Genomic DNA, 72,089 nt, shown 5'->3' with positions numbered 1-72,089 from the left:
GTATTGTTTCCAGTACACTGGAGTAGCCGCCAGTAATTTTTTCGTAACTGAGATTTAATTAGGTAATTGTAATTAAATTATCTAACTCGAGAAGTTGTGGCCTAATTATCAAAGTGTCAATGAGAAAGTTGTAGAACAACATGAAAAACTCTCGATAAGGCTTTCTGTGGCTCAATACGTGCTACATAAAACTTTTTCCGCGCGTGAAAGAAGCCCGCGAAAACACGCAAAGTGCCTCGAGGGGCCAGTCCTGCGGCAATTCTTTCCCAATACTTCCCAATTCTTTCCCAAGCATTTCCCAATACGCACTATGTTTGCTTCGCGTAACGCCGCTCCTCTTTTTTTAAATCATGCTGCGTGATAGCTGGACACCCTGCAGTGTATAGTGTACCTGGTGCACACCTAATATATCCGATAGTGACGAGACACGCTATATTTATTTATGTATTTGGAACTTCATGTGATATCCTTGGTGTGTGTCTTGTTTCCGTTCCTCTAAGCAGTTCTGCAGGCTTTTTATAATTTCTATTTATCTATTTATATGAGTTTTTGCGTAGTGTTCTTGTTTGTTTGTTTTTGATTACGATTTTGGCAAAGCGGTCTCTTCATGCGCCAAACTTTCCGTATTGTTGCAGTTATGAAAGAGCATTTCGCCATACCTCAATTGTACCTTTCCAATTAGGAGCCGAAACTAAAGGTTGAGAACAGGAAATGTTGCCCGTTCACTCCGAAGGACGAAGCATCAATAGCGATAGCAAGGTTTATAGTTGCGCACAAACTCATCCGACCGCGTTCCAACCATAAGCGGGTGTGACATGGCATGACGCAGCACTCAAGGCAGCTGCTGCTGGGGAAATGGAGCAGCGTTTTGGCCACTACTGGACGTCTGACCACGCTGGTATGATCAGAGCGCTGCCAGTGGCAGTGTAGGCGTCGCACCTCGAAAAGATGGTGCGCGAGATGGTGTGCACGCACTCAGTGGAATACGAGACGACGCTAGTTTGACGTCTGCAATCCTTGCCGCTTAGACCTGAGCATAGGCACAGGAGCTTAGTACGGACTATAGTGTGCTTATAGACTGCGTGGGCACAATGCTCCTGCTATCTGCGGAAGTCAAAACGCCGCTGCCCTGGCTCACCACGAAGCCCACTGAATGGAGCCTTGAAAGGGTATCCACGTCGATTCGTCGGGTATCCACGCCGCTTCTCTCGAGATCCTCTAACCGTTCACTAGTGAGCGGCGGTTGCATTGTCGATAGTGGGAGAGCAGGGAAACGATGTGCCCCACATTGTGCATGATGCTCTGCGCTGTTTACAGGTCTGAGCAGGCAAATTGCAACAGTAATTGTAAACATTGCAGTAGTTGTTCAGCCCCAGTTCTACAAACAATGAGCAGCTGTTTGGCACAGAATGTACTGCATGTGAGATGCGGTGAGCAAACATTGAACAGAGAAATACCATTTCAATAAGCTTTGTCCTTTCGAGTTGCATTACTGCCACCGATGACGACATGCACGTTCTCTTCTCGACTCATTCCGCTTCCATGTTTCAGCGGCTGCCCTTTCGTTTCCTACAGACTTCGAAATAACTCCTCGTTCCGACACCGCGAGCTGCGCTTCCTCTTCAACCATTGACGACTTTCCATTTTCTCTGAGCACTTGAGCCCATCTCACAGCTGCCGCCCGCAGATTCTTACGCTTCCCGTACACAATCGATCAGTTGCCGCGCAACGGCAAGAAGGCGACTTGATGGGATTCTTTGACCCAGTGAACGAGGCAGCCTATAGCCGCGCCAAGCTGCTTTTCTCGCTTCAGTGGCGATGTGCGTTGCCCTGGCTTGTCGGCCGCTGTTATGCTCTCTAAGCGCAGCGCCACTTTCGCTTCGCTGTCTCGCTCCGGTTCTCTCCGTTTTTATGTCTGCTGTTTTCAACCGCTCCTAAGGTTTGCCAGGGCCAGTGCAGCTTTTTTTCAGCTTGCACTGAGGCAGCTGAATCAGGCAGAATCAGCCACAATAGCGAGAAAGCTGGGGTCGCTCGCGACATTTCTTTTTGCCGTCCATCGCATGCCAGCGAATGGTAGCGAATGGAGCCCATGGAGCTGTCCTATAGCGGCAATAGATGGTGCCAAATTGTATGAAAGTCAAAAAGATAAATATTTTAAAAAATCCGGCAAGCCATTGAGATAGGCGGCAAAAAACGAGCACTTCAGGCAAGGCTTAAGACAAAATAAATGGAAACACATGACCCTAGCACAATCAAGACGCCTTCCATGTGGTCACCTTCAGCTAGGCGCGCAGATAAACAGTGGATCTCTCCAGTGATTCTTTTTTTTAATATACGGGTAATTTACAGTAGATATGCCTACTCGTGCACATAACATCTTGAAAAGCGGCAACAGATAAAGAAAACGTGAGAAGAAGTGGGAATAATACGAGAACACAAACACAATAATTATAAAGGGACAATTATCAAAAGTGCCGTTTACATGCAAGAAAACACATAGTAAGTTCAACAGAAAATGGAAGAACGAAGGACTTAACCAATTAAGCTGCACAACAACTGACACAGCAACGAAATGCTAGAAAGAAAAACCGTGAGAGATACTTATAAAAATATCCAGGTACGACAAATGGTGTTTATATAATTTTAATTCTGAGCGAAGTGATATGTTGGATATTGCAGGTGGGAACGCCAAAATGTCTATCTATGTTCCATTCTGATCTTACGCAGAACTTGAAACTCGACACAACTGAGGAGTTCGGGGCAGGTAAAGATAACATGGCGGAGTTTGCAAAGGAACAGAAGGTCAGGTCGACTACGTCGGCAACCACGCGAAGGCAGTTCCGGTAATCTAACAGTGCTAAAACAAGATCCAGTGCCAGTTTTATGAAACTGGTTGTGGTATATGCAGGAAACATTTTCTGCACCGATGCTGTGATGTCCCTGTAGTGTTATGAAGTGTCATTTGAGATCAACGACGCGTATCCAGCTTGACAAAACCAGATTCTTGCACGCAACTTGCGGTAAGGTATTTGTAGAATTACCTTGAAAATCTGTCGACAGCTGAGACAGCGCCGACGCCGCATCGCAACATGTTTAGTGTGAACAGAAAACTGTAAAGTTGTATCAATTAGTGCACAGAGTTGATCGATCGCAACGTGCTTACACAATGGCACAGAATATGCAGAAGAAGACAATAAAATACTTTCGATTTGGCGATAGAACTAAGTTTGGTCTTTGCATCATTCAAGAAGAGTTCGTTGGTTTTACTACATTCAGAAAAAGAAAACAGGTCGGATAGCAGGATACGATAGTTATCGACAATGTGAATTTCCGTAAAAAAGAAGTCATCACCATATATTCATCAGCATGTAGAAGCAAAGAAGAGTTACACAAAATAAAGCAGTGGTCCTAATACTGACCTTTAGAAATGCAGATATTGCTGACAATCTGTCGGCCTTTTGTTCAAGGATGTCGAAATGTGACCTGCACTCAGTGACAAAGTGACGTTGAGTAAGTGAACACTATTTTGGGAAAAGTTATGCCCGAAGCAAATTTACGAGCACAAAAAATTGAAATTGGAAACGAAGCGAAAGATACTTTGTTCACTACTGGCCAACGTAGACAATGTATCAACCACATATCACTTGTAAAATAATGTTTGTATGACTTAATTCTCGAGGAAGGGAATATTTAAAGACGCCATAAAAATATTAGCGTTATGTGGCGCCATTTCCATTCTTATGGCGATTCCGTTGATTTGTATATGATGCTTGTTGCCTAACGCGAAGTGATTATATTTAAGTAATGCATTTGGAAGAGTCTTAATTCTATCTTTCCATAAACGACTAGGTTGGTTGGAGTCAGCGTAGACTGAAACTGTGGAAGCTGTGCCCTCGGTGTGGGGTATGTTGGTGTACAAAGATAAGACATCCGTAGCGACCAAGTAACTCCCCACCAGTACCGTGAGGCTTGATACCTCCCGAGGAAAGTGATTTGTGTCTACGATCTGCGAGGGAAATGAAGACGGAATGCCCCTAATGAGAATGTCTATAAAACTGAATATGTTCGCTGTTCCAATGCTAGAAACGATAGGCCGGGGGCGGGATTGTTTATTTTGTGAATTGTTGGTAAGAACTAGGTACGGCCGAGGCCAGAGTTTCTTGCTATCAGGGTTTTCAATGTCGCATCTGTTTTGTTTTCGGCCTTGAGCCGAGTGGCAAGAACATCCTTTATTGCCCATTCAAATTAGTCTGTAGAATTGCTTAGGAGCTTTTCATAAAAATTAGTTGCACAATTGACGGACACGTTCCGCTATGTAATCGCACCGGTCAAGTACCACCAGTGCACAAGCCTTGTCCACCGGCTTAATGATGATTGTTTGATCGTCTCGCAGTGCTCGCAAAACAACGCTTCCTCTTCCTCCTTCGAGAGGTTACTGCGAACGGGACGATGTATCTACTACTATTTTACAATGTATGTTTGAACCACCCAAATCATCATCATCATCATCATCATCAGCCTATATTTATGTCCACTGCAGGACGAAGGCCTCTCCCTGCGATCTCCAATTACCCCTGTCTTGCGCTAGCGTATTCCAACTTGCGCCTGCGAATTTCCTAACCTCATCATCCCACCTGACTTTCTGCCGTCCTCGACTGCGCTTCCCTTCTCTTGGTATCCATTCTGTAACCCTAATGGTCCACCGGTTATCCATCCTACGCATTACATGGCCTGCCCAGCTCCATTTCTTCCGCTTAATGTCAACTAGAATATCGTCTACCCCCGTTTATTCTCTGATCCACACCGCTCTCTTCCTGTCTCTTAACGTTACTCCTAAGATTTTTCGTTCCATCGCTCTTTGTGCGGTCCTTAGCTCTTTCTCGAGCTTCTTTGTTAACCTCCAAGTTTCTGCCCCATATGTTAGCACCGGTAGAATGCAATGATTGTACACCTTTCTTTTCAACGACAGTGGTAAGCTCCCAGTCAGGATTTGGCAATGCCTGCCGTATGCACTCCAACACAATTTTATTCTTCTGTAAATTTCTTTCTCATGATCAGGGTCCCCTTTGAGTAATTGACCTAGATAAACATATTCCTTTACAGACTCTAGAGGCTGACTGTCCATCCTGAATTCTTGTTCCCTTGCCAGGCTATTGAACATTATCTTTGTCTTCTGCATATTCGTCTTCAACCCAATTCTTGCACTTTCTCGATGAAGGTCCTCAATCATTTGTTGTAATTCCTCTCCATTGTTGCTGAATAGGACAATGTCATCTGCAAACCGAAGGTTGCTGAGATATTCGCCATCGATCCTCACTCCTAATCCTTCCCAGTCTAAGAGCTTGAATACTTCTTCTAAGCATGCAGTGAATAGCATTGGAGAGATTGTGTCTCCTTGCCTGACCCCTTTCTTGATAGGTATCTTTCTACTTTTCTTGTGGAGAACCAAGGTAGCTGTGCAATCCTTGTAGATATTTGCTAAAATATTCACGTATGCCTCCTCTACTCCTTGATTACGCAATGCCTCTATGACTGCTGGTATCTCTACTGAATCGAATGCCTTTTCATAATCTATGAAAGCCATATAGAGAGTTTGTTTGTACTCCGCAGATTTCTCGATTACCTGATTGATGGCATGGATATGGTCCATCGTAGAATATCCCTTCCTGAAGCCAGCCTGTTCTCTTGGTTGACTGAAGTCAAGTGTTGTCCTGATTCTATTGGAAATTATCTTGGTGAATATTTTATACAATACTGAAAGCAAGCTAATGGGTCTGTAATTCTTCAATTCTTTAACGTCTCCCTTCTTATGGATAAGTATAATGTTGGCGTTCTTCCAGCTCTCTGGTACACTTGAAGTTGTGAGGCATTGCGTATAAAGGGCCGCAAGCTTTTCAAGCATAATATCTCCTCCATCTTTGATTAGATCTACTGTTATTCCATCTTCTCCAGGCGCTTTTCCCCTGGTCATGTCTTTCAAGGTCCTTCTAACTTCATCGCTAGTTATAGAAGGAGCTTCTGTATCCGGTTCATCACTATTTCGAATGAAAGTAGCTTGGCTGTTTTGGCTACTGTACAGGTCAGTATAGAATTCTTCTGCTGCTTTTACTATGTCATCAAAATTGCTGATGATATTGCCATGCTTATCTTTCAGTGCATACATCTTGCCTTGTCCTATGCCTAGTTTTCTTCTTACTGATTTCATGCTGCGTCCATATTTTACCCAAATGTACATGAACAAATATTCGTTGGATATTCCAGGTAGCTGAGAACTACTCCCCTATATTGTTGTGCGATCTTAAAAGTATTGCTTGAGGCGTAAATTCTCAGCGAAATCATCCAAATATACTCTTTACAAATCAACCAAATCTACAAAAATTACCCTTTTTGAAAGGACATTTAGTTGTGCACTGGACAATGCATGGACTACTCGACATTTTTATGACAGTTGAGGCATTGGCCATTGTCTAGACCTTTTTTTTTCGCTGGTTGCTCCAAGACAATCGGTCGCTTCGGGTTCAAAATTATGGCTTTCAAAATTGGTGCTGCTGGTCATTGGGACATTGTACTTTGTTCTTCTTTGATGGTGACATTTTTCATTGCCTCCTATTTTGACAGTTCCAGTGCTTCTAATTCTGTGAGATTTCATTGATTTAAGTGCAGCTGCTCCTCACTTTTAAACTACGATGCTCTACTCATGCTTTGTTGTGCCACCACTCGAGTGACCCCAAGCACGGTTTCCCGCAGTATGCTACTCCACTGCTCTCTTTCCTTTTCATCAAATGTTTCTATTGCTGGATTCTATTTTACCGTAAGGCCATTTGGTACCAGTCCAGGGATAAATACTGACTCAAAGTAGGGGCATAGATCCTTATTCGCCTGCGCTTGTCAACAGTTTTCTGTATAGTCATGAACTCGCTGGACCAAGAGGTGCGGGATCGGGCCGTACCTCAAGGGTTGCCCTGCCAACCTCTAAGCATTCTGTCTCTCTCTCTCTCTCTCTCTCTCTCTCTATATATATATATATATATATATATATATATATATATATATATATGTGTGTGTGTGTGTGTGTGTGTGTGTGTGTGTGTGTGTGTGTGTGTGTGTGTATTGAAATGGTCAGGGACTTCGTGAAAAACAATTGATAATTGACGCCATTCTGCCCGAAACGTCCTTAATACACAGTTGCCGTTCAACAATTGCGTCACCTTTTCAATTATAACTTTGAGGATGCCTTAGATACCTCTACCTTGTAGTTGTATGCATGTATGTATATACATATATATAATACATTGTCACGCATTTGGTCTAATAATCTTTCTTAACATATATAATTATTGTGGATCTGGTGCGTGTTTCTGCGAAGACTACCCACTATTTTTAAACGTAACCTGTGGCACATAACACAGTTCTAGACCTTAAGCTGGATGACTAGTGGCGGGCAATATTTCTACGAGAAAATCAAATCAATATTTGCATCATTCAGAAAATTCACAAATAAGCTCTTAACTGTCTTGGGGCCCATATTGCGACTTCTAAATTGTGCTCAGCGAGACTGTAGTGAATATCCCCTTGAAAATAATTTTATGGATGACATATATATAATTTGCGAAATGTGCTCCCTCAATCTAGTGGTAATTATGCGCTTTCGTTACGCTAAAATGCTTTAACAAAATGCCCTGTTTATGCCTTGAAGTTGAAGAGTCACTGCACCACCAATGTATTTCTTCGCAAAGTTTGGGAATTATGTCGAACCTGGTGTAATCCTGAGGATTTTTCCCAAGTGTATACGCCTTGCGAGCTCCCTGGCGACAATTCGTAAATTGCTATATTTGCCACGTTGTCATTAGGTAAGACGTAATTATTGAACTTTAGGAATTAGTGAAATATATTCGATTTATCATGCAAATATTGTGTGCCTCTGTAAGTAAGCCAGTTCAAGGACTATAATGGTGCTATCTGCCACAGCTGATGTTTAAAAATATTTGCAGTCTTCGGAAAATACTCAGTAAAAATCACATATAAAACGTTTCTGAATAAAGGCTGGTCCGCGACCGAAATGTCAAAATAAATATGTTGTATTTTCCAACGTGAATTTAGCAAACACTACTACAATTGTCATAAACGCCCTGTTCTAAATATATGTGAGTATATTAGGAGAAAGAGAAAGTGTACCGGCCCCCTTCAGGCGAGAGAAAGGGACAGACAATAAAATACTGCGCACTAAAGACTCCTCCTACAGCCCTACACCATTTCCTTCATTTCATCATCATCCGAAGGCTGTGTTGCGATACGACGTCTTTTAATATTCAGCCAAGCACAACGCCCCGCATATTCATTTGAAGTGTAGGAAGGCTTCGTAAGAAGGGGACGACACGTACCCGGCCTATTACGTGAGAGCTAGCACTTTTGGCGGACCTAGTAAAACCTAGTTTCGGGGGCATGGCGCCATGAAATGGTAAATATATCTGCATCACAGAACGTTCGCCTAGGGTGGGCCGTTTCGTGAATTACCATTAGGAGGTGCTCGTCGTCATGGAATAAACTCTTTCCATACCTTGGTTTGGGCACGTGACATCAGAGATGTTTAGTAACTAAGCGAGTGTTTACTGAAACGGATGCCCATAAAAATATAGGAGCCTGACTTCTTGCAGTATTCTAACACCTTGCTGTAGCTTTCAATGCAAACGGAAACCTTTGTTTAACAAAATAATAATGCGCATAGACGGAGAAAAAGTACCGACAAAAGTCGAGAGGCCTTTGGGGCAGTTTAGAGAACACTCCAGCATTACACTTTCACCCCATGTATTCTTAATGACGCCCGCCTGTATGGAAAGTGCTCTAATGAGCGCTGTTTAGGGATGTTCTCTCGCGGTTGACTACGGGAAACTGCGCTACCAACTTTCCGCCGGTCAAATGGCTCAGGGCAAGAGAGGAAGGGGCCGGCATTGCGCGTCCCTTTTTCACCCCTAAACTGATAAGCGATAAACTAAGTGGTAAAATATTCAGCGATTTCGTTTTCTGCGTACTGCAGTTGCTGCACGGAAATCTGACCTTCGAAGTTGTAAAAATAGCGGAGTTGTCGCAAGCTACAAAAGAAAACAGCCTGCATCGGTTTGTGCAAAAATTGAGCAAAGGACACTTTTGAACATTTTCAGCCACTGGATGTTTTTCCAAAGAGCATTGTTGAATAACTCAAGAGCTAGGTGTGGCGAGTTGCTATTTTATAGCGAATTCTAGGTACGGTTATCATCTTAAACATTCCGAGAAAGAGGATTTGTCCTAATGTGTGCCGGCGAGCTCGGAAAAACGAAAACGTCCAACTTGCATTAACGCTTCAAGTTCTACATGGTCATGAATGCGTTATATATATATATATATATATATATATATATATATATATATATATATACCGCCATTGAAACTTAAATTTTTCTTCAGGTGGTCAAACTTCATTGGTCAATCATTGTACACAATCTCAAGTGCATAAATGGGACAAAATAAAACAAAACTACAACCATATGTGGAAACTATTAAAGCAGGAGTGGGGTAATTCTTCAGGGTTCCCTGACAGATAAATTAAACATACACATCCGTTCAGGTGCTTAGAGGGACGAATCTGCCAGTTCTGCACCAAGCCATATGGGAAAGAAGTACCACCAAGAAAAACGCTTTGAAAACCAAAATATGTGACTGCAGTAAGATTGTGAACCAAAACTCAGCCTAATTATTATCTGTATGTAGGCTGAAACAAGGGGTTGCAGCTAAATTTAAAATAAAATAAATGATAAATTGCCAAAAGGACAGCCATACGGGCAATGACTTGAACCTTGTTGCAGTTTATGGAATGAATGCATACGCATAAAAACGAGAACGCTTAAAAAAACGATCATGTGTGCCTTAGCAAACAACCAATTATTCTGCATTATGTAGAAATTACGCATCTTCACGCTCAATAACTTATGACTTGCCTATTTTCATTGTCTTGTTCTCCTGCCATCCACAAGAAGAATGTTTGATTTCGTTAGATTATATACTGGCAGGTATTCGTTACCAAAATGTACATGAATTCAGGCATATTCATCGTCTTTGGTCGCTGGTTGTTTCTGGTATAGGCGGTTGTTCTTATATAAGCATATTCCCCTTTAAGCAAGTTGCCTGAGATTAGAAGCTATATTATTTACATAATCCTCCCACTTGACTATCGCTACCACAAGTATAAATCTCTGAAACTAAACAGAAATGCCGTGTTACCACAATGCAAGCAAATTACGCCATGATCATAACCCTGAGTGGTATATTTGTAAATAGAAACCATTCAGGGCTGGTAAGCGCAGGGTTTCTCCTTCGTGAACTCCTTTGCGTGTTAAAAAAAGAGAACATTTGAAAATACGATGCGCACAAGTTTGGCAATTTGGGCGTTAATGAAGCCCGGGAACTGCGTAATGGCGAGTCTTAGTGAAGCTTAGGGTCGTCCAGAGCATTGCAGTAAATAATGTGCTCTCCATCCAATACTGGCCGCATTTGCTTACGAACCGCTACAAATATTCAAGCGCATATGCCAGAAGTATCGCTCAATCCATTTTGCGCCTGCTTATTCGTAGTCAGAGTTTTTCCATCCCAATTATGCGGGCTAATTAGCAAGCGCAAATGTTTTCAGCGAAAACTCCATAAGCTCGCGCGAAATGTTACATAAATTTCTCTGACATTTAAATGAATGAACGTCTGAGAGCAAAAAAAAAAAAACAGTGGCAGAACCCAACCCGCGTTGAATGTCGACGTTTGCGCGATTAGTATTGAAGCAATGTCGCGGCACAACTCATTGCCGCCGCCGACGCACATCATGTATCAGGCGTGTACTGCAACTTAGCTCCTTTCTCGCGCGTCTGTCTAGACAAGCTGCGCTAGCTAGTGATGTCGCCGCTATGTACGCACGAGACGCGTCTATGAATTCATATTCAGACAAAACTTATCTACTATATATGATGCCGTACTGATTATGCCCAGAAGGAAAAAAATTTCAAGGATCTTTTTTTGTAATTAAAGAGCGGCGCGTACTCATTAACAAATACCTGGGGACAGGATAGAGGTCTGCTTCAGAGTGGCAGATATTCAGTGCACTCCTGGTGGAACAGCTTGCTATAACGCGTTTGGCTGCTATTCTTGAGGAACACGTGTGTTGCGGGTTTCATACCAATCAGCACCGGTTAAATTAAGAAATTACGACACACCTGATCTCACAATAACTGTCGATGGTAATGCGAATTGAATCGAGCAATTATAGCGACAGACTACAATCTTGAAGTCCCGTTTATTTAACGCACGTAGTGTTAATTCTGAGACTCCTTGAATCGGCTATATGCTACATACTGCGATATCGTTTCACTTTGCTATTGCTCTCGCTTGCCAAGGTCGCCCATGAGAAAGGAGGCATGACGACGACTGTACAACTCTGACGCAGTAACGACGAAATGAGGAAAAAGGAATGATATTGATGCAAGGACAAAGCCGTATACTGACGCGGGCATGACGACAATCACCTATAGATTCCTAATTTATGACTATACATAGTATAAGGACGACAACGTGATGATGATGACCTGATGACAATTAAATGACAATGGTGTGGCGATGGCGACGACTGTATGATGACAACCGGGTGAAGAAGCGAGAAAGACGACAATTGTAACGACCAAGATGGCATGGCTACGACGGTATACGTTCCATAGCGTCTCTTTGACGATGGCACAATGACGATTGAATGGCTATGCCGAAACCTGTATGACAACGATAAAATGACGAGAGTCGCATGACGTAGCTGGAGGGAGAGCGCTCGTCCTGTTGTGTTTGTTTTCGATTCTTGTCCTCGTCTTCTTTGCGCTTCTTCAAGTTATACTGGAGGGACGGTGATGGCTAGGCAACGATGGCATCACGTCAACGGCTTGACAATGGGGGCATGATAGTGGATGACGGCGTGAAAAGGACACCATAAGACCCAGTGAATGAGGACGTTATGATTACACTACAATGAAGACGAAAAATTGACGTAAATGGAACGACGACGGCTGTATGAAGGGCGATGGGCTGACGTTACTCAAGTGATGACAATGATAAAACGACAGCGTGACGACGGCGACTGTGTGACGATGTTAGCATAATGAGGGCGGCATGACGAGAGTCGAATGTCAAAGTTAAAATGACGAAGAATCCATGACCATGGCGACATCACTACCCCGAGCACATATCTACTCGACCCGTGCCATTTGGACCACTGGGCCAGAGTTTAAGGCATGATGAGGACAGCATGACGAGAGTTAGCTCACGAATCTGGAATGACGGCGATTGATCGACCACGACGGCAACACTATGACTGTGTGATCACAAATGCATGACGACTGTATGACAACGATCGCGTGATGACGACGGCATGACGAGTGTCGGATGACAAAGCTGAAAGAAAGGTGATAGGACTACAGCGATGAGATAATGACCACGAGCCGATACCTACTGGCCCAAGCTATTTCATAACTTGAGTGACTAGGTCAGGGTAGATGGCATGACGACAGTAAGTTAACGAGGCTGGAATGACGACGCTGGAACGATCAAGACGGCATCTCGCCCAGGAGCACGCACCTAGCGGTCTATGTAGGTATACTTGGACCATTGGGTTGGCATAAGAGGCTAGACAGACACGCAGACAGTCAAATAGATAGATAGATAGATAGATAGATAGATAGATAGATAGATAGATAGATAGATAGATAGATAGATAGATAGATAGATAGATAGATAGATAGATAGATAGATAGATAGGTAGATAGATAGATAGATAGATCGACTTGGTCTGAGTAAGGTTCGCTTAAGAGCGGTACATAACCAGTGACCAAGTCGGCACGAAAGAAGTCCTCTAAAGAGTAGCACGTACCCAGTGGCACATACTAGGTTACCCTAGTTGGCATGAAAAGGTTCATTGAAGAGCCGTTTAAACACACTGTGTGCAATGGGTTAGACGCCGTCATACATACCGCAAACTGGGGGAAGTTCCCGAAAATTGCTAATCCCAGTAATAACTTCTCTAAATTACTGAAGGCCTGCTTTTAGGGTATGTCTACTGTGCATTTGAATCGACTGTTTCTTGTGGAAACATGGGGAAAGCACATCCTCGTAGACACTATATGAACGCCAAACGCGCCCTCCACGAAGTTCACCGATGGTTACATTACGAGTAATTGCTTCAGTGAAAACAACGTACGAAAATACCAGTACGAAGAATGTTCTGAAGAGGCAGAATCTTTGTGAGAGCATTATACAGCCCGACCAATAAAACATTATACAGAGGAGGAAAATGTTATTTGTTACAAGAAACGTCACCGTATCGATTGAAGCTCGAAGACTTGAAGAGCTACAGGAAGGTTCTGAGAACTGCAGTAATTACATGAAAAAAAAAATAGTGAATTCATGAAATGAATGGGGCAGGACTTGTTTTCCAAACTTAGAGAAGCAAGGTAGTAATCGTTCCGTTACTAAATTTACCAACCATGGCTACCTTTTTACTATCAGTTTACTGCCTTCGATGATTCATACTAAGTGCTGCGTTCATTACGTAGGTGTTAGGTTTCATAGAAAAGTTTGTAAAATGTACTGTCTCGTCTCATTCCTTGTCTATTATGCTGTATAGTGGGGGTCGTAGACCTATGTGCAGATAATGAATAGTTTCTATCATCATGTTGGTGTAATAATTATATGCTGCGCTGAGACTAAAATATGAGCTGACTGTACCGTATGCGAATATAAGACTCTTTATCCAAATACACTGGGGCGTACCACTGCCTCTTATGGTCCTAAAAGGTAAGTATTTCTGTATATACACGTCAGGTCGTGATTATCAATCCATCAAACAGTCAACCAATCAATTAATGGCTATTTTTTCTGTCTATACAAAATACAGAGAGAGGGGTCTGTGAAAAAAAGCTGCCTAGACAGCTTACTGCCACACATTTAAATTCATAACAGTTCCTCTGATTTTTTTTATTTTTTCACATTGAATATTACAGCGTTTATTTAATTCCCGGTCTTTATTTCGGCCGTGTTTCATGCTGGTTTGCTATTTTTGCGAAAAGGAAAAGCCCTAGTCAACATCGACCCACAATTTTGTCACCGATCGAGTCCAGGCACTCGCCTTTCGCCGTCACTAACACCCTAAACATTCACCACACGAAGTTGTTCACTAGGCTCTGAAGTGCGGCTTAATTAACTACTGTCTCCGGAGTAGGCGTGCTGTCTGCTGCTCACTTCTCCCATTAGGAAAATTGTGAGAAAGAGAATTCAACTCCAGGCACAGAGGCCCATCAGAAGGCTGGTTTTGGAGCTGAATATGCCCGTGACAACAGTGAGCACCATCGCGTGACAGGACCTCAGCATGCTCCCCTACAAATTGAAGAGACGACATGGCAAGCGGACGCGCAGAAAAAACAGTGACGGGGAACATTCCGGCTGCTGTGAGCGCGGGCGGCGAAGTGGGAGCACTGGAGGACTGCCTGCACAGAACAAACAAAATTATAGCGGAGGCTCGTCCCAACACTCGCCACACTTTCGATCTTGTTCCGACGTCAGAGCTTCCCGATGTAGCCAGTCGGACGCTTCCCCGACGCTCCCGTCCACATGTGCCATGATTTGTGCTGGGGCCACCACTACGAGCGGCCCTCCTTTTTTTTGCGTGCCACAAGACGCGAATATCGACAGCGAGAAATAATTTAAAGAAACTGTCTACTTTGCTTCGCAGGTCCCAGTTCCACTTTGGCGATCAGTGTTGAGCTTTGGAGCAGATTGGTGCCTCAGCACGCAAATTGAAGAGACAGCACTGGTGTCACATGACTCACACGCCTGATTTAATTTCAGCTCATCAGCACGCTAGCATGGTGGCCCTGATAGCACTGCGAAAGAGGGCGAAGTAAATAAAATGCCAGGGAAAACCCGAGGGCCGCTATTGAACTGTACCCAGAAGGCCATAGTCGACGCTAGTGGCAAACATATTGAATCACATGTATTCTGCTGCATTTATGATACATCGATTAAATGCTCTACAAAAGGTTTCTGGAGATTTCTCATTTTCGACCGAACTATTAGGCATAAAGCTCGTGACAGCAATAATGGCACACCCTGTACACCCAGCCACGAAAGTTTAGCAACTACGGTATCTCAGAAAACGTTCAATTCACTAGCAGTCTGTAGCAGTAGCCATGTTCCAATCTTCTAGTCATATATAATGTTCGAATATTCTAGTCAAGGTCCGAAATGCAATTACCAGGCTGCGTTTTGAGGCTGCGGAGATATCTCATGGTCCGTTTTCAGGTTTCATGTTTCGTAAAATTTTGTGGCCGGGTGTACATAAGGTCTTGCTTAGAAACGTGTTGCGCAGCGTCTAAATCATCGTATTGTGTGATGCGTTGATGCCCTTTATCGAAGGTTCGTCTCTCTAGAGTGGTGTATATTGAACGCAACCTAATGTTCTTGTCCCGCATTAATCTTACGTGTCAATATTTGGTGGGTTATAAATATTATTAAACTGTGTGGCAATGCGAACCTCGCTTTTTTCCCGCGTGCGTGTTTAAAATACACTTTCATAACTGAAGTGCCCTAAATATTTTTAGTCATGGAAGTGTTGCTCATAAACAATATGGTCAACACAGGTATAGTTTGTTCGCAAATACCTCTGTTCTATTGACATTTTTATCTATTATACTTGAACTCACTACCTGTGCTAGTCGTATGCGTCACCTATTTTGTGTCGTAAAAGAAACTACACTCAGTTAGTAACTGCCCTTATTAGAATCTTGTTAACATCTGGTTAACCTCCCTGTCTTCCTCATCATCTCTATCTTGTTAAGTTTGCGGCAAGCAGCTGATAGGATTTGTTCAATAACTGATGCAACCTGCTCTCTAAGTGCGATCGCTTTACTGATTCTAACCGGACGAAATAAACACGCAGGCACGTTTTACCAAATCTTCCAAACCTAAACATTCACGAAACTAACAAATTTTCTTCTCAGCCCGCGTGCAGTATAAATGACAAGAAAGGCCATAGCCTAGAAGGCTACGAGAACACATCTACCATTGGCATATTTGCTTTCTCCTCTAGAGCGCATGACTGGAGAGCTCAATAATGCAACATAATTTTGCGCTCAGTATTATGCTCCATTTCCGACAGCAGACAATTCCCATGACGACAGCCACATACGTGAGAAAAAAGAAAAAATGGACGTGGCAATGCATTAAGCAAAAAAAAAAAAAATCCTGTATGAACGTTATACTGTGAGGGCTAAATTTTCGCAACAGCTACTCTGATTCAGTGAGCAGCAAAAATAATGATCACCAAAGCTTTGCAAAACGAAATCAAATGCCTTGCCGACGGTTCATCACGACCCTGAATAGAATTGTCAACGCAAGAATGTTGCAGATAGTGTTCCCGGTTATCTAGTGAAATTTGTTCATGCTTGCCTGTGCTTGTTAATTTGTTTACCCAGTAAGCCAACGCTTACAGCAAATAAGACAGCCGATAACACTACCAGCCTTACTTCGTGTAGTTGCTTATCACTTTGCTATCGCTATCAGTGCATCGCCTATCTTGAGAAACCGCGACTTTATCGGTCCTCGCAAATTCGCGGGACTCAAATCGCAAAGCAGTGCCCTTTGTGTTATCATACAAATATTCTTTCCAAATGTCTTTCTTGTCATATTCGGAAATCTCCATTGAATTTTTTTTCTTTCTATACTTCACATGAAATTTGCTTCGCTTTTGTTCTGATGACTACGGGTTGTCTATGAGCACTTCCAGTCATATTCTTCTTAATTGCGAACTTTCTTGACCTCTTTCTACATTCCATCACTCGTATTTAAGGTCCATATACGTTTTAGACTTTATTCCCCAATTTTTATACGTGTTCCTGAGTGTTCAAAACTAATTTTGACCTCCGCTTTTCTGGCTTCAAAAGAGACTCAACCCATGTCACCATGTTGTTTGTGGCTTTAGCGTGGATTCCCAAAGCTGATTGGCCCACCCACCTTTGGTTACCTTCCATACCAGAAAAGGTGTTAGATCTCAGGCAAGACCTTAGACTGGCATTGACGAGCGTTAGCGCTAGCATCAAAACTCCTTTCCGATTCCTCGCACCACCTCATGTTACTTGTAGCCCCAAATTCCGGCAAACACTCTACATTTTAATAGAGCAGCATTCTGCGTCATCTCTGCCATCAGATTACGTTGTTAAAAGCTCCACTAGGTATTTCCTTCCTTTATGTGTACATCCAAGCACGCATATTGCTTGACTCTGGGTATGACTTGCTGTTTAATTCATATCACGTTAGTACTCCTGTGTTGAGCAAGATAGTATTTCCCGATTTATTAGTGTAAAAACTCTGTCCTACATATCTATTTTTATCGCCACATGCATACGCAAGTCTCGTAAATTATTTTGATTGTTCACTACTAGCACTATGTCATCCGCATGCATGTTATACTCTCTGCCCATTACAGATGTAAGTTAAATAGGAACCTAATTACACCGTTTCCCATCGTCTTCCCATTTGACTTAACATAAAGCGTAACCTAAGCATAGCATAAGCATAAGCGTAGCATATGTATAACATTCTGGCTTGGTGACCCCGAAGCACCATCTCCTTTTAGTGATCGGACTAGTCGATTGAAATTGACTATATATGGGTGTTCAAAGTTGAAATAACAGAAATTTTAATAAAAACGTGATAGCTGCTGTATATAATTTGATTACAGAGGTGTTTTTTGTACAAATGTATAGAGTTCAATTAAAGTCATGAAGCGTGTAATTAACAATATGATTAAAATTTTCTTCCTATAACGATTACAGTGTATCGTTGTACACGGAAAGTTAGGACCGTCGTATGTGAAGACAACTTCACTTTGAGTCTGCTGGAGGGTTTCTGTTCCGGGATATTAATAATAAATCTGGCACTAAATAAATCAGCATTCAAGTGCGCTTATCTCGACACAACGTCTAACCGTCAAAGAACGTCAACATGAGCGAAAGGGCAAATCAGTGCGCGCTTGTTTTCCCCAGCCGATTGCAAAGGCGCAGCTGTTTTCGCCTTCGTCCGGCTTGCAAACGACATGCCACACGCAGTAAGTTACGTCACAACGACGACTTGACATTGTGTCGATTTTCATGCCATTTAATGTAAAATTATCCGAATTAGTGTCAATTTTGATTATCAATGTCGCGGAACAGAAGCACGCCCGGAGAATTGCCGAAAGTGAAGTTGTCTTCAAATAAGGTTGTTTTAATATTTCAAGTAGAAACATATACCGTCATCGCGAAAGCAACAGAAGAAATTCGGAAGTTTCTGTTGAATAAGTCATTGGTGACTGTAACTTGTCTCGAAAATTGTGTGCACGAAAGGGCATAAAGCGCCTGTGCAAGCAAATTTTGCGTAACTTGCACATTGTCTTTTAATAAAAAAAGGTATTTTAACTTTCCAAATACATTATTATAGGTGTATATAGCGAAAACATGTTTGGAGTATACAACGCTAGTGATCGCTAGTGTATGACGTAATAGTTCAGCGGAAACCCGCTAGGTGGAGAGAAGTAATTAAATGGAAAATGAGACATCCACCCAATCGTAGCAACTGCTACAAAGGAAACCCATACGGGTTCCTCGAAAGAAAATCCTCGCAGTTGAGGAAAAATTCATCCTGGCCCGGGACTCGAACCCAGGACCACTGCCTTTTCGGGGCAGCCGCTATACCATGAAAGCTAACCAGGCAGCTAGCAGATGGCAGGGCGAACTATTTCCGCTGAACTATTACGTCAAACGCTTAACTCTGCTTCGAGTTGTTGATAAATTCGACTTCGCCTTGCCATCTGCTAGCCGCATATTTAGCTCAGATGGTAGAGCGGCTGCCCGAAAGGTGGGGATTCTGGGTTCGAGTCCCAGACGAGGACACAATTTTCTTCAACTGCGAGCCTTTCCTTTCCATGAACTCGTATGGGTTTCCATTGTAGCAAATTGCTACGGCTGGGTGGATGTCTCATTTTGCATTAAAAGCTAGTGTACCATCACAAGTAGACAATTCAAGCGCAGAAAAATATTGTCCCGCATGATTCACCAACAGCGTATGTAGAACCTTCGAATATCGGTAAACTCAAAAGAATTTCACTTCCTAATCAAGTAGAAAGCATAAAACACGACTGTTCCTGCGGCACGTCTTTTAGTGTCATCTCAAATTTTGAACTAAAAGCAACCATAGTCGAACACATTCTTGCAAATAGGCGGCTGTGATAATTTTATGTTATGTCGATGCCAACTTGTAGCTCATCTGAACCACTACGCAGTTATGAAAAATTCACAGAATAGCTCAAAGCAGGTCCCTCATGTTACGAAAAATGTTTTGCCACGTTAGTAATTATGTCTACTGAAGCATTGCTCAAAAAGAATTTGATGCGACATTTCCGTTTATTGTGTTCAAACAATGACTGTCGACTGTACTGTTTAGTCTCTCGGTGCTATCATGTTACTAATGTTATAGGCTTGAGGCGTTTCGAAGAACAAACACAGAAACTGCATCCATATGTCGGCAAAATAAATGCAACTCACTCCGATTGTCTTACAAGACATATTTTTTGCTTAGAGCTTATTCGTACCCACACTCAACAAATTCCAATCAACCAGGATCACTCGAACTCAGACTCATGGGTTGGTCTGAGTCTAAGTAAGTCTGCGTGTGTCGGCTCATGAGTGAGTCGGTACCATTCACGTGGCTTCATATTGTTAGACATCCGATGGTAAACGTGAAGTTGAATTTAGGTGATCCCCAATGAAGCGGAGTCTCCCGCGAGTGATGTTCGTTGAACCCAGTAAGCCTGAGTGAGGACACGTGAACAGAAGGATTATGTTACTTCAATCGGAATTCGCAGAGTTAGAAGGCATAGGCTATAAGGTGATCAATTGTGTAGCGAGGTTTTTGTGAAGTACACTTCAGCTACTAAACTAATTTGTATTCCGTGCATGCACTACGTCTGCGCTGTGCAAGTACTTCAGAGCGCACTTCAGCACGGACTGCTCACGAGCCTTTACTCACAAATTCCTATGCGCCGACGCGCTCGTCATTCGAAAAAGCAGGGTAAAAAATAGAACAGAACTAAGCACTCGCTGTCTATGCAAGATAGAGAGCCAAAATGCAAGCGCTGTTCTTCCATGTGGCCACCCTAACGCGAGCTCAAAGTATTCTCTTCCTCGTACACACAACACACGAACCTACCCTCAGATCCCAAGATAGGTAAGGTTTACCCTTGCATGCTCATTTGTATCTGGCGACATTTCCTTTTTTTTCCTCTCGCGAACCTCGTGCGTGTTTTAGTGGGTGTCCAACCAAAAAAAAAATTCCTTTTTGTTTTGGTTGGAGGTACTCCCACTTCGCTTCGGTTCAGTTTGAAAAACAGGTTTGGCACAGTGGGCTTTGTCATTGACATTCCGTGTTGCCGCAAATGTAGAATAAATAATCGGCGTTCACTCAGGCTTACTTGAACTATATTTTTTTCTTATCGCCCACTTACTGATACTCGTGCACCAAAAATTGTCCTCAGCCGGGCTCACTCGGACTTGTACTAATCAGCTGTGTTAATTGGGACTCAGACTCCCGGGTCAGTTTAAGTAAGACCGACTAAGTCGACTCATCAGTGAGTTTTCCTATACCCATGACTATACCGCACTCTGATGTTTGGTCATCTATATCTACAGTTTATCCAAGACACATGTATACGTCGAATAGCTTGGTCTGTCTATATCTGTTAACTTTACCGTTTCATGTCCTGCTTGCCGATCCGCATCCCCATTGCATGTAAAGAAGCTACTTAAGTTGTCAAAAACAAAGGTTTGCGAAATGAAACCAAGACAGCGAGGACAGCATGTTAGTTTACTGCTTGTTTTGAAGCCAGAAGAAAATTAAAATTTCTTGATTCTGCAAAGGCAACATTATTGTTCTCTTATTTGCAGGTAATGATGTTGAAGCTACATACATATATTTAGAAGTTTTTTAGCACTTGATCTGCTTAGGTGGTACATGAAATGAAGCAATTCAAGGCGATTCTATGCAAAATAGTGCCAATAAAACAAAACGCCAGTCTTCATTTACAGATATTTGTTTACGCGAGTGTGTGCTACATATGTAAACTTTAGAGACAGCACTTATTTAAGGAGCTGAAATTTGAGATTACAAATTTAGTTTATAAAGTATTTCTACAGCTTAGAATAAATACCAACTGCACGCACAGATTTGACTCTGAAGCAGGGAACAACATGGCAGGCTAGATTGTAAAAGAAAGCACGTGAGTACGCTAACAAAAATTCTGGAATTGAGGTTTTTCAAGGCACAAAATTGACTGGGTCAAGCTTAGTCACACATTCAAAAGAATCGCTTCAAAGAGAACTGGTACGTGTATTTTTAGTTTCTAGAAACAGGTCACAAGAAGTCAGGCGTTTGTTAAACAAGACATTTCAAACAATGCAACTCGAGCTGAACATTCAAAATCTTATATTTTGCTCAACTACGACTAAGAAAACAATGTGATCCAGAATCGCCTTTTTGCTCCAGAGTATTCATGAAGAAAGACTCAGAAGGCATCCCATATATTTTTACTGCATGACAGCGTGTATAGGCTTTGGGAGTACCTACCGCCAAAAGTACATCGGCAACATAAAGACGTTATATAACGGACACGCTAATTTTACTACTTTCCCTTCACTACCTGATGTAGGTTTCTACAGAATAATAACATCGTTAACGCTAATGAAATGACCCTAAACTTTCAGGACATTCTTTCTAAGACTCACAAATAGTTTCCAGGATGTCCGTTTGCCACCGATAAATGTGTTATCTAGTTCAATTTATAAAACTTAAACAACAAACGCCAAAACTTGCGCCTCTGAAAAGAATATTTCCTGTTAAGGCTAGAAGACAGTTGCACCAGCACTTCCTAAGGAAACCATGGCTCTCCCAGCAAAGCACACAGCAACATTGTGCTGCAATATGCCCACCAGCTAGAGGGCGGGGCTTTGTGTATGCTCGGAACACACTTATCGACCGAAGAATGCCACCGGCGCACTCATAAATATTTTAATCCAGTTCTTTTGAAACGATAATTCGGCGACGTGGATTTACAGAGCTTGGGAAACGAATATTTCAATGAAAGGCAAAAAAAAATAAGCAAACACGCGTTCACAATCTGGGAATTCTAGCGAAGCGGGACGACAGCTTTGCACGTACTGAGGAATTGGGATCATCCTGCGAAGCGACTGCTGGTGCGGCATAACTTTAGAATCGGGCAAAGCACGTCTAGCATAGGATTTGGCTCCTGCTGTTCCACTATATACAGCTAAAAAGAAAAAAAAAACGATTTCAAAAGAGTGTACGTCTAGAATGCGCACATCGTACGTTGGAAAAGATAGCAAATATATAAAAATCTGACGCAGTACAGGAGTTGAGTGGCCCATTCCATGCTGTTCTACACAATTTTACACAAGGAAAGAAATCAGACTTGTATGAAATACAAACAAGATGAGGGTTCACAGGAAAACGGGTACTTGGGAATATATGAGGAAGATGGGAAAGTGTGCGCGAACAAGGGATGGCTCAGTCTGAAGCCAAGGTTTTGGTAAAAGAGTAGCCATCATTGTTATTAGATGACCAAATACCTTTCATGTGGGATGTCTTAACCAATGGAAAGAAAGAAGATAGTTAGACTCACTTGGTCATAATCCTCAACCGGCGTAGGCTGCTCATGCAAAGTAGGCTGTGCATGCTAAGAAATGCTGATGCACGTCAGAAAAAATGTGGGTAGAGTGTGGAGGGTGCGACAGGATGAAAGGAGCAAATATTTCCAGATTCCATGTATGGGCCTGAAGGATTCTCATGTGTATCTCTTGAACATGTCATTTCTCTTTCCATTGTTTGTCGCAGGATAAACGTCAAGCGCAATTAGATAAGTTAATTTTGCACAGAAAAAACAGCACCACAAATGAAGCGTTAATTCGGTTATTTGCTCCGCCTTCTGTAATAGCATATTTGCCTAGTACCTAACATGAGCTGCGATTTTTATGAATTGTACACTGGAAAGCATTCGAGCACGTCCTCTGCCAATCTTACGGCATATATATAAATCTATAGTTTAAGTCACTGACTGAAATATTTCGAACGCGCCACTGAACTAGGAAAGTGCAATGACTGAAAGTTAAAGCTCTTGAGAAACTCATGTGGTCTGCGTTGTCAACATAACGCTCTATTTTTCAAAAGATGTCGCAGTTGCGCCCGAAAGGCGAAGCATAGATGGACGTTTTTGATGGATGGTCCAGGGAACTTTCAAAGACTTCTCCCAAGGTTCAACTGTACAAAGTGCGTCTTTGGTCCTTGGTATTGGAGAGCCTTGTAGAAGGTGGACATTTCTTGACTTTGGGAGAATTCGTTGGCGCTTGCCTCTGGGAGGCTCTCCGGTACCAAAAATCAAAGGCGTGCTTTGTACAGTTCAATCGTGGGAAAAGTCCAGCAGGGTTCCCCTGGACCATCCATTCAAAACGGGTTTCCACCCAAATAACTTGAGGCGATAATCGATATATGAGGCCGGCTCCAACCTCACAGTAGAAGTCGGAACCTATCAGGATGCTTATCTCGCCCTCACGGAAAGTCGTCGCCTCGGGTCGTGTATCAGCGGAAGCAAGGCTGGTGTCTGTCATCATTGTGATAATCGCGCCATCCGCTGGTGGACTGGTTACCGCAGATATTTCCGGCACTTCGAGGGAATGATGAAGTATTGTCCAGCACAGGGGGCGCCACGCGAACTTATGGTGGTTTGACATTCACTAGCGACGTGGTTGCGCTTGCCGCAACAGAAGAAACGCCTTCGTGCCTGAAGCTTCCTGCGTTTTTCTTCTGAAGTGAACGACGTGGAGCATTCCTGAGCAGTAAGGTTCGACGCGTTGCAAAGGAGGCAGGGGCACGTGTACGGCGATCTTACCTGAGTTGATAGAGCCGCTGCATAGAGGCGGGTTTAGCTCCAGAGGTCGCGATTCCCGTTGATGATACCGCTGACTTGCAGATGAGCTGGCTTGGTAGACACTGCTTTCCTCCCTCGCATCGATTTGAATTCGTAGGAAGGTCATAAGATGTTCAAATAATTAATTTATATTATGGGGTTGCGCGTGCCGAATCCACAATCTGATTATGAGGCACGCCGTAGGGGGGACTCCGGAACAATTTAGACCACCTGGGGTTCTTTAAGGTGCACTTAAATGTAAGTACACGGGTGTTTTTGCATTTCGCCCCCATCAAAATGCCGCCGCTGTGACGGGGATTCGTTTCCGGGACCTCGTGCTCAGCAGCCCAACACCATAGCCACTATTCAACCACGGCGGGTGTCATCGGATGTTTCACTTGCTGGGACTTGTTTTCTATAATCGCTGCCATTTCGGCGTGGTCTGACGAAGAAGTCTCCTTCAGCTGCTCACCGTACAGGATACCAAGGCCAGGTGGCAAGGCCTTCGAGATGACGCGTCGCAGAACAGCAGCATACTCATCTGTTCAAACGCCAAGACCCTCCAGTGCACTTGTGCGGAAAGCGATCTCATCATGGAGATTTCGAAGCTTCTCGAGATTTCCCGAACTACGAATGGGTGCCATTGCGAGTAGGTGGTACAGAAGGTCCTCGATCAGCATGTTGCGACGGCCAAACTGGTCAGAGAGCACCTTGATGGCGATATTGTAGTTTGCCTCGGCGAGGCGGGTACCCTCAATTACCATCTTAGCTGACCCTGACAGGTATGTCAGCAGATATTTAAATTTGTCGACCTTCGATAGCAAGTCATTGCCGTGAATGCTTGCCTGGTACTAATTCCAAAAGCCTGGCCAGTCGCGCGGCTCTCCAGAAAAGCATGGGATGTGCAGCTTTGGCAGGGCAACGCGGGAGAACGACGCGGCCAACACACCGGGCGCAGCGGAAGGGGCACCTGGGTATGCTGGCGAGGGAAGTTGCGCTGTAGGCCTCGCGGTGGAGTCGATGGAGCCAGGAAGGATCGGTGGACGCGGCTCGGTAGCGAGGCGAACGTTTGTCTTGGTGAAGCTGACTTTTAGGGGCGAAGCACCTTAGGGCCGAGCCTTGTCCCTCGTAGTTGTCCGTTGTCCGTAGCTCTGGTTTGCATGTATACTGTGTATACCAGAGCATGTCTACATGTGTACTGCACACATGTACAGTATATATATATATATATATATATATATATATATATATATATACATACATATATATATATACTATATATGTATAAGCATAAGCTCAGCATTCTGCACTAAAGCAATGCACTAAAGCAAGATAGGCCTATCATCTATAAGGGAGAATGGAATGACCAAAATGGGAGAGAGGGAGGAGGGAGCACTCAAAGCATGGGAGAGCATTGGAAGTCATGGCGAGGAAATTGTTTCTTCTGACGCTTAGTAATAAATACACTAACAAGGCACGTTTGTTTTGGGGAGTTGGCGAGGCTATTGTTGAGTACCGCTACAACTCTCCCATTTCCGTTCTTTTTTGTATTCTTCTTTTTGCTCCAAGATATCCATTCATAAGCTCAGCATTCTGAGCATTTTCCTGCATCCGGAAAGTCTTCCTCTAAACATCAGAGGTATATGACATGTTTGCTTTTGTTGAAAGTAGCAGCAAACTGCACCGCTGAGGCCATTGAGTTTCCGAAAAGCAAAAGTTTTGCAAGAAATGATGGCCTACACATGCTCCGAGTAGTGCCCCATTCATTAAAAATTGGGCCCTCATTTTATGGTTGCTTTATGCCAGCCAGACATCCTCGGCTCTAGACTGTTTCGTGAGGGAGATACAGTTAGCGTGAAAGAGAACATCAAAACATGGTGGTGCATACCTCAACTGCAAAGCAATATTGAGTACGAGACCATTCGACGTCGGTAACGCGCTGTATTTTGCTTCGAGCCCCTCCCCCCCTCCCCCCCCCCCCCGCCGAAGTATTTGCACCACGATGTCTCCTATAGCATATAACCGGCGTTTCGTTTCATTGAAGCAGGTACTATGCGTGCCGCCAGCCTGCTTTCATTTTTTGTGTGTGTTTGCCCAGCTGAACATATGTTTTCCTTCCTTGAACAAATAGCACAGCTTCCTCAATGGCACTCAGCTGCTGTGATTACAAAGATACATTTATATCAAGGTGCTTTGAAAGTTCACCGGAAGTCGCAGAATTGGGAGAAACATGGATTGGAACATACATCCCCTTTCTCTCTTTGCCCACTTGATGTCCTTCAGCTCTGAAATTTAGTACTATTTACCTGAAAAAGCACTATTTACGTGCTTTTCTTCTCAGACACAAAGAATACTTGTTCGCCATATTTCGTCACTTGTCAAGGAGGCTGCGCTATTTACATATTGACTTGCTACATAACTCACATGCAAAAATTGTACATATATATATATATATATATATATACATATACACATATATATATATATATATATATAGATATATATATGTATGTACAGTATATGTACGCCGAGCTTCGGCTTCCGGAGAACGCTTCCGGCATTTTGCCCGAAGGATCCCCCGGTGCTTCGCCCACTCACCATCAATCACTTCGTGGATATGCGGTGATTTTTTTTTGTTGGTACTCGCAAGCTGTGGCCAGGTGTGCCTCCATGTCTGCGTCTGTGAGCGTATCTTGTACGGCGCGGTCAAACTCGATGAGGTCCGACTACTACTGCAGACGAGCTCGAGCTGCTAGGGCAGCACCCGCACAGGGGCGCTGGAGTGAGGAGGCGTGGCACCAGCAGCGAGCGAATTGCACTCCGTGCCGTCTCTTGCGTCAACGCAAACTAAACGTCGAAAGCACAGCGCATACGAAGCTACCAGTACTAGTTGTTCTTTGCCCACATCGCAGATCGCGATGAAGATGAGGTCCACACTGGCGCGCACTTTTGCCACGCCGCAGATCGCTTTTCAGATACGGTTACTCCGGCGCCCCCGCGGCCGTCGCCGGAGTAACCTCCCCCCCCCCCCCCCCCCCCCCCCCTCCCAGTGTCTTGCATGCCGCAGAAGAAACGCCCCTCCGCCCGCCTTTCTCCCTGGATCGCACGAAATTGAGCCGCAATAGTCGGCTGACCCACGCAAGCTTTCAATCGCACGTACAGCGTACGGCGCGCGGCGACGATGTTACCCTGCTTGGAATTAATACGGAACCTCACAGCGACGTCCACGACCATGGCAGAAATGCGCTTTGAGTGTCCACATAATTGCTATCGCCCAAAAAGAATAATTAAAGTACAGTCGATAAGGTAATATAGCTCAATATCTGAACGCGTTTAGCCTGTGTCGAAAGTGCGCGATGAATTACTTTGGAGTGAGAAAGGTCTAAGTTTCTGACAAGCATTCAATGCACTAAAGCAACATAGGCCTATCATCTATAAGGAAGAATGGAATGACCAAAATGCGAGAGAGGGAGGAAGAGTGAGCACTGAAAGCATGGGAGAGCATTGGAAGTCATGGCGAGGAAATTGTTTCTTCTGACGCTTAGTAATAAATACACTAACAAGGCACGTTTGTTTTGGGGAGTTGGCGAGGCTATTGTTGAGTACCGCTACAACTCTCCCATTTCCTTTCTTTTTTGTATTCTTCTTTTTGCTCCAAGATATCCATTCATAAGCTCAGCATTCTGAGCATTTTCCTGCATCCGGAAAGTCTTCCTCTAAGCATCAGAGGTATATGACATGTTTGCTTTTGTTGAAAGTAGCAGCAAACTGCACCGCTGAGGCCATTGAGTTTCCGAAAACTAAAAGTTTTGCAAGAAATGATGGCCTACACAGGCTCCGAGTAGTGCCCCATTCATTAAAAATGGGGCCCTCATTTTATGGATGCTTTATGCCAGCCAGACATCCTCGGCTCTAGACTGTTTCGTGAGGGAGATACAGTTAGCGTGAAACAGAACATCATAACATGGTGGTGCATACCTCAACTGCAAAGCAATATTGAGTACGAGACCATTCGACGTCGGTAACGCGCTGTATTTTGCTTCGAGCCCCCCCCCCCCCCCCCCCCCCCCCCCCCCGCCGAAGTATTTGCACCACGATGTCTCCTATAGCATACAACCGGCGTTTCGTTTCATTGAAGCAGGTACTATGCGTGCCGCCAGCCTGCTTTGATTTTTTGTTTGCGTGTGTGCCCGGCTGAACATATGTTTTCCTTCCTTGAACAAATAGCACAGCTTCCTCATTGGCACTCAGCTGCTGTGATTACAAAGATACATTTATCTCAAGGTGCTTTGAAAGTTCACCGGAAGTCGCAGAATTGGGAGAAATATTAATTGGGAACATACATCCCCTTTCTCTCTTTGCCCACTTGATGTCCTTCAGCTCTGAAATTTAGTACTATTTACCTGAAAAAGCACTATTTACGTGCTTTTCTTCCCAGACACAAAGAATACTAGTTCGCCATATTTCGTCACTTGTCAAGGAGGCTGCGCTATTACATATTGACTTGCTACATAACTCACATGCATCTCCGGACATGAATAACAGGATATAGACATAAATTAAAGCGGACTGGACCGATGACTTGATTGCGGATTGCACTATCATATATATATATATATATATATATATATATATATATATATATAAATTGCCGTCAGTGATGCCAATACCTGGCTTTACTCGGCCTTGCAGCTCGCGTCGCCATTTGTACTTTTTCTCGGTGACCGTGCACATCTGCTCGAAATGAAACAGACAGAACGGAGGAAGGAAAGGCAGGGAAGTTAAGCAAACTTTGTCCATTTTGCTGCACTACACGTGGGAAGGGGGATGGGAGAGTTAACCAAAGAGAGAGAGAAGACACAAGTCTTGATCGCACTTTCACATGTACTAAGTCAGGTGCATGTGCGCTCGAATTACTTTCTGCGCTGGTGAACTGTGAGGCGAGGCTCCCAAGACCTCTGCTACGGTATATGGCCTATCGCGCAGTCCATTGAAGGTACACTGGAGTCTGGCGTTTTTTATCGAAGTGTGAACAGTGGCACAAAAGATGATCGATGGCCTCTTCACACTTGCACTTAGTACACGTGAGTGAGTCTGCCATTTCGAAACGATAGTTTAGGAGTTCGTGAAGGCTACTCCTACCCACAGCCGACACGGCAATGTTGCACCACGTCGTGAAAGGCTTCTTGATAATTGCAGTTTGAGTTATGGGTCGAGGCTGTATAATCGGCAGTTAGAGTTAGTTCTGCGGAGTATGCCAGTAGCTCCGCGTTATGGTAAGCGCGATATTGCGAAGCTCTCTTGCAACGTCTATTCTCCATAAAGGTATGAGGATTGTCGGTGCTCCAGCCTCGGCACGTTGATCAGCGTCGTCGACGAGACGATTACTAGCGATGCCTGAAATAAAAAAAAACTCAGGCGACTCTTTCGAGCATTCTATCCTGTTAACGATATGCGAGAGTGTCGGACGTTTATGCGTAATATTTTATTGCTCGAATAACCAAAACACTTAAGGCGATTGCGCGGAAAGCGTCGTCGAAGCACTACCCTGGCCACTGACGTGCAGCTATATGAAAAAAATAAAAGGAAGATAAATCCCCAACCACCATTTTCTTAGCAGCACTCTGACAGTAAAGTTAAAGTTGACCGATAGTCAAAGCTAGACCACACAAAGGCAAGCAGAAACAAGGAAAATTCACAACAAGCGCTTGTGCAAGTCTACCGCTTAGCCTTCGGCGTAACGACCAAGCTAAATGTGAAGAAATTCTTCGCTCAAGAGCACCGGCTAACTGACACCGAAGTCCCTGTGAAAGGCGGCCAGGATGTTTGCGTGCCGACAAACTCGAACAGCGGACGACAGCTGTGAATATGTGACCTTGCGAGACACGAAAACGACCAAGACATGCCCTACCCGTCTGGACTCAGCATTTCCTTATTCAACTATCAACAACACGTCCAGCCGCACCAGCACTAGTCGTTACCCCGGTGCGCCGGTTTTACGGCTTGCAGTTGTATTTTGGCCAAACATCGCTTCTACTCAAATGGACTGCGTAGCGTTGCAGTCCTGGCATTACGACAGGCTGGAATAACTGTGATGTGAGAAGGACGGAGAAAGAGGACGTGGGTAGAAGCGAGGAAGTTTTGCAGTAAAATGTGCAATGTGCAAAAAAAAAGGGATGCCACTGGTGTCACCTATATATCCAACCACGGACAGCGTTTGCGAAACGACAACAAATCACAGAATCCCGCTTGACGAGTTTGCGGTTGCCATAAATAATAAACTCTAAGGCACACGCGACGGCAGTTTTACGAGCGTGTGCTTGGAGTTTATACTTATCGTGCTAGGAGACGCCTTCATTTCTGAACGAAATCATCAACGCGAAAGCATTTGCTGTTTGACAGCGAAAACCATCATTCGCCACACTCGCATCGCGGGTGGAATTGCACTAGCCAATTTGGCCATTCCTGTAAGAATGCAAGAATGTGCCACCTTTACTTAACGCGAACACCAAGGTATTTGTGATATTTTTCGCATTCTAAGGTGCTTTTATTAAAGCGACACGCGGGCGAACAAGTTGTGGTACGAGACACACGCAGTACTTTGTATTTATTGGTGTTTAGTAAAGACGATAATATTTCTTGGGCTCCTAAAGGCGAAAAACTTTGTCTGTCTGTCTGTCTGTCTGTCTGTCTGTCTGTCTGTCTGTCTGTCTGTCTGTCTGTCTGTCTGTCTGTCTGTCTGTCTGTCTGTCTGGTCTGTCTGTCTGTCTGTCTGTCTGTCTGTCTGTCTGTCTGTCTGTCTGTCTGTCTGTCTGTCTGTCTGTCTGTCTGTCTGTCTGTCTGTCTGTCTGTCTGTCTGTCTGTCTGCTCCTGTCTGTCTGTCTGTCTGTCTGTCTGTCTGTCTGTCTGTCTGTCTGTCTGTCTGTCTGTCTGTCTGTCTGTCTGTCTGTCTGTCTGTCTGTCTGTCTGTCTGTCTGTCGTCTGTCTGTCCTGTCTGTCTGTCTGTCTGTCTGTCTGTCTGTCTGTCTGTCTGTCTGTCTGTCTGTCTGTCTGTCTGTCCTGTCTGTCTGTCTGTCTGTCTGTCTGTCTGTCTGTCTGTCTGTCTGTCTGTCTGTCTGTCTGTCTGTCTGTCTGTCTGTCTGTCTGTCTGTCTGTCTGTCTGTCTGTCTGTCTGTCTGTCTGTCTGTCTGTCTGTCTGTCTGTCTGTCTGTCTGTCTGTCTGTCTGTCTGTCTGTCTGTCTGTCTGTCTGTCTGTCTGTCTGTCTGTCTGTCTGTCTGTCTGTCTGTCTGTCTGTCTGTCTGTCTGTCTGTCTGTCTGTCTGTCTGTCTGTCTGTCTGTCTGTCTGTCTGTCTGTCTGTCTGTCTGTCTGTCTGTCTGTCTGTCTGTCTGTCTGTCTGTCTGTCTGTCTGTCTGTCTGTCTGTCTGTCTGTCTGTCTGTCTGTCTGTCTGTCTGTCTGTCTGTCTGTCTGTCTGTCTGTCTGTCTGTCTGTCTGTCTGTCTGTCTGTCTGTCTGTCTGTCTGTCTGTCTGTCTGTCTGTCTGTCTGTCTGTCTGTCTGTCTGTCTGTCTGTCTGTCTGTCTGTCTGTCTGTCTGTCTGTCTGTCTGTCTGTCTGTCTGTCTGTCTGTCTGTCTGTCTGTCTGTCTGTCTGTCTGTCTGTCTGTCTGTCTGTCTGTCTGTCTGTCTGTCTGTCTGTCTGTCTGTCTGTCTGTCTGTCTGTCTGTCTGTCTGTCTGTCTGTCTGTCTCAACATATGGCGCGAGAGCAGGGCGAACGCGGGAAATTTGAATTGAATTCAGCAAACCAAATCAGAATTGTCTATTTCTCAAAAAATTACACAATCAATAGAGAGACCGATGTACGAATAAACTACAGAAGGAGGTCGTGAATATATATGAGATAAAAAAGCACCTAGTCTGGACCACTACGGCGCACCTGCGTGTACATGACAAAAGGGGGAGTTATGGCCATCAGCAGTAACATATTATGAGCGATTGCTCAAAAATGCGCTTGATTTATTTTAAAACGTTAGAGTCAACGGTAAGTCGACTGTGTTTTTATAACAAATGCTTGTGGCGCTTAGATTAGTCTAAAAAATCAAATCCACCGTGGATCCTGCCTCTTAAATGCGATGAAGCTTGCATGTAAAAGATATAAATTGCGTATCACACGAAAGCCATTTATGCAGATGTAAAAAATGAGTTGACCTCAAGAAAAGGAACAATGCCGCTGATTATGACAGGTTCTAGCACTTAGAAACAAGTGCTACTGAGGGAAATGGGCCTGCAATTATTAGGAGAAAATTTACTACCAGACACGTAAAATGGAACCACTTCAAAATTTTCCCCATTTTTGGTCCTCTAATGCAAGGGGAGATATGTTTGAAGTGTTTCATATAACACCGCTCAATGGCCGAAAGTCGTGGTTAAGTCACTTGTATTTAACCACTAACTGACATACGCATTTCAATATTTGACTGCATACTGCCCCTATTATTCGCCACAATTTATAAAAATATGAACTTTGGCAGTTACGTAGTTCACCGTGAAAATGGCCGCATAACGTTTTTGAGCGCTTCTAGTGACATTAACAGCTTCACTGTAAAATACTTCGTAACTTGAGAACGGGATCAGTGTATTGTGGGGAATATAAAACTGATGAACAAACCGAGATTGTACTAGCGGAGTTAACACACACTTGAAACATGCTCAGCTCATGCTTCCCTAATCGACGGACAAATGAAAACGAAAGATATAACGCTTTTAAGGCGAAAGCCTTATAATAACGTTATAATAGCACATAACGAAACAATGTAAAAACGTAATGAGGCGATTACATACGTTGCCAGCTTTCTCGAAGCAGACGACGCAAGTAGCATTGACTACATGTTATTTGCACTGGACAATTTTGAATCTCGAGGTCACATCAATACCATGTGGGAATCATTCAAGCATATTATTTTCCATCGTATTAGCAAATTCGTGCTGCCTCGTGAAAGAAGGAAAACTAAACGGAACCCTTGGATCAACAGGGAGATCATCCAACAAAAACGTAGAATAAGCCACCAGGGACGGAAAATAACAAAAGACCTCGCAAAAATAACTAAGTTGTCGGCACAACTGCGTTCTATGATTACTGAAGCCAAAAATAGATATCACAAAGAAACACTGACAGATTTCATGAGGTCGTCTCCCGATAAATTTTGGCGTCACATGTCGAAAAAGACAACGAGTCACATAGCATTGTAGTAGATAATGCCGGAGCTACTGATCCTGCAGTGATTGCTTCTTCTTACAAGGAGTTCTGTTCCGTCACAATCCAGTATTGAATCCATATTCTCTCCATTGCTATGCTCGGAAGAGATGCCCGACATTGAAGTCATGTATGAGGTAATTTTAGTTCTTCTACTGAACATTGACGTGAAAACATCGTAGGCCCCGATGACATACCAAACGGATTTCTGCGCATTTTCGCTGAATGGGTTGCGCATTACTTACAAATTCTGTTTGAAGCGTCACTCGCAGAAAGCCTGCGAAGGCTTTCTGCGAGTGAATAGGTTTATATTTGTGCACAAGTCTGGAGATAGACAGATAATTGAAAATTATCGTCCAATATCGCTGACCTGCGTTTGCTGCAAGCACCTAGAACATGTTCTAGCCAAGTCAATTTACACGTACATCAGAAATTCGAACTCATTTTTGCCAAGCCAACACGGATTCCGACAACGCCTTTCCACAACAACACAGCTTCTTGAAACAATTCCTGAGTTTGCCAGCACATTAAATAATAGGACACAGATAGATGCCATCTGTCTTGATCTGTCGAAAGCATTCGACAGAGTGCTACATGCCGAATTGATTGTGAAACTGAATGATGTGGGAATAAACGCGAAAATAGTAAAATGGATAACAGCGTACCTGCGGGCAGAACTCAATACGTGGAAGGAGAACACGTTAAATCGAATTCGTTGAATGTGACGTGGGGTGTCCCACAGGGATCTGTGTTAGGTCCTGTACTATTTTAGTATATATTCATGAGATTTCCTCTGCAATTGACGAAGGTATAACGGTGCGACTTTTCGCCGATGATTGCTTATTATACAAAGAAATTAATAGCACGGAAGATTAGCAATTACTCAGTGACGCTCTTAGGGCTATATAAAAATGGTGCTACAAATCGGAAATGAAAATAAATGAAAGTAAAACTGTTGTACTGCGCATTTCGAATAAAATAAATAATATTTTTATTATAATTACATAGTGAATTATTGGGTGCTTTCCACGGTTGACGTGCTGAAACACTTAGGCATACATATATCCGCGAACTTAAGCTGGTCAAACCATGTTACAGAAATATGCGAAACTGCTGAAAGGAAGCTTTGGTTATTGCGATGTTCTGTTAGCCTCACAGCCACTAAAATTAACCGCTTATTTAACGCACATTCGGACCACGCTAGAATATGTCAGCATAATCAGGGACCCTTATCAGTCAGGGTTATTGAGAGACTGGGAAGAGTTCAACGTCGAGCAGCAAGGTTTATTCTATCATGTTAATCTCGCACAGATTTAAGTCTCCGAAATGCTCAGTTTGCTGAACTTGCCTACGCTCGCTGAACACAGGCGCATAGTTAGGTTAAAGTTCTTTCTTCTCACTAAAAGCTCATTTAACATCAATAGTAAACAGTATTTGATAGCACGACAAGGTAGAACTCTACGGAAAAGCAAATATGATACTTTTCAAATACCTCAGATGCACATTAACGCTCACCCAGTTTCTTTCTTCCCAAGAACCATTAAACCATGGAATGAATTACCGGTGTTAACGCCAGAAAGCACCAGGGCAGAATAATTTGATAAAAACTTAAAACTACATTGAAAGCTGCACTCATGTATACGTGCTCACCGCTTTTTTGGGTGTATTTGAGTTCGCTGTTAGCCTTGCATTTATAGTCTTGTATAGTCTATATAGTCTACCGCTACCGATCGAAGTATGTGCAGAATATTTTGCTTATGTACGCTTATGCTTTTTTTTCTTCATCTTTTTTGTTCGCTTATGTTCGCGTATTCATTTACTGTACTAAATGCCGAAATGCTGCTATTGACCTGTGTTTTTATGATCTATGTAATATTGGTATATTCATGTATTGTACTAATTGTTGAAGTGCTGCTTTGGACCCACCCACTTTCGCCGGAGAGGCGAAGCATCGATTGCGATTGCAAATTTGTGGACAGCTATGCGAATTAAGGATAGCAGTTTTATCGGCCGTATAAACTAGTAAACATGGGCATGCTAACTAAATTAACAAGCATGGTGTCACGCGTGCATAAGCAAACATGAACGCATCTCACTCGATGACCGCGGAAGCTCGCTGTCAAAACGCTGTAGTGAGTAAGGCGGCAGCAGCAGTCAGCAAATTGACTTTCGGGCCGCCACTCGCATCACCGCGAACGAAGCTACAAAAACACAGCGCAAGGAGGAAGGACTCTGCCCCCGTCGCTGATGGCTTTGCAGATACAGTCGCGCGGTCGGTAGCGCGGCGTACTATGCGGCGTCCCTCCTCGTTACCCTCTCCCCGGGGCTTTGCGTAGCCTTGCGGCTCGGCGGGCGTGCGCGATCGCTCGGGGCTGCCGGAGTAAAACGCGCCCCCCCCCCCCCCCCACTCCCTGCGGAGCATTGCGCCCGAGTGAAAGCCGGAGCGCTTGATTCCAGCTTCCCGCCCTTGCGTGCGCCAAATGGAGCCGCGATCGCCGGCTTACCCTTGCACGCTTTCACCCTCACATACAGCATACGGGGCGCAGCAATGATTTTAGCGCCCGTGGACTTTATACGGAACCTCACGACGACGATGACGGTGACGCGGACGGGAGAAACGCGCCTGCAGTGTCTATATAATTGCTATTGCAATAAAACGGGAAACACTGAACCTTATTACAAGTTGATTTATTTATTCGCTTTGCACTGGCTAAATATCCTGTGGTGAAAGTAAAAATTAAATTAGAACACAGTAAAAGTGACTGCAGTTCCACATCTGCGAGGCTGTATGCATTTCAGCACATTTTCAAAGTTGATATTGCTACACGCGTGTGGTATTTGGTTGTTTGAGCGCGGCGCGCGGGCGACATAACTCTAGAAAAGAAGAGGAAGAAGGAGCTGGGCTCGCGCTGTAAATCTAACCGGTCAGCGCTACAACCGCTGTTGTAAATACAACCTGTAAATAGTTGGTAGTCTTACTGAATGGTCCTTCGCGTAACATTCTGGTGGAGGTGGAACGTTCCCCGTCCTCGCCACGGAGCTCCGAAGCGGCCGCACCGTCGTCTTCTCAGCCATGGCTTCCGATGGAAACACCTCGTCGCCACCTACACCAGCGGCGCCAACCAAAACGTACGTTACGGTTCCTAGTCTCCGTGATCCTGGTACATTCTCCGCCCAAAATGGCGTTGACGTCGACGACTGGCTTAGCATGTATGAGCGTGTTAGCCGAAGCCACCACTGGGACCCTACCATCATGCTTGCCAATGTGATCTTTTATCTGGACGGGACACCGCGTGTCTGGTTTCGCACCCATGAGGTTGAGATATCCAGCTGGGACACTTTCAAAGAGAGGCTTCGCCACCTATTTGGCAAGCCGTCAGGTCGCCAACAGGCTGCGCGAAAAGAGCTTGCTTCCCGTGTCCAGTCGTCGACAGAATCGTATGTCTCCTACATACAGTAAGTGCTCGCGCTTTGCCGGAAAGTCGACTAGCACATGACCGAGCTTGACAAGGTGGGCCGTATCCTAAAATGCATCGCGGACGACGCCTTCAATTTGCTCGTATATAACGACGTTTCTACTGTCGAAGCCATCGTCAAAGAATGCCACCGCTTCGAGGTATCCAAAAGCCGCCGCGTCGTCCCACAGTTTTCCCGGCTCCCAAACACCCCTGCCACGTCCTCTTGCTCCGCTCTTCCTGCCACACGACCATTTCAAGAGAACGTCACGCGTATCGTTCGCTGAGAGATTGAAGTGGCTAGTCTGGCCCCCCTTCATCTTCGACCCCTCGACGGTACCTTTGACCCAGCGGCCCCTACTATTTCCGTTATACAAGCAGTTGTGCGGCAAGAAATTGCAAACCTTGGCACCCCTACCGCCTGCTCTGTCTCCCGACCTGACTCGGCACCCATTCCTATGTCCACAACCTTTAATGACCAGTATTTCGCTCCCAGACCACGCAATCCTGCTGAATGGCGAACACCTGACGACAAACCGATCTGCTTCCGCTACCACTGAGTTGGTCACGTATCCCGCCACTGCTGCACCACCTGGATGCCGCCGTACTGGAGCTCATTCGCTGCTCCTCGCCCATACGCCGACGCTCGCCGTTACTCACCTCGCCGTCCGTATCCTACTTCTGATGCCTCTGACAGCCGCTCCTCCGGGCGATCACCGTCGACTCAACGCCGTCGCTCCCCGTCACCCCAACCTCGACGCTTTTCCTCGCCAAACCGCCGGACGGAAAACTAGGCCATGCAGCTCTTGAAGGTAGTGCTGCATCACGTTCATCCTGTCCAAATCCTCCGTTGACGCTCCTCACGAACACGAACCTAATTGAAGTAGACGTAGATGGTGTCCCGTTGACGGCATTGATTGATACTGGAGCCCAAGTGTGCATAATGAGCGCTAACCTAAGTCGTCGCCTCAAAAACGTTCTTACGCCTGCCGTCACTGGAGCCGTACGCGTCGCCAATGGCGCCGTCTGTGGCATGTGCACTGCTCGCGTAGGAATTGCTGGCCGCCAAGTTCCAGTCCTGTTCTCCGTGCTTACCAGTTGCCCTCATGACCTAATCTTCGGGCTCGAATTTCGGACGACGCATTCTGCCCTCATCGACTGTTCCACCGGCACGCTGTGCCTCGAGCTTCCTCTTGTTTCCGACGTTCGCCCCGAACAACCGCACACCCTATGCACTACAGCGTTTGTTCGGTTACCTGCAAAAGCCCTAACCTTCGTCGAATTGGCCTCAACGGCAACCGTGCCTGATGGCAACTATGTCGTCGCCCCTATTCGTGATGTCCTCCTGGCGCGCGACATCTCTGTGCCACACTCCGTCGTTATCCTTGCCGCTAATCGGATTTGTCTCCCCGTTGTCAATTTTGGCTTGACGAAGCAAGTGTTACCTGAAGGCATAGCGGTGGCCACGCTCCGGTCAGTGACAGACGACCACGTCACTGCTTTTTCAGCCGACGCATCTCCAGATCCTCCTAATTACCCGCAGGATGCCTTGAAACTCGACGGCCCATTACGTCCCATGGTCGCTCCGGACCTCGCCCCTGGCCAAGTAGCCGCCCTATATCGCCTTTTGCTTTCCTACCGCGACATATTTGACACTGACAATCGCCCACTTGGTCAGACGTTCCTTGTTAAGCATCGGATAAACACTGGCGATGCTGTTCCCATTCATCGCCGACCGTATCGCGTGTCCACGGCAGAGCGGCAATTTATTCAGCAGGAAGTCAATATCTTTCATTTCCGTGTATACTTACCAGGCAATATGTAAACATAAGTACTCAAATTATGAAAAAGTTTTAAAGAAGCAGAGTTCGAATGTACTTGCGATGAGTGTTCAGTAATTTATCTACTTTTCTTGGAAGAAAATGGCTTTTGGCTTAATTATTTCTTTTAAGTCTCAATACAGTCTCAAGAAAGTTTCACGCAATTTAACAACTTTTCTTACAGTGACATTAACCTATTCGGAAAATGACCCTTGTGTTTGACCAACAAATTAGGTCATCACCACTCCCTTGACGTTTTGTCATTTGGAAACCACTCTTCGCGGATGGATTTCTTTAAAGATCTAGACACGTTATGCTCAGACAGAGCCAGTTCACGACAGATTGGCTGCTGTCAGCGTTCCTTGTACTTTCTTTTTGACCGCTTCTCGCAAATATGTCAACACGTTAGAGTAATTTGCAACAGTTTCGTTTCTCTTATATGAACTCCACTCGCACTCGTTCGCTATTTGAGAACGTAGTTGCCATGAAATTCCCAGAAAATGTTTCTGCCTTCAATGTTTTGGGTGCAGTTAGCGACTTGTTCTTACAGTTCCTGGGTTTGCTTTTGGACTCTCGATCCTTGTGATAAACCAATGCAATTTAGCCAGTCCACAAACGATTAAAAATAATTACCGAGTTGCCACGGAGCAGTACTAATTGGTGGCAACACTGAAGCATTGTGCCTTGTCGAGTGATATCGCCATTCTCGGAACCCAGCGTGCATTAACAGTTTGCTATGCCCTACTTTCGATGGCTACTTGCCGAAACAGAGCCTATGGAGATGCCTTCTTTCTCACGTATTCTGGAGACATTATTGGGATGTTTTGCAAAACTACATCCCAAATTTTCGTGCACATTGCGGTAAAGTGGCTTGCACAAATCGTTCCCGGCAGAGCGGGATCCTCAATAAGGCCTCTATCAAACTTTAATTGCTTGCTCCAAAATTTACTTCGCAGCGGTGCGAGGCACACTCATTACAAGTGTCCTTTATCCAAACACATAAATTTATTTCGGACTTGTTCTTGTTCAGATGAAGCACATGCTTACCTACTGCGCACGAGGATTCTCTTGACATCCTGTCGCTCAGAACGATAGACGGGTTCGGCGACACTATTCTCTAAAGGCAACCTCAAGACATGTCGCAATATGCCAAAACTTCCAGTACTTTCTTCATATTAAGGTTGAAAATTATTGAACACGCCTCGTCGAGCGACGCAGACACACTTTTAGCAATCAAAGTTCGCGCGACTCCTAAGAGCATTTTTGGCTTTTTGTGGCTTTTTTGTGCTTCTTTACAGTTGGTATTGCATATTTGAAAACGAACGAAAATATTTTTAACGCTGCCGTATGTGAAAAGCTTTGTCGGTGATGCTATCTTCAGTCGAGAGGGGTTTAGGCCAAATTATACTGTTCACAGGATTGCTGCCGGGCGCTATTGAACATTAAAAGAAGTTTCTTTTTTTTGCTGGATCTTTCATGATGATAAAGTGTACCTCCTAGCTCATGTACTTCAAGGCACAGATGAACCGCAGTTGTGTGTATTAAAAGTTAGTTGAACAGTACTGCCAGTACCAGAACAGTACTAACAGTAGAAAAAATTTTGCTGCCAATGGCAACGCTTCAAAGAGTCCTATAGAGAAATAAAACATAGAACTATATGTGGCTATATAGAATATAACCACATTCTTAAACCATTGAAGTGCATTAAAAGGGTCTACGTAGCTTTACCGGGTTATGCTCCTGTGAACCCTTGTGTCATGGAACAGGTTACCAACGCCGGTTAGTCTGCTTATCAGGGCCAGCAGCCGCTCATCTTTTAATGTATACTTAAGCAGTGAGATGCCCGCTTCAGCCCCGTGGCACTAAGTCGACCATTACATGGAGTGCGTTTACTGGGTGTCCTACGGAACTTGTGTCAACATTAAAAAGTATGCAAGTTCCACGTAGCTGGACAGAAACATGGTAATGTTTGCCGTCGCTTCGAGCAAGTCAGACTATTCCATCTATTTGTCCTAGGTGAAAAATTTGTTATTATAATAATTCAACTGCTCAGATAATCCATTCAGACCAAAAGTAGCAGCCCGGCGAGTAGCGCAACACTTTTTCCTATTTTTCGGGCTTTCTTTCAGGCTTGCATGAAATATTTATGTAGTCCTATTGAGCAACAGAAAGCTGCATGGCAATTTTTTGAGGATGCTGCACAATTTTCTCATTGAGATTTTTTCTCTGTATATGATATTGAAGCATTTTAATAAATAATGTTAACTAAATATAGAATTAGGGTAAATACAAAAAAGTAGTGTGACTAGCTTGAAGAAATGGCAAACAACCTTACCTTGGTTCTGTCTTGCCTAGTGATGGTACTTACATTATTTTAAAATTTGGCACATGTAACGAGGGACACATAGAACATAATTGCAAAGAAGAATCTTATAGACTGGCTGGCTGACTTGCACGTCCTCCTGTAATCCATAGATGGCGTACACTAGTACCATTATCAATTATGGTAGAAATCCTAAAAAAGTTATAGATAGCTATTTATGATAAAAAAGAATGCAAATATTCACCCGCCTGAAACTCTGCCAATATAATCCACAACCTATAAATTGAGACATACCCTCTTCCCTGTTGGAAATGCTGGAACATGCTGACCGGTGAGGTCGGATCTTTGCCGCAGAAGAAATTGAGAACTTGTAGCTTATATTGGCAGCGTACCCCCGCTATATGTACAATGTGTATTTCCCTATGTCTGGTGTTGCGCCACTGCTGCAATAACCCAACCTAGAGTTGCAATCATCATCGTCATCATCATCAGCCTATATTTATGACCACTGCGGGACGAAGGCATATATCTGCGTTCTCCAATTACCCCTGTTTTGCGGTAGCTGACTCCAACTTGCGCCTGCAAGTTTCCTAACTTCCTCACGCCAACCTAGTTTTCTGGCGTCCTCTACTGTGTTCCCCCTCTCTTGGTATCCCTTCTGTAACTCTAATGGTCCACGGGTTATCCATCCTACGCATTACAATATCCAATAAGCGGTTGCTATGCGCAGAAATAAGTAAATGCGTTTAATTATCGTGCGAGTGGTGCACTGCCACCTGTTTGCCATATTAGCCAATAGAAAGAGGGAAGGCTCATCCCTGAATTCAGTGACCAAGTTATAAATACGACACTACTCCTGTTTTATTGTTCCTTTTGAACGGGTCAAAAGTCGGCTTTCTGCGTAGGCGCCGAGGACAATATGGTTCGTTGAGCATATCAGCGAGTATTATAGTTCTTTTTTTGTGTTGCGTGGAAACATTCACCAAGACAGGCCACGTAAACACTCAATTCGGTGCGAAATCCAACATGCACTTTAGACCTCCGTCGGCAAGACAGGGTGTAGATTCTTGTATGAATGATTTTTTTGCGTTCCAGGAACATCTTTATGGGTTATATTGCATTTAGTACGGTCATTTGCGTATAATTTTCATCAATTCTGTTTTTTCTCTAGGTGAAGTAATCACTTGTTCCATACATGGAAACTGGCTCATAATTAGTGAAACCATGCGCAACATGTACGGAACTGTGACATTATGTCTACAGAACACGAAATCCGTATCATTCCTTCCAGAAAAGAAAGCACTTTTCCCCAACAAACCAGTGAAACTGCTAGGAAGGTCCGAGAACAGGCTTGTTGGTAATCCATGATGACGTGCGCAGGGCAACTGCGGACGAAAATCAGCAAACTGCAAGAGCTTGCCAATAAAAAATCCTCAAATGGACACTAAGAAGTCCTTCAAATGACTCAGGATCTTTCCCATGCTTTTCGGAGATCTCCTTTCTGACGTTTTTCTCTGTTAGTCGCGTGTTGCGTTATTTTGCGTTTGCAAAGAAAGGCTAAGGCGCCATTCGTTAGGCCTATTGAGGCTTCTCACCCGGGCTCCCTACCGAGCTCTGGGGAAGACAGCTAGCCAGGAAAGAGCCAATCTTGTTAAAACCCAGACACACACATTGTGGGCTCAACTTTTTCCGGCCTTTGTGTCCATGCGGTGGCCTTCACATCCTCGCGCTCTTCCTTTCTCCACTCCGCTCTCTCTTTTCCTCATCCATGCGTCTGCGAAACCCTCAAGGGAGGCGGAAGAAGGAATCTGTTAACTTCCTCGACCACTTAGTGCTTCTTTTGGCCCTTCCGGAAGACGCCTTCCGGAAGTCTCCTTCGGCCTGCTTGTTCCCGCCTCCTCGCATTCTATCCCACCACCTTTCTTGTTCAGTTCACTTTCTTCACACCCTTCCTAGTGCTCAGCCACGGCCCCCAATACCTCGCCGATCATTTGCACCAAGCTAACCTATCAGGGGAATGACGCCTATTTGTCGATAATGGAAATCTGCGCACTAACCGTCTTTCTAATACACTGGTGTCTGTAATTGTATGTTCTTCCGTAGCAGTGAGAGTCATAAGAATTCAGTGCAGCTTCTTTGGTCGCAAAGGAATGTAGGCGGAAATGGAGATTGCAGGAAAGTAGATTGAACACACAGCGGTATCTGTCTGGCTAGTTGCAAGAGTCATGAGGGAGGTAGTGGCAACGAACACTGCACCGGGGAAGCCAATTCCTGTTTTGGTGAGTGAGTGTCCTTGCTGAAGCCTGGCATGCCTTCCTCATTTGGTTTCACCTGGACTATTATAGCCGCACTGGCTCTCGCCATTTCTTTTTTCGCCAGCGTCAGGCGCCACTCTAACCTGAAATTGTAGTGGACTGGAGGAGCATTCAAACTTACCACCTTAAGATTATAAGTCTTGTGTTCTACATGTGCTCCACACCACCACAAAAATAAATAGAGCTGGACAGGCCATGCAATGCTTAGGGTACATAGCCGGTTGTTCATGAGAATTACAGAATGTGTGCCAAAAGAAGGTAAGCGCAGCCGAGGACGGAAAGAAATTAGGTGAAGGGAGGAAATTAGGAAATTTGCAAGCGCTATTGTTGGAATCAGCTAGCGAAAAACCGAGGCAATTCGAGAGCGCGGGAAGAGTCCGTCGTCGTGCAGTGGACATATAAATAGCCTGATGATGATCATAAACATCATAATCATCATCTCTCGGGTCTAATGAAGCGTTTTTGCTTTTTGCAGGCTCTACAAGTAGTGAAACTAAAAAGGTAAAGACGCTAGAATAAAATGAGACACAATTGATGTATTTACTAATGAAAGAGGCATGCAGTGCGCCATCTAAGCGGTTTCATGATGTGGTAAACGTTTTGGACCACCAATTTTCGGTCATATTTGTTACGTGCAATCAAAGGCTACCCCGTTCCTAGAATAGGATCAGCTATGCCTTCTAACATTTAGAACAAATTATGTGCTTGTATACGTTAATTATGACGTGATAGAATGCGTAGTCCTTAATAAAACTGAACAAACATTTCAGGCTTGCGAGCTGCCTTTTCTGTACGTTATCGTATTGTAGTTGAAGTGTCTGACCACCATTTTAGAAGCAACGATAGCGTTAGACATATTTATGAGTTTAGTTGACAGCAACATGCTATGTGGCATGTAGCATCGCGTGTGTCGTGTATTTTGATGATATTTGGGTTTGCTCTTGTGTGGTATTTGTGAGGTTTGCTCTTGTCGTGCCAGCAAAAGCTTCATTCATATTTGTATATGAAAGCAGCAATTATTGCCTGCTTCTACGGCGAAATGAATTTGAATATATTCGTAAAGCGCCATTTAGGTGCCAATGTGTAATTGTAGGGTCTAAACAGCTCATTATATTGTGCGCACTGATGCTTGTGTGCAGTGGCTGTGCTACAGTTTCTATTACTTTCTCATGATAAGCTTAGGGGCGTCGGTTCTATTTTATTTAGTGGGTCTTCATTTGGGCGAGTTAGTATCTGTGTTCCAAGACAGCAGCTTAGAGTTCTTTTTCTGGTCGTGACGGCCTCAATTTAGATGCGAGTACATACAAAAACTTTAATTTGATTATATATCGCGAGCGTTTAAGAACGGCGAATGTTCAGAATTATTCCGCAGCTCTTAAAAATGTAACTTTATGATGTCGAACCTATCATGTCAAACCTCATCATGCGGAAGGGGGTTTAGGAGTCAGGTTTCTCTTGAAAAATAGTTCTCTAGTCTTTGCATTGCTGCGCGCACTATTGCGACGCCTGTTTATAACTTACAGTATAAGGTAACTATGATAGCATGATAGAGGTCTTCTAACGCAGACTTCTTCTGCAGCAGCTTTCATCGTACCTAGAATGAACATTGGACAAGATTTTAAGGTAGCAGATAGGACATCGTCTCCGGAAGCTGAGATGGCCGGCGTTCGACACGCAGTCCACTGCAGTAAAAGTAAAACTCGCGATAAGGCCAGCATTTTCTGACTAAAAATCGCCACTGCAACGGATAAGCCATAAAAGGAAGCAAGAGGGGAGAAAAACTTTATTTTGATCAGGCACAGCGACCGGTGGATCGTTGCGGTGGGTGGAGCATGAAACACTGTTTAGTCCTTTGGTCATCACGACTCGACTTATTGAAACGTCTCAATCTGAGCATACCAATTGCGCTACAGTTGATTCGAAGCCATTGTGGAATAACGGGAAACGAGCAAGCTGAAGTGGAGGCAAAGATAGCAGACGTTGAATAAATTACAAAAATTAACTCTTCCTTCTATGACATCAATGTATATCTCTATAAATTAATCTAAATCGTCTATGGCGCGACCATGGGATGACTCCAACCAATGATAAATGCATAGACTTAACGCTAGATTGCAGTTTCGGCTTTCAGTTCACCTGCGCATAGGACAGGAATCACCATTCTATCGATTACGGCTAGTTGTGGCGCCCACTCGCCGATACATTCATACGATTCGATGGCTACGCGACCCTGACTGAAGTACTTGTCACACTCACGAGACAACAGACAATATTTTTTTGCGTGCCTCAATATGAGGCTGACCGAAATAAACTTAAGTTTACTGCGGACCGTTTGGACTCCCGGTTGATAGTGGTTGGACACGTCCCACGCACTATAATACCAGTACTTATTGTTCTTTCGGAGAGCGGCTTAGACGCTGGTCACTAGGGTATGTGTTATGTGAGTACTGTGTTAAATGAATTCGCGAGAAAATATTTTCTGTGAACACGATTACTACTTCGCGTGGCACGTCTATATTGTACATTCGCGCAATGGAAAACGTCTGTCATAGCAGCTCATTGCACAATAGCATAGTCGCCTGCCAGCGACGCCCCTCTTTTACTGTAACTCGCACTTCTCCTTACCCCGGCCAGGAGTAGCAGACTAGAGATGCTATCTCCAAGCGAATCTCTCCTCTTGTCTAGTACTTTTGTAATTTTGAACGACCGCGATGCAGAGCTTCTTAATCCTTCAATACTGAAAGATGAAATGTCGTGTGGAAGTGTCAGCAAGTGCTCCACTGCACCTATATAGGTATGCTGCAATTATGAAGCCTGCTCTTAGACAGGCGGTAACTGCACTGCCGTTTAACTGCAACGCAAAGCTCTGTGCTTGTGTAAACTGTACCGTGTGATCATTTTTAAAGTTATCCGGAATTTTTATAAATCGCCTAAGGCAGACAACATAACTCCAGTCCTTGAGCTCAGAGAGGCGGACATTACTTGCACGAGATATCGAAATACAAATTCCGCACGAAAAATTGTCACAGTCAACTTCCTAATTATTTACCTTATGGCATAGATTGCAACTTGCGAATTTTACGCGGTGAGTTGGCCAGCGTATTCATAGGGAATAAATTTCTCGAAACACACCAGTTCGGAGATACGCGCCATCAAACTCGTCGTAACAATGCACTATTGCTCAACTTACTTTTTAAACAAAACCCTGCTTTATGCATTGAATCACAGAAGCAACCGCAAGCCCCCATATTTCATCCCACATTTTTGTAAATAGTATCTCCAAACTGGTGTCCTCCTGGAAATTCATTTCAAGTTGATACGTCTTACAATCTCACCGACTGCAATTCCTGAAATGCAATATGTGCCGTAAAGTAATTACTTAAGAAGCTATTTAGTGAATTATAGTAATTACATGTATATGTGTATCGATTTCTCAGGCTCGTGAGTTCCGCTTTTTCGAATTATCCAGCTCAAGGGCAAGAATTACGCCATCTGCCACAGGCGATATTTGAAAATTTCAGATAACTTAAAAACAATCAGCCCGTATATGCAGGGCATTGTTCTAGGCTGCTCGATTCTGCGACATGTAATTATACGCGCGAGCGCTTCACGACATGTCGTACGTCGGCTCTTCACTTCTGCCGAGTGAGCAGCAGAAATGGGACTGAGAATCTTTGCTATTCCCTCCACTGCCTGATTAGCCATTCGAATAGTGAAATCAATATGCTCTGGTTATCCTCTAAAAGAATTGAAAAAGCCGTCTTCATGTAAAAAAAAAAAACAGGCCTGGGCTTCTGTTATCGCGAAGTAAATCATTGAGGTTCTCGGTAGGTAGAAAAACTGACGCTCACAAACAGAGCTAATATTCAATGACCATCATAATTTAGGCAATAACCCTTTTCATTACGGCATAAAGAACTGAATGACCGATGCCATGCCAGGAGACGTCTTAAATGTAGGCTTTAAAGTTTTAGCAAGCGGCGATTTGGAAGCGATTAAAATGCTCTTAAACGGGCTATGACGAGCCTGCTTGCAGGACAGGGAGTGGTCTAGCTCTTCTTGCCAGTGTTTGACTAAAAGCATATCAGAGAAACAACTCGCATCCTGACCAAAAATAAAAAGGGTTAAATGTTTAACTATGCACTTTTACAGTTAGGTTACAGTGACAAAAAGCTATGCAAAGAATTAAGGTGCGTGTATTCACGGTTTCATAACACAGCCACGCCATTCACCTAGTTTATATTTGAAGAAAACGGCGGGCACGGTAGAAGTGCTGAGAAGGTAGATTGTTATGTTCGGTCGTTATTTAGGGGCTATTTAAAGCTTGGCAAGCCCTACTCTTGCGCCGGTTAAAGCGTTCGCTGTCTTAAGGTATTTGACGCACTTGTGTGGGTTATCTATGTTTGTATGTACGTTTGGAATCTATCAATGTATGTTTGTATCTAACTATCCCGCCTGGCTAGATTACCAGGTATTGCATTGTCAAATTGGCATAGCACATCGAGCTTCTGTGCGGAGGGAACAGTGTTCGAAACCAACCGTTGGACCAGCTTGGGTCATGCAGTATGGGGCAATGTGTGCACATGTGCAGCTGTTCAACGAGCCTCGTTCACGTGGGTCATCTTTAGATGCGAGACTGGGTATAGGTAGCACTGTTCGAAGAAACAGTTTGACGCGTATACATGGACCATTGGGTATGCACCACTTGGTCGGCGCTGGTCTTCGAGGAACCTTCGATGTCAACTTGGGTCACTGGTTTTATGCCAGTAGGTGTGTGTCGGCTTTCAACGAGCGTATTTGACGCCGATTTTTTTTTTTTTGTAACTAGTTGCGTACCGCAGGGAGTGTGGCGCTATACAGTGACGAAATACATTCTTCGTAGCCACCGGCGTCCCACGCTTCTTGTCTTCGAGGCCCCGCGGACTTCTCGGCAGTGCCACCAGATGTCGCAGCATGTCCAGAAAGAAGCGCGAAAGAGGAGCTTGGCTTCCGTGCTTCTAAACGCATTGCTCCTAAACGCGCATTTCCAAGCACCGGCCCGCCATACACTTCCGAGGGCACGCACTGCGCTGGCCTCGCGGTGGCTCCACTAGATATCAAAGGCAGAGATTGTCTATGTTGACAAGTAAGCTCACCTCCTGGCCACCATAGCGAAGCAGCACTAAAATTCCCCGTATCTCTTCTTATAATGAACCATTTGAAACATCATTGTCTGTGAAACGCTCCCTATAGACTGCACCTTTGAAGGTCTGGTGTATAACAAAAATTTCTCATGGGGCCTGGTGAAGAGTCCATTAAATTGAACTTTACACATTTTTTTGTGATTCGACCGATACCAGAATTTAAAATGCATATGTGAATAAGAAACAGTACGAAATGCAAAGCACTTGCTTCAGTTGTAAAACTAGAAGGCAGAGTCGAGCACGACTGCAGATCGTGGAAATATGTTGCTACGTTATCGACCGCGCATTGATAGAAGGCGGATGACTCCCCATACAAATTAACAAAAATATTAGAGGATGCTTAAGCTTCGCTTTCAAGAGTGGAACCCGATAGCATTCAAAAAACCCTGACTGCTTCTCATGATTCCCGATAGGCGCAGCTTATGCAACCTTAATGGCTACCGGGATATGCTGGCGCCGAACGCTATGCACGAAGGCGAGCTTTCGGGTAGAAAGGCGGCCTCTTTCGCGGGCAGATCCCGGAGATAGTGCACAATCGCGACATCATTTTCAGGTTTCCGTTACTATTTCGCACATTTATTATTTCAGTCTGAGCAGCTTTAACAAATAGGGCATGCGCTGTGGGTGTTTTCTTTCATGACATTTCTTTGTGGGTTGTCATTCTCAAAATTCCGAGGAAAAGCTTTGTCAAGAATGTAAGACAAGGTACGGGCAACATTAGGGATAAAATGACGTGGTAATATAACCCGCATATGCCGCACGTCATATAGCAAGGCGTGGCATATACATATACCTAAATATAATATGCGGGCTTGCATGGTCAGGGATGAGTTTCTCGGCCGCGGATGCCTACGCCGAGACCAACGCCGACACCGACGCCGGAGTTTCTTCGACACGGGGCCCTTAGCGCTATCGCGTTGAAACAGAAACGTGCGCGAGAACATGGCTTGGCTAATGGGCGTTCGAGGATCACGTCCAGTGAGCGGAGGGATTAGGAAGCTGAAACCTCTTCTTAAGCATTCATCAAAGCGCTCCGCTGTGCCCCGAGTGGGTTCCGTTGGAGACGTCGAAATCCCTCCGGTCACAGTATAATGCGCCGCATGCGCAGACACAGAGACACACCGACCGAGCGCCACAAGCACAACGGAAAGCTGCGACTCTATTTATGGAAAAAATCTTCACTAAACACAAATACGCACTTTGCTGCATTGCGTGGTAATTCGTAAACTTTCTATTTAGCAAAAGAGAGGAAGCATCATGCCTTAAGTTGCAGGTGAAAAAAAAGGCAAATGTGCGTACTTCTTTTTCGGCAGGAGCAATGGCAAGATACGGATAGGGGCAGTTTTTTCTCCGACCATTATGCGAGTTCGTATTTGAAATTAAAAAATGGCGCAGTTTCGCCCGCAAGGCCAAGCATCGATTGTGATAACAAATTAGTAGACAAATATAAGAACTAAGAATAAAAGTTTTACCGGCTTTATAAACTTGTAAACATTCGCTTACTGACTAAATCAACACTTTCGGTGTCCAGCGTGCACTGGCAAACATGAACACAACTCGCTCAATGACCGCGGAAACTCGCTGTCAAAACGCTGGAGTGAGGAGGCGCGGCTGCAGCAGCGAGCGAATTGACCTTTGTGCCGTCTCTAGCTTCAACGCGAACTGAACTCGCGAACTGCTCGTCGCAAATGCTTTCGCCTAGCTCTGTTTCATAAAATATACTTCCACAATTCATATCTGCGCGATAATCTTATTTCATCCCCAACCTACCTATCTCCTCGTATTGATCATCATCACAAAGTTGGAGTTTTGCAGTGTCGCACCAAGGCTTGTCATGAGCCTTTTCTTCCCAGGACGTGTAAAGACTGGAACCACCTTCCCGGCGCGTTGATTGCTATTGAAGATCACGCACAATTTCGTACAGCCATAATCGACACCATCGGTTCGGGCATCTCATGTCTATGACTACGTCACTTGCTGCCTTCTTTGTTTTCCTTGTCTTGTAACTCCTTTTTTACCCCACTCCCCTCTGTAATACCTTGTGGTCTTGAGGGTATAATAAATGAAATTAAATGAACGTCGAAACCACAGCGCATACGAAGCTAGCGGCACTAGTTGCAGTTTGTCCACATCGCAGATCGCTGTGAAGATGAGGCCCGCCAGGGCGCGCACTTTTTTCACGTCGCAGATCACTTTCAAGATACGATGCACGTGCTGTGGGGCCGTAAACAGCCTCCGCAGGTTTAGAGGCGGAGGCACGGCCCAACACTCGCAACTCTTTCGAACTTGCTCCAAGCATTCCGAGCACTTCGAGCACCCAGTCGGGCATTTTCCCGAAGTTCCGTAGCACATATGCCATGATTTTTCCTGGGGTAACCACCACGAGCTGCCCTCCTTTGGTTTGTGCCAAAAGACACGAAATTTGACAGCGACACATACCTTGAAGAAACTTAGTTTATTTTGCTGCGCGGATCCCAGTCCCACTTCGGCGATCCGCCTTGAACTTTGGAGCAGGTTGGTGCCTGAGCACCAAAATTGAAGAGACAGCACTGGTGTTACCTGACTTACAAGCCTGATTTAATTTCTGTTGAAGAGTGGCCAGCAATCTTTCCTAAATTAAATCCATTGAAATCGTGTCTGGGCTATTCTATAAGAGAATTCCTGCGCTATATCAGCACGCCAGCATGATGGCCCTGAAAGCACCGCGAACGAGAGCAAAGAGGAAAAATCCCCAGGATAACCTGCAATTCTTGCTGTACGCTATCTCTTCAATACAAACTTCGCGCATGATCTACCTTAAGGTTCAGCGTGAGCGAAGCTTGCCGGCCGCTATTGAACGGTACCAAGAAGGCCATAGTCGAGGCTAGTGACAAATATGTTCAATCACACGTATTGTGCTGCATTTCTGATATATTGTGTAAGTTCTCTACGAAGTGCTTCCCGAGATTTCTTATTTTCAACAGAAATATTAGGCATAAACCTCGTGACAATAATTATGGCATACCCTGCACACCCGGCCTTTCTTTGTCGACGCGACAGTGTACACGCACGGAAGTAAAAATTTGCCGGGGTAGCCATATGCAGCTTTGCTTTGGATGTCCTAACTGTATAGATATATTTTTCGTCTCGCTCTTTTCATTGAACTCTCATTGACAATCTACCCTCAACAAGCACCATACATCGCCTCTTCCTCCTCATGGCACAGTCAGCCAACAGCAGCAGGTGTCCAGGCAATGTGCTTCAATAAAATAAATTAAAATTTAATTATGAGGCTTTACGTGCTAAAACAATGATCATCTTATGAGGCACCCGCAGTTGGGGACTACGGAATAATTTGGACCACCTGGGGTTCTTTACCGTGCACTGAAATCTATGTGCACGGGCGTTTTCGAATTTCTCACATCGAAATGCGGCCGCCGTGGCCGGGATTTGATCCCGCGACCTTGTGCTTAGTAGTCCAACACCATAGCCACTAAGCAACCATGACGCGTTCTGCTTCATCAAAAGGCAGGAGGTGAATCACCGATGGAGACCCGCACTTGAACTTTAAAACGATAAAAGCCTCTTAAATGCGTAAGATCGCCTGGCCAACGCTTCGACAGGTGGACCTGTCTAACACCTGTGGAATCGGTGTCCAGTCAATGCAAGAAAGTGAACCTCATTTTATTATATTCTAGTTACTCGGCAGGCTGTGGTTGTGTCGTTCGTAGTTGTACCGCAACCTTACTACCCCAGACAACCTTCGTGTCATTAAGATTCCAAAAATGTGCCGAATCTGAGTCTCTCGCTCTCTCTCTCTTTTTATAAGGGTCCGCTTATGCAACCTTCCACGCAATAAACCTTTTCCGTTGGTAGCAAGAACACTATGGTGTTGGTGCTTGTTCTCGAACCAATTCTCAGCGCTGTTTGAAGCCAGAATATATATACAGCCTAGTTACTTTATTGCAGAACAGAAATGTGAAAAAAAATGTAAGCGTGACCGAACAGCCATTCATATTTTTATTTCTGCTCTGTTTTCATCGCTTTTCCCAATATGGCGACCCCTTACGGGGACATTTATATTCAGCACGCATCTGTGCTCTATAAACTGCGGTCCAGCGTGTTGAGCCTTTTGATGATGGGCACGTGCCCGGAATATGTCCGTTCCCGTTCAAAGGGTCAACGACAAAGCCTTCTATATACCATCCAATAATCTGAAATTACCTTTTACCTCAAAACAACAACGGCCGATGCAAACATATCCACGAATTTTGGCCTCCGGTTATCGTCCTGTTTTATTTCCCTCTGACACATATCCATCTGGTACGAAAGTGCTTCCGTGAAAGTTTTTTTATCCTATAGAGAGAAGTATTTATTGCATCGTTTGGTCTATAGACTGTAAGTTTTCGGCACCGTTTAGCGTTTGCGTTTTATTATTTCAATTTTCAATTTATCCAATGTATCATAAGAATCTGGATGCCTAATTGCTATCCTCATTGCACTGCCATCCACGCCTAAGGTACTTCCTTTTTTATATCTAGCTTTTTACGAAAAAAAAATTGTTTTACATTTCAATCGGTACATTTGCAGAGTTTGCTCAATATCTCCGGATAGTCTTCATTTCTATTTCCTCTACGTACCTTTTCTACGTACAGCCAATTTACTTAATTTCGTCAGAGCATTTTCGGGGGGCTAGGCACTGCCAGAAATGGTGTGTAAAGGAACAGCAGCGACCGCACAGTTCGGTTCTTGAAGTTCACTTACTGTGAAGCTGAACGGCTTTACTGCCCGCGGATGGAACGTGTTCATGACTAGGATTAATTTATTCGCCAATTGAGTGACTGTTTATGATATCATTGCGCAGAGCCTACAAAGAACAAGTATCACCGGAAGCACACCTGCTAAATACAGTTTACGAGCATGGCGAGTGTGCCTGACCTTTTTCTTAATAATAACGTACCGACGTCCACCGTCCTACTTACATTTACCATCCTACCTAACCCGAGCAAGGCTCAAACGCATTTGTGATTCAGCAGAGGGTGTCAGAAATTTCTAGTTGAGGTGCCTTGATTGTGCTAGCCTAACGTGCTAGCCAAGAACAACTTTAAACTGTATAGATTCGAGATATTTGAGTCAAACATCTTCGGACCGTGGCCACATCCGTTTCTTGTGCGAAAAAAAAACTTTTAGCGCACTAATTCAATTCTTGAAGTGCATCGGCTTGCATGAAAGCCATGAGGGGAAATCATGCGCTCCGTCATACGGTTGAGCGGAGGGAGGTGGGCAGGCTTGGGCGGATATTTATACCCAATGTTGACAGAGTAGAAATGAACTTTAGTTTGTGCGAGCGAAGACAATTACAGGTTCTACACACCTTAATCTAAGAGAATTCTTTAAAGGCAGGAAAGGCCAAAGCCAAGGTTGCGTACATGGAGGCCTTAACAATCCTAGTCTTTCTTGCGCCACTGTCTGTCACACACACAACAAACGCAGCCAAACCGGTTGTCGATGAACTCCTGCTTGAAGATGGCCGTCAGAGCGTGTACCAAAGAAAGATCTTATTCGGACTTGCGATGCTGGTATGCAACGCCCGCAGCTAGTCGGGCTTGTCGCTGTTCATACGTTTCGGCAGCGCGCTTGGTACGCCTGTGCAATCTGTCATTCTCCAACGGCTTCTTTCGTTCTTGGGCAGTTTCGTTGGCACATTTCAATACCTTGACTTGTCTTATTTATTGCTGCAGTCGCAAATACTTGGCCGTATTATCTTTGTTGGTCGACTTCCGCTGCCTCTGTCGCCGAGCTCGTTGTTGTTCGCTGCGCTTGACACTATGAATCTATTCTTGAGACATTTCGCAAGACAAAGCCGATTCACGTTCCATTTTTATTTCACACAGGCGTATGTGTGAAAAGAAGAATAGGCTGTGCTCGCGAAACGCGCGCGATGAAACGTGCGTATGGAGAGGCTTCACACCGACAGAGGCGAAATCCGGGTTGGTATAGCTAGTAGTGCTATCGCATTAAAAAGAATGTTTTAGCTTCCACGCTTGACCTCGAAGTACGCTCGTACCAACTTCACCATCATTTATTATTCTAATAATTTCAGAACCTATGGAACCTATTCAAGGCTTCGATTATGTCACTACGCTTTCATTTCATGCTCAGAGTGAACAATTGAAAACTCTTTAGCACTGTTTCAGCACTGTTTGGCATGTTAGGCGCAGTGAATAAGGTTTGAGGAAATGGAACTTTGGAATTCGGATGATGCTTCTGCAGACGCACATCCAAATGTAATTAAAAGCGTTTGAAATTGTTATACTAGGATAATGTCAGCAAACTTGAAGAAGGGAAAAATTGAGACGCAGAATTTTAGAGAAAGCGACACGAAGGTGAACGGACTAACAAGTTCTATAACGATGTACCAACTAGTACATGTACTCTCGTTCTAATAGCATTTCGTGTTTTCAAAGGAGTTCAAAACTGATAACGCTCATGGTGCAACCGGATGAAACAAATTCCGGAAGATTTGATGTCACGATGAGTGTTGACGTTTAGCGACTATCATTCAAGCAATTGAGCGACACGTCTTATAATGCCTCCACTGAAACACGTCGTGTAAAGCCCTTTTGACATGGTGCGATTTTGTCTGCTAATTCGCAGCTGCGGGAAATAGGTCGCCGCACCCTTCGTGCGTGCGATTTTTCGATGTTCGGCGCGCTGTACTTCTCGGCGAAAACGCAGATGCGGTGGCAACAGACCACCAATAGGAGGCGGCTCGCTTTTTTTCTTCATTAACTACCTTAATAAAACTTTCAGGATTTTAAATATATAGTTTACAAACGTTGCAGAGTCGTTATTTTATCAAAAACAAGTTGGTAAAACATACATCGAACAATATACGAGTTTGCAAAACCTGTGCTACGAGTATGCGAAAAACGCAGCTGCCGTGGATCCATGTGAAACTGGATTAAGATCTGTGTATTATTTCTGGGCTCCTCTCTCTCACGCTTCTTTCTGGACATGCTGCGCCATCTCGAGGTGCGTCCGCAAAGACTCCCTTTCCTCCGAGATCTCGTCTTCCCGTAACCTCCGCAACCTCCGAGATCCGTAGCCTCCGAGATCCCCTCTTATTTCGGAGGGAATCAGAGGGGATTTCGGATCCCTTCTGATCCGAATTGGTGGTGCGCTGCTGCGTGGAGGCGCTGATAATACATTGCCGGCTGCTCGCAGGAATTCGTGGCCCAGCACTAAAGCGTTGGGCTGTCGTGCTTAAGGAACCCGTGTGACACAGGTTCACGTTCACCGAAGACCGCAAAAATTTTTCAAGCGTTCTTTAACGAGAATGCGGTGTAATGAGGCCGGATAGTAGACAGACTTAAAGGTGCTGCAGTAGGGTAAGACGCTCACGGCATTAAATACAAGGTTAGGCTTAAGCATACATACCACAGCCACGAGGTTGAAAACACGTGTCTGTTATAATGTCACTAGACTTAACAGCGTTCATTTTTGTTTCAATTTTGCTTGCTCATTGCTTCTATGATAAATGAGTGAATCCTGGTAAACCATGACAACTGATACTGCTTACTGAAACGTGGCTAAAAGCATATTTACTGGTCTGTTTCCGTGCTTGTGTTTTTTTATCTTTGTATACAGGCAGTGCAGCAACTCACAAAAAGCGTTTTACGGTAAAATTATTGCTAATTTTCACTGTCATTATTTTCCGAGGAATGTAAAAATCAGGTTCTTCGCATTTAGCACTTGGAGTTGTTTTCGCTGTGTTAGATTTCTTTCCAAGGGCAATTTTTATTTACTTTTGAGTTTATGTCCTAATATCTTTCAAAATTTAACAAGACGAAAGAATCCCTTTTGAGATAGTAAAATCCACAATTTGGGACTCTGCGTCAAAACTCGTAATTCGTATCGATTGGCAGATATCATAATGGGTGCTAGATTAAAGATGTAGTTTTTCTCTTGGACATGTTTAGATAGACATGCTAAATGGATACACGATTAAGCACAACACAGATCCTCAAAGAAAACACACATGGGGTAGCAGGAACGAAACGAATTTTAACGCCTACAGTCACCATGTTGCACATCATAACGTAAGCTGCGAAGGAAATGCCAAATAACACTCCAGCCACTGCCTGTATTCGCGAAAACTGAAGTGTGTTCCTATTTGGTGTCGCTGTAAATGTTCTTCGTAAGCAGTATAGGTGGCGCCAAAGTCCACCCCTTTGACGGTTGCCTATTGGGTAACAGAAATACGTCTCGAAGCCATGGTTTCGCCAACTGCATGCGGAGGAAGCAATTTCAGGTGCCCCAAACACGTCGGGGATGCCACGTTTTAGACACCACCCATTGATGGCTGTTTGTCGGAGGGACTTACTGGCTCATTTCGTCACCTTCTCCTTCATTCCAGTCTTCCAGCTTTTCTTTCTTTCGCGCTGCAGGGCCTACGTCTAAAAATTGCCACAGAAAGCGACCGTACAACTGACAATGCTGGAGACTCATTTGGCAAATACGTGACTGTGTCCTCTGCTATCCCAGAAATGCCCTTTCGGACAATGGACAGCCGGACGATGACTATAAACCGTCAAATCCTACGGCAGAAATGGTTTTAAGTGATCGCCATTATCGTCCTTGGCGGAAGTAAAGGCACAAGGCCTATTAGTTGTTATAAGATCCACCACTTCGGAGTTATTTGGTTCAGCCGGAATCTTGCTGACCACTTAAGGATGCCATTTACGGGTCATGTCACGGATAGCACGGCAAAGTGATAGTGTAAAAACTACCTTTAATTTATTTCATCCTTCTGCATCCATGGCATCCTGCAGATTTTTCGGGCTGTGGTGTTGGAGCCTAGATGATGCAAGATTTACAGTTACCGCGACGCAGGGTGACTGGTGATTGTTCTGCGGTCGTCGCGAGTTTATAATCTAGACTTCTCCATGACACAGTTTGTTCAGTGCCTCGTATCTACGTAATGATGTATACAAGCTAAACTAATTGCCGAAGTATAGCCAAAAATAGCAGGGCCATGATTTTGTAGCGATTCCTTTCCCGATGCTATGCCTTTACGCGCTATTGGCGCTTCGTCAGTGGCCATACCGGCTCTCCGCTCCCTTTAAAGAGGGATATAATCCGGACAGAGCCGATAATTATTTGAAATATAGATACTAGATACAAGACACAAATTCATATGACATTCTCATATTTATCTGAAGATACTTGAATACATTAGTTCTTTTATCGTTATTCCCCCACTGGACACACGCTACCTTGCTCGTCTTCTCTTTCCCCCAATCGCGTCATCGTCCTCAGCCATGCGGCGATCGATTGTTTTTCTTGAAGAGGATACCTAACAAAATAGTACACTGTGCTATTCAGTTTTCCTCTAGGGGTCAGTAAATGACAATATATGCAGCTTATAATATAAATGTATTTTAAGACTTACACACACAAGAGAGTGAAAAGAACGAGATTGGTGACGCATATCACTGCCCAGTTTCGAAGAAGATACTCACATCATTATGAATGTCATCAACGTGACAACAGCCATACTGCCTTTGTACCGACTATAAAGGGCGCGTAACTTTAAGTGAAGATGTAAGTTCAAGGTGGAGTCGTACACACCATGCTTATGTTCATGCACAATGCACACCTAATTTCACTTGGTACTCGCCAGACGAAGAAACAGTACATCATGAAACAGGAGATAATGTTCATCTAAGAAAGCATGTCGGCTTTCAATAGGAGGGTTCAGGCCTTGGGTACAAATTTCCAGAAAATATTTCCGCAAGCGGACGTGGGACATCTCAGCAATCACTCGCATTTGGCAACAGATTCATCTTTTGTATTCTCAAGAGCGAGCACTGGAATCAGCTAATTGCGGAGACCACGCTCCGCTGTGCTGAGTACGGTGAACGCCACCTAAGTGGCGTTGGTAGTGCTTCTTGATGCCAGCGTCCCTTCGAATGCTGGCATCGAGGCGTCGTAGTGCTGAGCGAAGCGTTCACTGTCGGTGCGCGTTAGTGTCATAATGCAGTACTTCTCTTTCTGCTCGTAGGCGGCGGCACCACCCCGAGCAAGAGCGCGGGTACACGGAGGAGTGTTAGATATATAAGGCGCGTCTGTGTAGCTCTCTGCAAATGCGTTTGTGGCGCAATGGGTTAAACGCTCGGCGATCTATCGTCGCGGACCGAGAGGTCGTGCGTTCGATTTCCAAATTTTGCATGTTTGTGGAAGTATTATGTTCTGTGACGTATTTCCGTGACGGAAATACGTCAGTGAAGTCTTTAAAACACTTTCGTGTTAAAAACGAGAAATTATTTCCTACTTTAGGAAAAACGTTGTCTCGCAGTGAAGAAAATGTGTAAATGTGTCGTCAAACTCAATATCGACGTTAATAGGCGCGTTGACAGCGCTAGACGAGAGGGTGTTTAAACCTAAAGCCTCAGAAGGGCAAGGAGCATAGCAGATGGAGCGATGCACAGGAATCCAGCCTTGAAACTATACTGAACACCAAAGAATGAAATCGAAAGCAAGATGATCTACGATATTTGAAAGCGCTGACCACTATTGTTAGAACACATATGAGTGTACATAACTCTCAGCACGCCGTGTTAAAGCAGAGCATTTCCCAATTATGACTATTCACCAGTAAAGCATCTAGAACGCACGCAGAAGACATTGAGCATGTTTGGTTATAAACTCAGAATATACGTTTAGAAGATGTAGATACTCTCCAATGCCTTGAATGTGAACTATCATAGGAGAAATGCAAATGAAGCTGCATTGAAAAATTATACAAGGTGGCTGGGGTAACAGAATTAGCACATAGACTGTACAGTTAAATGAGGATCTGCATTCCCTTGTTCACCTTCTCTCGCTGCCCTTTAGCTGTGATAACAGCCATATTAATATGACTCTTGTTGTCTATGTTGTTTCCTTAATATTAAGTGTTGAACCAATTTCGTGCCACAGCCATGGAATCTGGCATATATATCGTGTTATCCTTTAGGCCAATTAACTGGGGAGATGAGGGAGGTGTGCGACATCGGGGGCGGGGTAACCGCAGGGGAGCCGCAAAAACAATGCTCTGGTTTTTACCACCGGCTCTTGCGGCTTATAATTCTATTACGGAGCAGCTGTGCCGGTAATTAGCAGTGATTAGATAAGAGCTGCAATGTGCAATCAAAGCATTCAGAACCTGCAACACTGAGCACTGATGTTCCGAATAACGTTTCTACACTGTGCAGAATGCTGTATGAAAACTGTTAAGCAAGGAATTGGACGACACGTATTCAGAATTGTATGTCTCAAAACTGGTTATAAACACAGTTTCTGACAAAATGGTATGCTATGAGCACCGTCTTGTCTTCCATTCTGCAGTTGGAGCAATTAACTTAATGTCTCTAATAAAAAGTTATTTCATTCTCATCCTTATTATCCGCCTGGTATGCCCGCGGCACGACGAATTCCTGTCTAAATGGTCTGCAATTACCGCTGTCTTGCTCCAGCCAGCCCAATCTTATGCTCGCAAAATTCTTAATTTCATCACACCACCTAGTTCTCTGGCATGCCGACTATGCTTCCTTTCTCTTGGTGCCGATTCTGTAAATAACAGACCGCCATTTACCTACCCTGGCCACTGGCCAGCAGCTACGTCCAGCCCAACTTATTTTTTCTCGATTATTGTTGGTTAGAATATCGCTACAGAGTGGGTTTTGTAAACCGCGCCGCTGTCTTCCGGTCTCCTATAGTTATGCTTATCATTTTTCTTTCCATTATTATTGCGGGCTCCTTAACCTATTTTCAAGCTAATGTCTAAACCATAAATTTTCGCCCTATGTTATTACTGGTAAAATGCACTAACAGTACACGTTACTTTGGAGTGGTAGCGGTAAGCTGCCAGTAACTACTTGATTAAAATACATTTCTATTCTTTTTATAAATTATCTTACCGTGATCTGGGTCCTCTTTAACTGGTTGTCCTAGATAAACGTACTCTTGCACAGGTTTCAGAGGCTGACTGGCTATCTATAATTCTCGCTCTCTTGCCAGACTATTGAAAATGACCTCAGTTGTACGAATTTAAACATTCAGGCCTACTCGCACACTTTGCTGGCTAATAACCTCGATCATTTATTGCAAATTATCGCCATCATTGCTGAAGGGGACAGCGCCATCTCCAAAGCGCAGGTTGCCGAGATACTCGCCGTTGATCCTCGCTTGAAATCATTGCCTGTCTATAAACGTGAATAGCTTCTACGCCTTCAGTGAGTAGCATTGGAGATATATGTCTACTTGTCTGTCTCCTTTCTTAATTGGTATTTTGTCGATTTTCCTTTAAATCTCTACCGCAGCTGTGGTAAAGAAACTCGGTAAGACATTCACGTGTGTTTCCAGTCTGGCTTTAGGGCTGGTGTCTACTGAATGAAATGACTTTTTGTTATCTACGAAAGCTATGTAGATGGGTTCGTTGTATCGCGCAGATTTCTACATTACCTGATTGGTGACACAGGTGTGATCCATTCTAGAATTATCCTTCTGAAAATAAAAAAAGAACAATAATTAGTAAACCTTTCTACATTATCTGAATCAGTGCCGCACCACACTAGATTTTCTCAGTGCTGTTTGGTTATTAGAAAAATGTGCACGAAAGGGTAGTCACTTAGACTAAGTTTTAACGGCCGTCAGCGACTCTGGGTGGCGGTTCGTAAAACGTTTCTGAAAGTAGAAATGAAGGCACCAGGTTCCAAGTCGTGAGTATCATTTTAACCTTAGGGGTTGAAAAATGGCAAAATCGCACTTCTTTATATGTTTAGCCTAGTCGTACTTAGTGGACGTCGCTCCTTTATGTGTGCTCTCTAGCGATATAAATAGGAAGGCTTGCCACAGACCCATAAATTTCACTCAGATTCCTCACCACACGGATGGAATTAACGAATTTATTTCAGTAAGAATGAGAATGGAGACGGCGCCCATAAACAGGGGGTTAGCAATGAGTATAGCCAAACTGTCCATCCTTGACCCAGCAGCCGAGAACAATTTACAGCGAAGCTTTTAGAACCTCGCTATAAGGATCATTCCGTCGTCTGCAGCGTCGCCGAGCTGGGGAAAAGAGAGCTGATAGAGAGTGAAAGCAGAGTACAAAAATAGAATCGCGCAGCATAGGGGATGCAAGGTGGAGAGAGGAAGGTGGTATAGTAGGACGCGCAGAGCTGCTGCCGACGCCGACCGCGTTCCCCACGTTCGCGCCGAACGCGCCCAGTGTCCCTGAGTGCAGCCAATGCCTCTGGCGGAGGCTCAGCAGGTTTCTACCAGAGAACTGGGGCGGTATTCCGCAAGAGTTCAATTAGTGGACTGTCCATTTCAGCGGTCGCTGGTTGGCTGCTGCTTCACGTGCAGGAAGGTGCCATCCAGTCTCCTTCCTGCACGTGAAGCAGCAGCCAATCAGCGACAGCCGAAATGGACAGTCCACTAATTGGACTCTTACAGAATACCGCCCCTGGACCCTCGTCGCTTCCGAAAGACTGAAGCGAGAGATTGCTAATCTTAGCATTCTCAATCTGCATTGGCATGTCAAAAAATTTGCCCGGATCTGCTATCGCAAACACCATAGACCAGCGGAGATGGGGAAGCCCAACAAAAGTTAACTATGTGTTTTCTTGCCACTACTTTTCTAGGCTTTCCCCAGCTCCGCTGGTCTCTGGTGTTTGCGATAGCAGAGCCACGCATAATTTCTTTTAATAGTAAATTATATTTATTCTCGTTTACCATGTACTTCATTGCAAGACATTTTTGTCTTCGCAGGGGATAATATATTATGGGGTTCAACCTTGCGAAACTCAGTTGTGCGTTATGAAATGCGCGTATTTGGGAGCTCCGTATTATTTTTACCTCCTGGGGTTCACTGATTTGGACCCAAAGCGCCGAACACAAGCGTGTCTTTATTCCGCCACCATCATAAGGTGGCTGCCATGACCTGGAGTCGGACTTGTGACCTAGTGCTAAGCAGCACCGAACCATGTAGCCAATGAGCCACCATAGAAGTCGAACACGGGACATCATCTACGTTGTTGCTGCGCACTTAGTGGAGAAAAAAAAAAGCTGCAGTTTTTTTTTGCGACAACGTCTGGAGCGATAAAGAAAAAAAAAGTTTGTTTCCTGCTGTCCAGTTTATTTTTGACTTGTTTCATTATTGAGGTCTCGCTGCTTTGAAGCACTTTATTGAAGATCAAAAGCAGTGCTAATATCTACGCCTAGGTTCTGAATACGTTATTGAAGGGGTGCGCTGCTCTTGACAGGGTGCGGAATTTCGAAAGGCGCGATAATGAGAATAGCGGTCATGTGCTTTGGTAAACGCGTTCGCAGCTCGCACACCTTACTAATTGGAAGCCCTGCTTGTAGTTTCTAATCCCGACCTAGCAAACAGGAAATTAGTTATTCATCGGCGCATGCGCTCACGTAAACTGCGCGTGAAACAGTGTAATTAATTTATGACTAGCTTTCATGCGGACCTTGCAGCAGAGGCGCTTTGTGAGGTTGCAAACTGTCCAGCAACAAACTTTTTGGACGTGTTTATAGAACGTCCGAATTTTGATAAATTTAGTAACTATAAAAAGCGCATCCCCGACAGAGTATGCCGAGGCATCACCGTAAAACCGAGCAAGTACATCCTGTGATTGTGCGAAGGCGCAAACATAAAACCGCTTCGTTAATCTTGACACTCTGCTTATTATTTATGCGGCTTCGAACAACAACCAACTCTTGAAAAAGTATAGGCCCTGCAAAGGGAAAGTTGCATGGAATTGAACGTCAATAACAGGACTGTTAAAGTTCATGAACGGGCTTATCCACTTCCAAAAGTGCACTTCTGGTATTTGCCCTTATAGAGGCTGGCGAGGAAAGCGGGTGTATCAAGCGGGTTACATAGTTCACAGAGCTCATTAAAATAAGTCATGGGGTTTTATGTGCAACGACCACGAATCCCATTTGGAGGCAACCCGCAGGGGGCTCTGTGCACATTTTGGCCACTTGAGTTTTTTTTTTTTAGGCGCACCAGTGCACGATACACGAGTTGTTTACATGCCCTCAACATCGTATTGCGGCCGCACCCACCCGGATGGAACCCATGACCTCATGCTGCACAGCACAACGTCATACCCACTTTGTTACCGGGCTGGGCACCCAAAGGCCTCAACACAAAGCCTGCCTCGGAAAGGTGATTAGTCTCGCAAGCTCGTGTGAAAGTGCAGATGGGAGTGTGAAAAGACGGGGATGGAGAAATGTACTTGAAAATGCTGTAATGTATCGTGAAAAACAGTTTCCAAAGACTGCCAACTCTAGCACTAGGGTGAAAGATGTAGCTACTAAAAAAATGCAAGCATAGGAAATGAAATCGCATGGAATCGCATTGCTGCGCTCTAGCTGTCCATGCCATCTTCTTTATTTGCGCCATGCTTGTATTTTATTAATTTAACTTGTAACGCTGGTACGGCAACATGGGAAACAATCATGCATCTTCTGAGGTTGTAATAAAGTTACAAGGCATCGAAGTAGTCATCGAAGGCATCGAAGTTACAAGGCATCGAAGTAGTAGCCGCCGGATTAAGGAATGAGTGTTTTAAAAAAGCCTTATTTTGCGTTCAGCACTAAAACGGAATTTGACCTAGGTCGCAGTCTCGTGTTTAGAGCGAAGCTGTTTTTTCCCTCTTCCTCCCAGTTTCCGAGCTCTAGCTCGTGCTTTAGGAAGATCGCTGCTGCCTTGCCAAGTATACAACAACTTGAGCCACTGGGTCTGCGCCAGTGGATATGTTACACTAGCTATTGTGCCCTATGGCAGACAACTTGGGCTAATGGCTATGTGGAACTGGGAATGTGCTGCTGGGTGTGAGACAGAATAGACACTTTAAGAAACTGCGTTTTTTTAACTGTGCATGTGCCGCCGGGAATATGAACATTCCTAGCCAATACATCTTGGGGCGGATTCACAAGAACGTCCTTACGCTAACGCTGCTCGTGGAAGCCGGTGTCAGCCAATCGTGATGTCGGGCATCTCATTAGCGAAAACAGCTGGCCAATGGCAAGCAGCAATTTTGAAACAAGAGCTTTGTGAATTCGGCCCCAGATGTGTATATGCTACCCGGATAGACATTGTCGGCTGCGGCTGAAGAAAAAAAAAAGGAGAAACAGAAAGTAACTTACGTTCTTACTACGTACTTCCCCTAACATACTCTTTCTTCACACGTATGTTTGGGGTGATGTTATTCTCATTTCAACCGAATTTCCTGATTGTGTAGGCTATGTAGTTATCCCAATACAGGTAGCTAAATTTTGCTCTATTCTGAAAACAGACCTGTAACGCTGTCGAGCAATTGAATAAGTCATTTACTAAGGAGCCTATAATTCTCACACGCAGTTTGAACTTTGGCAACATATTGCCCCCTCCTTGCACTAAATATAGACATGGTACCTTGCTCAGTTAACTGCGAACAGGGCATAACGTACTAACAAATTGGCAGAAAACAAGTTTTCAGTAATTATTTGCCTCAATAAAATTTCTAGACACATGACTCTTAGCATGGCCTTATTTTTGCATCATGTGAAGTCATTGTGACGTGCATTGTGACGTGCAGTAGTACGCTGCTAAACATTGCAGATGACGCTTGTTTAACGCTTTAGGACCAAATGCTAAAGGATTTTTTTAAACCCGTAAATCCTGACGCTCCTGAAAGTTTGCACTGATATAATCCGTATCATATCAATCTCCTATTCCCTCGGAATGTAAACTTTGTTGCGCACAGAGTTCTTGCAGGGCATTGGGCGATCTTCTTACTCGGATCGTAAAATACTCCTGTAATGAAATGGAATGGTTGTTAAATAATTTGAGACAACAGCTGTAAATAAGCTACACATCTAATATATGCACATTTAAAACAAGTTATTTCCGGCAGCATTCTGGATTGGCCCTTATGCCACACGTGCTAGAAAAGTGTCGCGTTTAAGCAAGACGCCAGGCCGAGGCAAGTTAGCAAGAAGGAAAAAAAAAAGACGCTGGCGAAATACGAAAATGCCCTTATAGGGAGCATTGGGTACACGTTAAAGAAACCAGGTGGTCTAAATTAATACGGAGTTCTTCACTGCGGCATACTTCACATTCATATCGCGGTTTTAGAACGTATTACACCAAATTTAGACGGTAAAGAACGTGCCCTGTATAACGCATAAATATAGAGAAAAATCTAACGTTCAGAAATTATGTTCAAAGCACATAATGGCACACATACTACCCATCCTCGCTGCATACCATCAATATTTTTACCCCACTTCCTTGAATTATTAAGATTCTTGCTACATTGAAGTTCTGTGCTTTTAAGTGCCAGATCCACTATCTGATTATTAGGCACGCCGTAGTGAGAGACGGGCGGGTCAATTGTGAGCACCTGCGGTTCTTTAATGTGCACCCAATGCACGGTAGACGGCGCATTTTGCCTTTCGTTCCCATCGAAATGCGGATACCACAGCCGGGATTTGATACAGTGGCCTCGTGCTTAGCAGCGAAACGCCAAAGCAACTAAGCAACCACTGCGGTGGTTGTTGCTAATTTCGTTGTCCTCAGGAAAGCAACCATCTATTGTTGTCTATTTCATAGGCCTTTTTGGAGACAGAGAGGGTGAAACAATTGTAGTGTGCATCTATTTATCTCACATGTATCACGATTTCTCTGCATATTGCCGCTAACGTTCCCCCTATCTTCTGCAAGCATAAACTCGGTGAATGCTCTTTCTTTTCGTTTTCAGGGCACCATGAAAACAATCTTATAACGTTTTCGAGTGCCTCTGGTTGAACTAAGAGCTACGCTGTAAAGACAGCCCACGCTGACTTTTGCATGAGGACCTTTAACTGCTTTTGTCAAGAGCCAAGTCGTTTTCTATGGAAATGGAAGGAAACATAAAAAGGCATGAAAATACGGGGCGAGTGAACAAAATACACGATACCAATTGACCAGACGTGTTTTACTAACTTGTCACATGTCGCAGCTCATGTCAGCACTGATGGTGTCACCCACCGCTCCTTTCCTTTCAGCTCATGATAAACAAATTAGGCCACGACAAAATAGTGCGGTCGTCCAAGCTGATTTCAAAGTGAGCATCCGGACCACTCGGTTGTGCCACCGAGGGCAATGTCAGGGCCGGTCAAGCTCTGGTCCAGACCTGGAATTATATTTCATGGTGCGCTCGATAAGAGTTTCATATAATTGCGAACAGCGATTTGTGGCGATGAAGTGAAAGTTACAGGGGCTTAACTTCTGTACATGTATTGCTGTGTTAAGCGAGTCCAGCAGAAGTTTCCACCGCTTTCGGTTCCTTGGAGCATTTAATGAATCATAGTAGCTACCACGTGTGATGTTCTCGTATTTACCCAAACCCGGAACAGAAAAGAATAAAATTAACTCAAATTTAACGCTGAGTAGCGTATTTTGTCTCGCTTTTATGTTGTAAATAAAATGCGTACGCATCTTTTCCCCAGCCTAAATCAACGCGGCTGAGTACGTGGAAAATTTTAGGAGCCCACTTGCGCGGGCATAGCATGTGTCGCGTTGCCTTCATTACCACAGAATGTTCTCCACGAGCATAGAACGGACTTGTGTCTTGTTGAAATGCACAGTGAGAATTACCACACCGGAGTGGTCTATCATTTTTGCGAGCAGTAGTTTTAACACTTCTCATGAAAGTAAACGGCCTACATCGGCTTGCTGACACAAGTTGGCAGAACTGGGGCATCTATTGCCGGAAGTGCTGATGAAAAATGGCCAATTCTTTCTTTCTAAAAACAGAAATACTTGCGGAAGAGAGAAGCACCACGTTTCTGGTACTTTGCCTGCCTAATCGCTGGGAAAACTGAGTGAAATGGGGCGCAATGCCTGCTATGTATCATCGCCGTGGTAAAACGTGGGAACTAGCGTCGCGCAATAAACGCTAACCAACGAAGCCTTAAGTGACGACGTTTACCACGCATCATAAACCTTGACGTGTTGCCCAAGATAACAAAAAGCAAAAGTATCATCATACTCTCTGCTGGCAGCCCACAGGCACGGATACTGTTTCAACTCGCATAGGCAAGCGATTTCTTTCGTCTCGTAAACCATGGGCGCCGTCGTACTAGAGATAGTTTTTGTGCATTTACATTACTTTTTTTTACTTTCTTTAAGTTTCAGCAATACAAAATAGGCAGTTTGTGAGCAGAAAACAAAAGCGCCGCGTCATCTATCACCAGCACTTCATACACAACGATAGACAATTCGCAAATATATGATATTCGTTCCTTGTTTAGACTTTCTACTATAGTTTGTAGTTGTGGTTCGTTTACCTTTTCTTCGTTGGAAATGCTTTCCATGCTGACGCCTCCTTGCATACTCGCAACCATGACCCCATGCCATTCACTGTGCTGTCGTGTCTACGATGATAGAACTTTGTGCAATTCTGTGAAAAAGCTTACATTCCTTTATCAGTATAGCAGCGAGCACGATCACATTTACTCACCCACTGGTTTTTCTTATGGTCTGCTTTTTCATGTCATCTGTACTTATGACCCGTGATTGGGTGCTGAAGTCAACCGCAACGCCACAGGTCAAAGCTCTGTATACCAATATATACGCGATGACCACATAATAAATGATGGTGATTTGGAGGACGTCCAGTTATAGTTACATCTATAGTCGGGCTGGCTTTGTTCTATACATTTGAGTGGAAAAACAAAAATGACTTTTTAGAAACGGAAAATGATTTTATCAGCCTTGCTGTCGCCTTTTTTACTTTCGTTTATTGCTTTGTCATTGTGATATTCGCAAGAAAGAGGGATACCAATGAAAGGAGAAAGGCAGGGATGTCTACAAGAATGGAGAATCCGGTTTTCTGCTCTACAGTGGGGAACATCGGGAGGTGGGTGTTAAGTAGAAAGATAAGAATAAATTGGAGAGAGAGTGTCAGGGAGCATGGATGCACGATTAGAGCCATTCACGATAACCGCACAGTGTCACGGCAGAGAATCACGTGGAGCACAAGAAACACCAATTCAGGCTTAATACTGTTGCGTAGGGCTGTTATAAAAAAAGCTGTTGCTCAGTTCATTCGTCGCCGTCTTCTGCGAGAGCTTATGAGGCTGACATCCCACAATTATGTGCATTGATAATGGTCGGCTACCAAAGTGAGCTAGCGCCATGACGAGCGATCGTCTCTGCACACAGATAGAGAGGACAGTAACAGAGACCGTGTTGACGGGTCTATTCATGATCATATTCATCACACTTCGTTGTCGAAACGTTGTCGTTTTCGAACGTTGTCGAAAAACAAGATTTCGTTAAGGTTATTCATGGCTATAGCCGACGAAGTGGAGAGTTCAGGTGGTGCAGCAGGTTGTTTCGAAACATAAGTTGTTTCACATGGCGAGCTTAATGCCTCACGCAAGTATCTGACCTTGAAAACGGCATCCACTCGTCTTTGGTACCTTGAAGAGCTGACGGAGCCGCGTTATCAACGTGACCATTGCCTGTGACGCCCCAGTGGCTTAGGAGGCACTGAAATGTGACTTGGTGCACTTTCTCGGCCAAGTTAGGCATAAGTTGTCTGCATCTCGAATACCGCTTGCTCATGAGGTTCGTGCTGCAGGGCTGTCGCCTTCGATTCGATCAATATCGACCATCGTTAAGGTTGTACTTGGCAGACGAAACAAGGCTCAGCACGAGGAGCTGCAAGTTCCGCAACCTTTGGTGTCGTCGTGTTGAATATATTGAAGGTGACAGCGGTGGGGTTCTCGCTGAGCAAATCATGGCGGCAGACAAACCCTGCATAGTAGGCGAGCCATCGGTATAAATACGTACGTGGTACACTGTACTTCCAGTGCTGAAGGAGCAGAGATTATTGTTTAATAGAATGAGATAACCGGCCAAACATTTCTCTGAAGGCAGTGTTGCAAGATGAAGGCAACAGGCTCGGACAAAGTGCCTAACTGTGAACTTTCAGCTTTTACATCTTAATATGTGTTACAATTGATTGGTCCAAGGTGATCGCAACCGTTGCAGCTGCTGACCCAAATTTGGCAAGTTAAGAGAAATTCTGAAAGATCGCGCTTGAAGATCCTGTAGATCACGAACATTTGCCCTGTTTGTGTTGGTGAGTACAGCAAACTACTTCAAAAGCCCAAGAAGGGGGCTGGCTGCTACAATGCCAGCATTAGACGCATGACCATCGCGCAAGTTTTTCTCCCAAGAAATTTTTAACAGCTGAGAAATTTCTGTCAAGTGCGGTTTCATGTAGGTCAGATGCGGAGATCCAGTACAAGTCTCTATCCGTGATTATGTCCATAAAATCTGTGAGTCTTGGCAAAGTACGTAAGTGATTTTACCGTTGATGCAGACGCTTTAAAGTGTCATTGATACTCGATCGAATGTCATCAGCACACATTTATCTGAAAGGTTTAAAAAGCCTTGATCGCGGAGGTACGCCGTTGTCATAGTAGCAGCCAAATGAAGTCTTGCACGCATCAGAGGATTTATCACGCCCGAAGTCCAGACATATAATTCGCCTTGCACATTGGTATCTTGATCGAAGTTGGCAGATATTCAAACGTATTCATATTCATAGGCGACGTTGGAATTGCTTTTGAATTCGTTTGGCCGTCTAAAGGTCATACATTGACTTACTACACCGCTATTGTTCTGCCCTGCGCTGAAGGGCTCAAAGTCATTCTAACCCTGTAGCCTAATTTGTGTGTCTAGGTGGAAACGTGAGTGTTCTCATCGCGTCTCGCATTGCATACTTTATTGTTTTCGCAAATTTCGAGGATAGTTCCTCTTCGCAAGCATCTTCCAAATCAAATTAAAATTTCATCTGTCAATTATTCAAATGGCATTCCGTGTGCGAAACGTTCAACGTTAGTAATAAGGTACGTGGTAATATCATCACTCCCATCGGTGCCAATATCTGAAAACCATTAAACACACCCGGTGATAGAGCTGGAGATGCAAGCGAAGTCAAGGCAGCTGCTATATGCAGCACCTCGTAGGAACGTTGGCCTGCTGTCATTTGGAAAGGAAAGGCCGCTGCTGCTGGGATAGTTGCTACTCTTCCTCTTTGTGCATTTATCTTTGTCCTTCCCGTAACAAAAGGGGCCCATTGAAATTTCTGATGATTACCCATAGAGCGGAATACGTCATCGAGATGTCTGCTAATCTTTTTGAATCAATGCTACTTAAACGTGATATATCAGCGCATAAAATTGTAAGGAAGAGTTTTTTCTTTAAAATGTTAGACAAGCATAATGATTGTCAGTTCTAATGTGGAACCAGCTGGCGAAATATAGGTGAGTTCACAACGACCGAAACGATGACTTAGCTGCGTGCGCAAAGTGTTGTTCATATGACAGGTCTGTGTCATGATTGTCTGGCTGGTTTGGATACGCTAGGCTCGCAGATAACTATGATTGGGAACTTAGTGCGTATAAACCAGACTTGTATGTTATGAATCCCTTTTAATCAATTATATTTTTTGTGCTTTTGATTTCAACAATTACTTCGTTAAGTCAGTAACGCTCACTGTATTCAATTACTTTTTAGTTAGCAATTACATGTAACCAGTTAATTTACTGACGAGACAAGGTGTAACAAGCGACGCAGCTTTGACATACCTGCATTTGGCTCAAAATGAACTCGAACACACAAGACAGGTGAAAAGGCCTTACTGCAAGATTTACTCCCTGAAACACAATGTTAAAAAAGCCAAGAAACCGCCAGAAACCCTCTGCTAATATTTCCTTCATCGAAGCACAGAAACCGCTTCACTGCATGACGCGGCGTGTTTTTTTCCCGAAGAAACATCGCGTGTCAAGTACTTCTTTAGAAATGTGTTCTCAGAACACCTAACTGCAAAGTGCGCGTCCTATTTTTACTTTATTTATCGGCATATCAATTTTGATAATTCTTTTAAGTAGCCGCAACAATATAGGTGTCACAAGGTCTTAGAAATTATGTCGTCTTTTCTCACAACCTTCGCATTTGTAAAATCTCGTTATTTTCCTAAGTGTTTCAATGCTGCATTATATGCTGGAGCGTTGCCTACAACGACAAAAAAATTACTTAGACCTGTGAAAGCTGTTGCTTTTTTTCCATTTGCGAAATATTTATACATGAGGCGTGTTAAAACCATTTGCTGTGGAGACACCAACGGCAGTTGAGATTTGGCACTGGGTACCGCGCCCACAGGGGAAGAGTTCCGTAAAAAGTCACACACCAGAGCAATACTCTCTAATCAGAGGTTATGGATTATCAGGAATCCTAGGCTAAGACGCTATAAGATATGCTGCAGCAAATAACAAAGAGGGCATGCATATGTGGTCCAGTATTGACCATGTATATTGCGAGAGGTAGATCCAGTTATCAAATTGAAGAGATATTGTGGTGGCATTATATTTGGTATCATACTTATTTTGTGCCTCAGCTATTTCTAGCCGACAAAACAAAACAATGACCGATTTTTACATTACTTGAAGACATGTTGCCTTTAAGCAAATTTCAGCCGTTGCTGAAAATTGGGTCTGTGTTATTCACTTAATTTTTAAACTGGTTAGGTGGAATGTTCAGTCAACCACTGACTTCTTTGTTTTTCTACCTCATTGTGATCGGCGTTTGTTGCCAACAACCCTTGC

The sequence above is a fragment of the Dermacentor silvarum genome, chromosome 8 (assembly GCF_013339745.2).
Source record: "Dermacentor silvarum isolate Dsil-2018 chromosome 8, BIME_Dsil_1.4, whole genome shotgun sequence".
Lineage (NCBI taxonomy): Eukaryota > Metazoa > Arthropoda > Arachnida > Ixodida > Ixodidae > Dermacentor > Dermacentor silvarum.
This window is presented reverse-complemented; position numbering follows the sequence as displayed.